The sequence below is a fragment of the Engystomops pustulosus genome, chromosome 6, assembly GCF_040894005.1.
Source record: "Engystomops pustulosus chromosome 6, aEngPut4.maternal, whole genome shotgun sequence".
Taxonomy (NCBI): Eukaryota; Metazoa; Chordata; class Amphibia; order Anura; family Leptodactylidae; genus Engystomops; species Engystomops pustulosus.
This window is the reverse complement of record NC_092416.1, coordinates 141,503,392-141,574,890: the sequence shown is the minus strand read 5'-3', so window position 1 is coordinate 141,574,890 and position 71,499 is coordinate 141,503,392. Positions and strand designations below refer to the sequence as shown.

Below are 71,499 nucleotides of genomic sequence, written 5' to 3'. Positions count from 1 at the left end.
AGTATATCCCCCCCCCCCCCCCCAAAGACCCATTACATATAATCCACCTACATTAAACACCTTAAAATAGTCCACAATGGAACATGTCTAGCCACTGCCAGGATGGAGGCCTCACCTGATCTGTCATAATCATGATCTTTCCATAGCGAAGACTCTTCAGGGACTCCGCATCTTCATAATTTTTCTTATACTGCAGACCCACGATCTTGATAATGTTGTTTATCTCGGCATTCTCCATAATCTGAGCACAATGTAAAAGGTATGCGCATTAGGGAAAGTTACTAGTGAATTGTAGCTGGAAGGGTTTCATTGGCCAATTCCAGAAAAAACAAGTAAGCCATGGCTGCATGTACACAGATGTCGTTACATACCACTAAATGATTTAATAACGAATAACTCACCTGCTTGTGTGAAGCTTCCCGTACATTGAGCAGTTTGCCCCTCAATGGGAACACACCAAACCGGTCCCTTCCAACAACCCCCAGGCCAGAAACAGCCAATGTCTTGGCTGAATCTCCTTCAGTAAGAATAAGTGTGCAGTCTCCAGAATGCTTGCTGCCTGAATTAGAAAATAAATAAATCTTTCATTTCCCAAAGAAAAAGCTAAATTTTATTCCCATCATTTTGCAGTTCGCTGGGGACAATTACCTGCATCATTAGCATCATCCAGTTTGGGGATGCCCTTGATCTTTGTGTGCTTCACTGCAGAGCACTTCTTATTCAGCTGGGATTGTGCTTTGAACTTCACCCAGTTTAAGATGCTTTCCACAATACCACAATTTGTTGCCTGAAATAAGAGATTGAGAAGACATTAGTAATAGGATAATTCTTATTACACTCACATCCACCATTCTCCAATTTTTTAGCCCCACTTACGGCTTTAATGAATTTTTCTGACAAAGCACATTTGGACCCAAAGCTCTTTGACTGCAACGTCATGTTCTCCTTGGTCTGGGAGTCAAAGGTGGGATTCTCAATCAATGAATTCACAAAGAGCCACATGTGGTTTTTCACCTGGTAATGGAGAGGAAAACAAAACAAAATTGCAATAAGTACAAATATCACCACATCTTTCACTTTTCCCTTCTATGATTTTTTGTGAACGTTTCATAGTAAATTACTAACCTGAAATGGCTTCACTGCAACACCACCCTTGTTCTTTTTCTTGACAACGTCAATAATTTTAGCGATAATCTGATCACCAACGTAGTCAACATGTCTACCACCCTATGGACAAAAGAAAATAAAAATTGCATTAAAAGAATGGTCAAACCAAAACCTTGCATATGGTAGATTCACCACTACTTTAAGAGGCAGACCTTTGTGGTAGCAATACTGTTGACAAAGCTGATTTGCTGGAAGCCCTTTTCACTCATGGTCAAACACACTTCCCATCGATCATTGACTACTTCATGGATGACTTTCAGAGGGTTACCCGTTTCATCCACTTTTTCTTTGACATACAAATCAACGTAACTGCGGAAGCCTGATACCTAAAAGAAAAATTAGTGTTTTTTTGACTGAAATGAACTTTTTGGCATCGCCTAATAAAATCAAGTAAAAAAAAAAAAAAAAAAAAAAAAGGATAAGTGAACGCTCAACTTACGGGGAGTCTCTTGCCGTTCAGAAACACCTTGACCCCCTTGGAAGCTCCAGCTACATCATAGGCTCTCCGAGACATAAGTGCAACAATGTCTTTGTCTAAAATCTCCATTTTAAACTTTCTTAGATCTGGTTGAAATGTAATGCAGGTATAGTCCTCCCCATCAAAAGGTTTGATCTTTGGCTCTGCAGTGGAACCCATGTTATTGGACCAGCTCTGTTAAGGAAACAAAAAAAGTATAAAAAAAAAATATAAAATCAGAGGTAATGGAAGTAACTGCCTGCAGATTGTCTACAGGCAATTTAAACAGAACTTATGTGCCTCCATTCTTATCTGTATTTTATCTGGCATTCAGAAGGCACAACAGGGTACTAAAGCCTCATTTCAAATGTTTAGTCTCCCCCCCCCCCCAATTATTTAAATCTAGGGGCTCGCACACAAACGCGTGCATTTTGTGGAAACAACCATATGTTGACTAGATCACATGTGATGCCTGGGTCCATCATCATATGGAAATATAATACAAGGACGTCCTGCCTGCCAGTCGCGTCGGCAATGTAACAGTAAAGTCCAATACACTTTGTGGAGGACATGCGCCCGGCTCCACATACTATATACGTTTGTGTGCATGAACTCTAATATAGCAAAAATAAACCAGCACAATAAAAAAAACAAACAGTGATACCAAGTTTTTTTTAGATCCTTCCTTTACCCAGAATGTCAAGAGGATGGTTGTAGGATGCATCAATTGCACATAAAACACATGCTCCTATGACAGCAATACCAAAAGGGTGCATGTAATACCTACCTGTCTAAACACCTTCTTGTATTCCCTACATGCAGTTTCCACAGTAAACTTCGTACTGAAGATATTACACAATTTGGCGCCATAACCATTGCGACCCCCTGTATAAAGAGAATATTGAGAACTGTTGCTAAAACACTGTATGTAGCATTATTACACACACTTTCATGCAGAAGTTGAACAAAATTTTAAAACGCACAACACACACATCCAATAAGTCATTTCCAAGGGGAAAAAGTGCGCACTGACCTGTAACTTTTTTCTCATCATCATCATAGTTACTGGAGGTCAACAACTGTCCAAAGATGAGAGCAGGGACAAAAACTTTCTCCACTTTGTGCTCAACAACAGGAATACCTTTCCCATTATTCCACACACTGACTGTATTGTTTTCCCTACAAAATAAATATTGGTTTGAAGTAAATAAAGTCTGGCCACACAACACATTGTATTGAGATTAACAATGGAGAATGTCTACAAGTTACTTACGGGTCAATTGTGACCTTGATGCATGACATTGTTGGATCCCTTTGCTTATTATCAGCAGCATTTACTGAAAAAGGAAAATAAAAAGTTATTGGCAAATTAAGTATTGGATTGTACTTCTAAGCTCATCAAGAACAAGCCAAGTATTACCCTTTACATTACAGTTTAAAATATTCACCCTTTCTCACAAAACTCTGCTTAAAGGAAACCTACCACTTGAAGTGGCAGGTTTCAGATGGAAATACTGAGCACCGGAGCTTATTTTTGTTAGTGTTTTAAACTGCTGTATTGCGGTTTAAAACACTTTTTAAACTTTATAGCAGGCGCAGGGAGGTACGCGCTCGGTGCTTACCATGCGTGCGGCTCTCCTTCACTTCCTATATAGCCACGCGCACGGTAGGTTTCCTTTAATGCTGCACCTCCCTACTTCTCATCTCTGTCTACGGCCCAACCAGCGCTCTACGATCTCCCACTCACGTCTCCAGGACTTCTCCAGAGATGCACCAATTCTCTGGAATGCCCTTCCCTAGTATATCAGACTAATACCCAACCTCTAAAGTCTCAAATGTGCTCTTAAAACCCATCTCTTTAGGCAGCCCATCACACTCACTAACCGCATGAAACATCAACTCTCTCTTTACTAACCCACCCTGTGTCCTCCTCCCGTCTGTTATCCAGCAAACACCAGATATATACCAAGCTCCAGGCTTCTCTGCAGTCCAACTGACCTTGGACTTTTCATATAGGATGGCGGCCGATTGGACTTTTTATTTATTAAATTATTTTACTCTGCTCTCTAAGAAAGAACGGCTTGACCATTATATGAGCTCTTATACTTCTTGTGTCATTCTGGAGCTGGCACAAGGATCTGGATCCCTCATTGTATTTCTGCTGGGAGACGCTCAGTCAGAAACTCCAATGGCGGCACAAAAACTTCACCCCTAACTGCGGAAATCGCTAAAGCATGAAAGAGCAATTTTGCCAGGTAAAATAGACATTAAAGGAAATCTACCAAAAGAATCAAGCATGATAAACCAGGGACACTTACTCGTAGTTCCAGGCACCTTGCTGCAGTAATCTTCTTATATTTGTTATACATGGCCTCCTTCCAATACAGTGGTTCTCAACCAAGCTAGTGTCTCTGGTTTATCATGCTTGAAGGCAGATTACCTTTAAATTTAGAGGAGCAGTGTGTGATCTGTAACGTATGAAGGAACTCACCTAAGATTTCATCAAAAATCTTATACAAGCCAGGGACAAAGGTCACTTCTCTGCAGTTTAGTCCCTCGTCTTCATCAAACACCCACATTTGCTATAAGATAAAGAGAATTAGTTTATTTCTTGCCTGTCAGCAGATGCTTCCATTCTCCTACTGATGCACTTGAACTCTATATTCTCACCTGTGTTACAGGCTCTACAGAGCCAATGTAGGTATCAGGACGGAGCAATATATGCTCCAACTGAGTCTTCTTTTGGTAAATCCGCTCAACGGAAAGGCGCTTGTTATCAGCTTTCTTCACTTTCTCCACTGTGGTCTTATTGTCATAGAGAGGCTGGAAGACAACAAACAGCCATGAGATAAGAGACACCCAAAACTTATGCATCTAACATCAACATGAAGACTGATTGAATCCTGGGACAAACGGGGGAAGGGAAAGGGGCATCATTAGTTAGTATTATATATGGGGATGGCTGTGAGATAGGGGGCATTATATAGTGAAACTGTTGATCTATATAATTTAAAGAGGACCTGTCAGGGCACTAGGAGCTGCTTACTAAAGTAAACCTCTGATAACGCTACTCCATAGGCCAGTGGTGACTGCTGAGCTTCATGCGGCAGTCACAGCCCCCTCATGTATACACCTGACCACCTACAGCGCGCTCCGGCGTCTCCCATGGTACAGCACGGCAGTGTTTGTTAGCGTTATTGGGAGGTTTACGGTTACACGGCGGGATCTGTTCTAGCACTAGGTGCTGCTTACTTAGCATCTCCTAGTGCAGTTTTTACAGGTGACACGTCCTCTTTATCTTGTTTTTCGAAATAATCATATAAGTAAGGCTGCATTCTCACGAATGTGTGCCCCCCCCCCCCAGCCGTGCTGGAGAGGAGGGGGGAGTAGTGCTGCTCACCCCTCTCCTCAGGAAATAGAGCAGTCTATCTTTTTTGCGGCCACTGTAGTGAGCCCATATGGGGCCATATATATGTCCCCCATATGTTTATGTGAATGTAGCCTAACTGGGAGATGCTCGAGTATACCATGATGTACAGGAAGTTCCTGGGTTATGAAGAAAATAGGTATATTTTATAATTGTACTTTATTTTTGTCCCAGTGACAATTAGATTTTCAGAAATGTGTGGGAACAAAGCTTCACCAGAGATCACAGTGGGCAGAGAGGTCTGTTTGTAAGGGTACATACACACATGTATGACTGCCCGGCCATAGCTGGGTATACGGCGGTGCGCTGGAGAGGAGGTAGGGTGACCCCTCCCCTCTTCATAGAAAACACTCCCGCATACACAGGGAAAGATAGAGCATGGCGCGTGTACAGCGCTGGGACACCTTTGCTGTCTATTAAATGCAGCCGCAAATTACCCCCCCCCCCCCCAGACAGTCATGTGAATGTAGCCTAACTAGGGGTCGTCTGTAAGTCACGGGATGTTTTGTACACAGCGGTGTGCTCAGCCGGATCTAAGAGGGAAATGTGCGGATTGTATTTTGAGGAGACAACCTGGATAAAAAAAACCAAACAAAATAAAAAACTACTTGTCAGCGTACAACAATGAAGCTTTATGTTGTACTATTTATAGAGAGGAACAGCGAATGCTTATGGGGAGGGGGTGACATCCGCCATCACACTGCTTCTCTTCCAATAGAGGATTCCCCAAACCACAGAAGACACACATGGGCTGTGCAAATGCTTTTCAAGATAGAGGGCAACAGAGCACAGGCAGACTGGTATCTCTCTGTATAAGGTACATACAGCACATCTATCTGTATAATCACATGTCTAGAGCTGAACATGCTGGGAGTTGCAGTACCACACACATATGTATATGTGTAACCAGACGTATATGGGTGAACATGCCGAAAGTTGTAGTCAAAGATCAACAGTCACATGTCTAGGGGTGGACATGCTGGGAGTTGTACCATTACATCACATCTACCCATGTATGCTAGGAGTTGTAGTACCACTTATATCCTCAATACCAAGACTAGAGATGAACATGCTGGGACTTGTAGTACCTCATCTAACAATCGCATCTCTTAGTGCGATGCTGGGATCTGGAGTACTAAAACACCCAGCCGCCTGTTACTGCACTATATACTAGGTGCAGCTATACTATAGCCTTCAGCATAAGCAGCAGCCCCTGCCGACGACAACACCCCCTACAGGAAACACGCTGGGAGTTGTAGTGCCCCAGACTGCAGTCATATAAGGGCTCCGCCATGGCAGTGTGGTGTCACTACATAACGCTGGTGTCTAAACGTATATAAGAGAAGCCGCACTCACTTTAAGCGGTTCTGTCTCCATGTTGAAAGGTTGAATGATACCGACACCAGCTACAAATCCTCGGCACTGCGCCCACGACCCGCTCTTGTCGCTCCCTTGCACTGTACTGTGTTATGACCGTTAACAACAGCAACTTCAAACCTTCGCGAACCGCCGAAAACCTCCAGCCAATCCGCACTAACTCCAAGATCGAAATCTCCAATCACAGCACAAGGAGGCGGAGTTCGTATAAACGCGCCAATCAGCGCACCAGCGGCTTCCGTCGTTGCAGTTTTCTTTTCGTTAAAAGTCTTCTGTATAACATAAGCCAATCAGAGAGCCAGTCGTAATGACTGACGGAAGAAATGGCCAATCGAGTGCAGCTTATAGTGCTGTATGAGGATGTAGTGTAAAGACGCCAGTGTTTATACTGTACTTGTACTTGTAAAAGTATCAGATGAAGAATACGGGGCAATGTGATATATAAACGTGACTAAGATGTCATCAATTATCATCCATGTAACTTCTTATTAGCAGATTACAGCAAACTCATAGCTATATGTGCACAAAGTCTGTGAATGGGAGTAAGTTTCTCATATGCAGGAGTGTTGGTGATTGTGGTCCATCCTTTCCTGCAGTGTTCTGGTTTTAGATAATGGGGCCGCATGATGGATCATTAGGAAAGGTTAGTTCCCGAATAGCCTCCTGGTTAGTGGATAGAGCAGGGATGGCGAACCTTTTGGAGACAGAGTGCCCAAGCTACAACCAAAAACCCACGTATATGTCGCAAAGTGCCAACATGACAATTTAAGCAGTAACTTATTGCTTCTTGCTGTAGCACAGGTTTTAATCGTATTGGCCTCCTGTATTCACCAATACAATAGAAAGATGATGGAGAAATTTGGATTGTAGCTTCCCTCTAGGGTCCCCTGAAGAGAGAGAATCAGGGGACCCAGAGCAGGAGCTCCAATGACAATCCATCTCTATCCACACCGTCTTGCTCCTCCTGTAGTCCTGGCAGCCAAGGATGTTGCTTTAAAATAGTGCTGAACATGGCATGTTCTGGGCTGTATTGGATTACAGGAGAAAGCCTTGAGTCCTAGCTGGTGAACTCTGTGTTGGGGTGAAGGCCTGGGTGCCCACAGGTAGGGCTCTGAATGCCACCTCTGGCACCCGTGCCATAGTTTCGCCACCACTGGTATAGAGTGTGGCCAGCACTAACCTGCTACCATTGGGGATTCTACCTCACAAAACTGGCAATTCCCCTCATCAGCTGTCACCTAATGTCATCATCTGGTACTACAACTACAGTATGCATGTCCCTAGACTAGTGATGGGAATTACTGCTCTTCTTATTGAGCTGGCTCATTAGGCTCCGCTCACAAAGAAGGGAGTTAGAGGCGGTTTGTTCGGGAACGACACATCACTACCCTACACGGTTATTGCTGATATTCCTGGGTTTCCTGGGCTCAGTCTTCAGATGTTTTTCTGTCATTTCTCTCAGCTCCTATCATGAGACAGCTCTTTGAGCTGATACTACAGAGACTGCGACCAGATTGCTGCCTAAGCAGCAGAGCCCTTCCTGGCTCTTACTAGCCATCCCCTAACCCTTGGAACAAGGCTGAGATACGCTCCAAAACTACAAATCCACAGCCAACCAATCCACTTCAGGGAGTCTGCAGAGAGGAAAGTGTTACCTGCTTTGTTGGACTTTATGCCATTAAAGAGACTGTGAGTTTTTATTCAAGATCTCTGTCTGCAAGAGTGATCGCTGGCCTGATGCCGCTAACACCACAGGCCTCCCCCTCACCATTTTTCCAGGCATCTATTACTACACACACAATAGGAGTGTCCCAGGTGAGGTCCAACACCCTGCTCTTCCACAAATCAGCTGTTCTCTGCAGATGTTAAATGGAGAATAAGGCCCCCTGCAAACAAACGTGCTTGATCTGTGGAAACTGGACAATCTGCTAGTTGGATTCCATTGTGCAAGCACAATGCCTGGGATAGAAGTCCTTACATCATAGTGATATAAGCTGTTAAAAGTCTGGATCTTTTTTCAGATCTGTGAACCACATTAAGGCCCTAATCACACAACCTTATGGGGGCCCAAGATCTGGCTGCACAGTTTGCCCCAAAAGAAGTCTATGGTATGGTGAGCACACAGTGTGCATGACTACATTGGATACCATTAAAACGTGAGACTGCTGTATAAAATACGAATGAGACACGTCCATGAAACAAAATAGTGTTCATGTAGCCTAAAGGACATTGTCACCAGATTTTACCCTAAAGTGCAATATTACCCCACTATGGCCTGACCGCAATGTGGGGGCAGCTGGATTCCCATGGTCCAGAGTGGCTTGCTGTAGTGGGGCCTAGTGCAGGAGTATGTCACGGTGGCTTGGTCCACAAGAAAAGCAGGAAGATGCAAGAAAAAGGGGACGCCACAATTTAGAGAAGGGAACCTACTGAAGCACTCCTAGTGTGTGTGTGCTAATGGATCCTAAGGCAGATGGTAAAGTAACGGCCTGTGGTGTTAGTGTAAGGCAAAGGATCACACTGAAGATGGAAGTCTCAGTTTCTTTAACAGCAAGAAGTCCAAATAGCCACAGATAAGCTAGCAGTCATTTCCTGCAGGCACAGACAAGGTGGTGGATTAGTTGGTTGTGGATCAGGAATTTGAGAGTTACTTAGCCCTAGTCCAATTGTCGAAGGGCTAGTAGGAGCCAGATTAGCTCTGCTGCTGGGGTAGCAAATCAGCAGGCTTTGTGGAATCAGCACATAGGGGCTTAGCAAAGAGACAAAAGGTAAAGAACCCAGGGTCTTGCAATGAGTTCCTATAAACTTTTGCAGAGCTAACATAAACATCACATCTTAACTCTTCAATACTAGGTATATCATACTGCCAGGCCCGGCGTCAGCACCCGGCTGACCTGGGCAAGTGCCGGGGCCCCGGAGCTCCAAAGGGGCCCACCACAATCTATTACTTGCCCGCAGGTCGGTCCGGCGGACCGGGCCAGTGGGCGGAGAGATAGTGAGACGGGCCCCCTGTCCTACCCCACCCACCTCAGACTTGGCCCGAACCCACCTCTCCTGTGACGCGCACGTCCTGGGCCTCGCGTCAGGCCCGGCCTGTGCGCTTCGTGTCCCGCCAGGCCGCACACCTCGAGTCCCGCCAGGCCGCACACTTCCAGTCCCGCCAGGCCGCACACCTCCAGTCCCGTCCGTCTTGTGTGCCTCATGTCCGGCCTGGCCCGTCCTAGCACCTCACAGCGCTGTCCACCTTCTTCCTGATCCAGCCACCAGGTTCTGACCGAACGACTTCCAGCTGAGGTAAGTATAATTGCTACATATGTAAATGCATGTATTTGTGTTTATATGTGTTTTTTTGTGTATTTATGCTGTATATCTGTGTATATTTGTTGTGTATACTGGATATGTGTGTATATATGCTGTATATCTGTGTATATTTGTTGTGTATACTGGATGTGTGTGTATATATGCTGTATATCTGTGCGTATGTGCTGTATATACTGGATGTGTGTGTATATCTGCTGTATATCTGTGCGTATATGCTGTGTATACTGGATGCGTGTGTATATCTGCTGTATATTTGTGCGTATGTGCTGTATATACCGGATGCGTGTGTATATATGCTGTATATCTGTGCGTATGTGCTGTATATACCGGATGCGTGTGTATATATGCTGTATATCTGTGCGTATGTGCTGTATATACCGGATGCGTGTGTATATATGCTGTATATCTGCATATTTGTTGTGTATACTGGATCCGTGTGTATATATGCTGTTTGTCTGCGTATGTGTTGTATATACTGGATGCATGTGTATATCTGCGTATGTGCTGTGTGTATATATTGGATGTGTATGTATATATGCTGTATATATGGGATTCGTGCATGTATATACTGTACATACTGGATGCATGTGTGTATATATGCTGTATATCTGTGTGAATGTTTTAAATTTGATATATACTGTATGTGTGTATAAATCTGTAGACACGTGTATGAGTGTAAAAATGATTGTGTAAAAACATGCATGTGTTTTTAAGGAAATGGTCTGCTATGGAGCCCATTACGCTCCTGATCAGAAAATTGAATTACATCAGCGACGGCATCCTTGTTGCCGATGTAATTGAAATTTGATTGTTTTTTTTACTGTGTCTGAGCTCAGCTGGCAGGGTCATGCCGCCACATGAGTTCACTGTTAAGGGGCCCACTGAGGCTCTATCGCCCAGGGGCCCACTGAAACCTGGAGCCGGCCCTGCATACTGCAGTTGTTAATAGGATGGATTTCAAACCAGGGGAAGGAAGTTTAAAGGTGGCATGCGTGATCTGTTCACACCCTCTCTAAGAAACTTAGGCCCCTTCCACACTAGCGTTTTTCACGTGTGAGTTCTGCGCGTGCTTTTGACGTGCAGAACTTGCATTGCACTCTGTCCCATTGTTTCCAATGGGCCTTTGCTCATTTGCTTTGTTTTTCACGCACGTCAAAATCGCAGCATGCTCTACTTTTGCGTTTCACACGTGTTTTTCCCGCCCCATTCAAGTTTATGGAGACGCATCAAAAATGCATTGCACTCGCAAGCATTGCAAGTGCAATGCGAGTGCAATGCGTTTTAAACGGATGGGTTACTAGGTGACATGAATAATTCCCCTGCTCGAGATCGAGCATTTAATTAAAAAAACACATTGAAGAACAGTGAAGAACAGTGAAGAATAGAATAAAAACAGTGAACACAGTGAACACAGGATCATTTAAGTGAAAAACACAGTAAAGAACACAGTGAAGAATAGATTACAGATGTTTGGCACATCTGCTTACTTGTCGGGAGATACGTGCGGAACGGTGCAAACAAAATAACATGTGAAGAACAATATACACTTACACTCACCGGCCACTTTATTAGGTACACCTGTCCAACTGCATGGGCAGACTGGTTCGAGCTGATAGAAAGGCAACAGTGACTCAAATCGCCACCCGTTACAACCAAGGTAGGCAGAAGAGCATCTCTGAACGCACAGTACGTCAAACTTTGAGGCAGATGGGCTACAGCAGCAGAAGACCACACCGGGTGCCACTCCATTCAGCTAAGAACAGGAAACTGAGGCTACAATTTGCACAAGCTCATCAAAATTGGACAGTAGAAGATTGGAAAAACTTTGCCTGGTCTGATGATTCTCGATTTCTGCTGCGACATTCGGATGGTAGGGTCAGAATTTGGCGTCAACAACATGAAAGCATGGATCCATCCTGCCTTGTATCAACGGTTCAAGCTGGTGGTGGTGGTGTCATGGTGTGGGGAATATTTTCTTGGCACTCTTTGGGCCCCTCGGTACCAATTGAGCATCGTTGCAACGCCACAGCCTACCTGAGTATTGTTGCTGACCATGTCCATCCCTTTATGACCACAATGTACCCAGCATCTGATGGCTACTTTCAGCAGGATAATGCGCCATGTCATAAAGCTGGAATCATCTCAGACTGGTTTCTTGAACATGACAATGAGTTCACTGTACTCAAATGGCCTCCACAGTCACCAGATCTCAATCCAATAGAGCATCTTTGGGATGTGGTGGAACGGGAGATTCGCATCATGGATGTGCAGCCGACAAATCTGCGGCAACTGTGTGATGCCATCATGTCAATATGGACCAAAATCTCTGAGGAATGTTTCCAGCACCTTGTTGAATCTATGCCACGAAGAATTGAGGCAGTTCTGAAGGCAAAAGGGGGTCCAACCCATTACTAGCATGGTGTACCTAATAAAGTGGCCGGTGAGTGTATACGTGTGTAAAGAACACATTGCAGATGTTTCCATACATCTGCAATGTCTTCTTCACACATATATATTGTTCTTCACATACTATTTTGTTTGCACCGTTCCGCGCGTATCTTCCGACAAGTAAGCAGATGTGCCGAACATCTGTAATCTATTCTTCACTGTGTTCTTTACTGTGTTTTTCACTTAAATGATCCTGTGTTCATAGTTTTTATTCTATTCTTCACTGTTCTTCACATCTGCTAACTTGTCGGGAGATAATATACGCGCGGAACAGTGAAGAAAAGATTGTAGATGTTTGCATACATCTGCTAACTTATCAGAAGACATTCTTTTTCAATTAAATAAAACATTTTATTCCCGAACCATGGTCCCTTCGAAAAAACGCGCACGAAAAACGCACCGAAAATGCAAAAAAAACGCGAACAACACGCGCGTGAAAAACGCAAAAACGCTAATGACTCCAAGGAAAAATGGAACAAAAACGCAGCCAAAAACGTCAGTTTTTCACACATTGCACCCTGACGTGAAATGCAACGCTAGTGTGGAAGGGGCCTAACTGTGGGACATTACAGCCCCCTCAGGTAGGGTATGAAATGTCCTTTCTAGAATTAAGTAATATTTTATGTTAAAATATTACCTAGAAATGTTCATTGTGTCAATTTATAGATAAGAATCTTATTTTTCAGATTGAGCTACAGAACCAGAGAGAATCCCTATAAGGAGAAAATGACAGCTTTCTTCATTTATTAAACTTTAAATAAAGTTTTACAAAAAGTGATTATGGATCTTCAAAAATTAATCACAAAATAAATCTGTTTGGTTTAAAGGAAAAGCATTCATTTGATTAAACTATCATTATAGAAATACGATCCAGTGCAAAAGTATGGTGTGGGCACTGGGAGGGCAGTGGAAAGGACTTAGTTGTCTCCAATAGGGAGCTTCCTGTCTCTTACACTTCAGTTTATATGTGTTGACCATATGTATACAGCTATAGTCTTGGTGAAGGCAGGTGGAAGGTTTTAGATTCAGAAAACATAAAAGAGGAACTTCTGATTAGACGTGAAAACCTCTTTACTGTTCCTGCATTAGGATGACATGTTTAAACCGTATATATAGTAAATGCCACTTTGTCTATTGTGACTGCAGTCATAGTACAATGATGTTATGTCCACAATACTGCCATTTAAAATGGACATCATTTACAAATACTATGTGTAGAAGATATCATTAATTGCTGATAATACTTGATGGATATTTTCAGTATCAGGCTTTCTTCCCATATCAAAGGTTTACAATCCTGTAAGCAGTTTTTGGGTTTCCATGACCATTACAAGTGGTCACAATGGAGCATGTGAATGTGATGCCTGAGAGATAGGACAGATGGAATAAGATGTTTGCTAGTGTACAATATAAATATAAGAATATAAATATGGATTTCTCTGGTTTGGTTTCCAAGGCAGAACGTCGCTGACCCATTTCTGTGATCACCACATATGAAGATAAGGGAAGGCTATTTCAATGCATAGGATGGCGAGTGTCTTGGTACAACTGAAGGAATCATTTTCTTGAAGCCAGTGCTTTGTAAATGGTGATGCAAGACCTTCGGCATTGACTTGAGTTCTCCATTCCTTGCAGTTCCTGGCGTTTACAGAAGATCCCCTCTGGCTAGAGCCATGCCAGAACGCCTTATGTGACCTAAAAAGGAGGAAATACCATGAGCTATATGTAAATATTTATGAATCCTCTAAAATAAAACTAGTCTTTGATTTCAACCATAGTAGAGCTTTCATTTTTGAAGTGTTCTCTATGAAATGTAAGCTGTAGACAGTTATGTAAATATGCCCAATGTGCTTGTCTTTGCTTACCATAGAGGGTCACTGAGTATGTTTCTTCCATTGAAGGAATAAATTGGGACTCCAAATTTATGGAGAGACAATTTATCAAAAAGTGAGTTCCAATTCCTAATGAGCAGTTCACCCTAGAGACAAAAATAAAGCATAGTTTAAGATCTTTTACATAACTACCTAGGTAGCTGGCATAACAGATGCTATTGCACCCATCACTCTTGCTTAGACATACAGGTGGCAAGACTTCCCTTGAACCTATCATCACCTCTGCCCCCCCTAATCCAACCAAAAATATCCTGTTATGTGTTATGGATGCTCCCCCCCGGAGGTCCTTCTGTCATATTTGTAGGTGTCAGCACTCCTGAGAAATCCTCTTTTATTCAAATGAGGTAGAGGAGTGCTCGTACAGGCAGTCGGGCAGCTCCACCTCTTGGCCGCCATATGCTCTGCCCACTCCAAGCATCATATGTGCCAGTCCTGCCTCGTAATACCCACCCCTCATTCTCTTTCAATGCCAACATACATAGCGGCGTCACACAATGCACATCGGCGCATCTGGGAAGCAGCAAGTATGCACACTGTCGTCTCCAAGATCACAGGAGCGCTGCACATGCGTGACGTCATTGTTTGTATTATGTATTATTCTTGTACTCTGACATCACTGTGTGCATTATCCATGTACTGTGATATCACAGTGTGTATTATATCTGCACTGCTACATCACTGTATGTAATATCCCTGTACAATGATATCACAGTGTGTATTATATCTGCACTGCTACATCACTGTATGTAATATCTCTGTACAATGGCATCACTGTGTATATTATCCATGTACTGTAATATCTCTGTGTGTATTATATCTGCACTGCTACATTACTTTATGTAATATCCCTGTACAATGATATCACTGTGTGTATTATATCTGCACTGCTACATCTCTGTATGTAATATCCCTGTACAATGATATCACTGTGTATATTATCCATGTACTGTGATATCACTGTGTGTATTATATCTGCACTGCTACATCACTGTATGTAATATCCCTGTACCATGATATCACAGTGTGTATTATATCTGCACTGCTACATTACTGTATGTAATATCCCTGTACAATTACATCACTGTGTGTATTATCTCTGTACCATGATATCACAGTGTGTATTATATCTGCACTGCTACATTACTGTATGTAATATCCCTGTACAATGATATCACTGTGTGTATTATATCTGCACTGCTACATTACCGTATGTAATATCCCTGTACGATGATATCATAGTGTGTATTCTCTGTGCTGTGACTATGAAATTGCTGTGTGCATTATCCCTGAACTATGACATCACTGTCTCCAATATTTCTGTACTGTAACATCATTGCAATAATTATCTCTGTGACATCACTGTAAGCCTTATCTAAGCCTTATGAAATGTGCTGCAGAAAGTTTCTTCTAATAGTAGGGCCCACATTCTATTACTAGTTACACTCCCGTTTGTGTTATAAGTAATGTAACATTCCTTCTAGTTTAATGGAATTTACTTACCTTCAAGTTCACTATGGGGAGACCTCTGTCGGTTTTTTTCACTATAGAGGACATGGATTGGCTGGAAGAGGATAGAAGAGCTCTGAATGTCCCAAAAAGAGACATTTCCTGCGCCTGACGATAGCACTGCAAGTCAGCGCCCCGGATCCCTGTCATATCCCCAGACAGTGGAACGTTTAGTGCTATTAAACGAAGCTGTGAATAAGAAAAAAGAGAACGATATGTGGTATTTGCAGTCAAAGTGTCGAATGTGATCTACCCCTAATCTGATAGTAACATTATAAAGTCTAAGGGGTCCTGTTTTCAATTTAATGTATGCTTTTGGGTGTTTACTTACTTGAATGTGATACAGTTGGTGTCTGTTGTAAAACACAGCAGACACCTGCCCAGTATGAAGAGGGCTTAGGCCCCTTCCACACTATCGTTGCATTTCACGTCAGGGTGCAATGCGTGAAAAACCGACGTTTTTGGCTGCGATTTTGTTCCATTTTTCCTTGGAGTCATTAGCGTTTTTGCGTTTTTCACGTGCATGTTGTTGGCGTTTTTTTTTGCGTTTTCGGTGCGTTTTTCACGAGCGTTTTTTAAGTCAATGGGAGCATTTTTCAAAGGGACCATAGTTCGGAAATAAAATGTGTTATTTAATTGAAAAAAAATTTCTTCTGATAAGTTAGCAGATGTATGCAAACATCTGCAATCTATTCTTCACTGTTCCGCACGTATATTATCTCCCGACAAGTTAGCAGATGTGAAGAACAGTGAAGAATAGAATAAAAACAGTGAACACAGTGAACCCAGGATCATTCAAGTGAAAGACACGCTGAAAAACACAGTGAAGAATAGATTGCAGATGTTCGGCACATCTGCTTACTTGTCGGGAGATAACCGTGGAACGGTGCGAACAAAATAGCATGTGAAGAACACTATATATGTGTGAAGAACACATTGCAGACGTTTCCATACATCTGCAATGTGTTCTTCACAAATCTATAGTGTTCTTCACATGCTATTTTGTTCGCACCGTTCCACGGTTATCTCCCGACAAGTAAGCAGATGTGCCGAACATCTGCAATCTATTCTTCACTGTGTTTTTCAGCGTGTCTTTCACTTGAATGATCCTGTGTTCACTGTTTTTATTCTATTCTTCACTGTTCTTCACTGTGTTTTTTAATTAAATGCTCGATCTCGAGCAGGGGAATTATTCATGTCACCTAGCAACCCATCCGTTTAAAACGCATTGTACTCGCATTGCACTTGCAATGATTGCGAGTGCAATGCGTTTTTGATGCGTCTCCATAGACTTGAATGGGGCGAGAAAACTTTTTTTATATATTGCTTCAAGGACAACAGTAATTTAACAATATGAACATTTTGTTTTCTTACTGAGGGAAATCTTGGTCTGATGCTCGGTGGCACTGCAACAACCTCATCATAAGCATCCGATTCTTCATCCTGATAATAGAGAGAAAATAAGGGCCTACAGCTAAGTTATAGTTTTAGGTACATATAAAACTATAATGTGGTATGTGACATGTGCATCTAAGAATGATAGTTCTGCGTCAAAAAAAAATAAATTACTATTTATCATATAAAAAATAAATAATATAATAATAATAATATTATATAAAAAATAAATAATATATTCTATAAAAATAAATACAGGCAAATCTCCCCCTGCAAATGGTTCATAAGAATGGACTCTTATATTTTCATTGTCTGTTATAGTTGTAGATTTAAAGGAAACCTGTCGCCACATTTGCACATATACAGTCAGTGACAGCTTCATATAGAGCTCTATTCACTTACTGACCCCCTTCTTTTAGCTTAAAATTGTTTCGCTTCCATCCACAGAAATCACCTTTTATCTTACATTCCCTGGCATCAGAGGGGGCGTGTATTGCTTATACGGCCCCTCCCATCTAATCCTCCCCATGCCTTATGCCTTCTTACTGGTCACAGTTTATGTCATATGACCAGAGTGACATAATCTCAGGTCCTTCAGCCTCTTAATAATAGCAAACTGTACCCTATGCATGTATCTGACCACATGAAGTCACAGCTGCCTCCATGGACTTCTACTCCTCTCCATCCTCCTTGGAGGCTGCTGTAATTTCATGTAATCACATATATGGTGTACAGTTTGCTATTGTCAGAAGGCTGAGAGACCTTTGATGATGTCACTGGTCAAGTGTAATGAATGTAACACAAGGCACTGTGTAAAAAGATTGACACAATATTTCCCATCTTTACATAGAGCTTTATTTATCTGTAGTAGAATATTAGCAGACGGTCCCTAAGTACATGGAGGCAGAGCAGTGATTTGAAGAGACACAGAACTGTCAGTCACAATAATGGGGCGTGGTTCACTGGTGTCACTGACTCTTCTCTCTCAGGCTGCCAGAGATGAGTCAGAAAGGCTAATTTGCATATCAGAAAAATGGCTGTAATTAAGGTACAGTGCCCCACTGGCAGCTAATTTTAGGTGATATAGGGAGGACTGGTAACCCTTTAGCAGGCAGTGTTAGTAAGGTGGGTCAAAATCTGTTGACAGATCCTCTTTATGCTGTTACTTTAGACAATTGCCATTATGCCCCATGTACACAACTATGTTTGGAAAGGTGTACTAGCAAATTGCAGCCTCGTTGACTTATATAATGCACGGTCATAGTATGGTGAGCATTTTGTGTCTCACCACACTGTGAGTCTGTCCTATTCTGGGCCAGGCACTTAAAACGGCCTGTTGTTTGCAGCCCGTATATTGCACATGACCTTACATTGTATATCGAACAGTGAAATCGCTCATTAAAAATGCCTGTTGAAGAGTTTTTCTGGTTTTTGGGAAAAAAAAACCCTGAGGGTTCAGAACTTATTTGAAAATAGAAAAAAAATAAACCTACCTCTCAAGAGGGTTGTAAAGGAAAATCCCTTAACTTTCTAAAATGGCAACTTTTTGTAACATTCCCTTTGTACAGTGTTATGGCATTGTGCTCACCATTACTTCCTCTTGCAATGAGGGGTCGTCAGCCGAAAATATGGGGTCAAACTCTTCCAGCTGGAAGAAGTTAATATAGTATCAGTGATTTATGCAGAACTGTGACTAAGAATTAAATGTACATTTAGAATAAGTCAGGGCTATATAAAAGTTTTACACATATCTGGCTGGATAAAACATACCGTGAGTTTACTCCATCCCACATTGGTCCGAAAGAAGGCACTACTTGGTTCCATCACGTACACCAGGCTGCCCTCTTCTACTTCCTCCCAAGCCTGAGACATCTCGTGTCTGTTGGCAAAGACCCAACTCTGTACCTGTAACATTATAAGAAATTATTTTTATGACACCACATTTTCACTCTTATATCTTATCTTATTTTGCCTGCACACTTCCATGGAGAAGAAAACGGAATCTCTTCCGCTATGACTATTGGAATAAATATATTTTGAGAAAGCTTTGTTTCGGTGGTGACAATATGGTCTGGTCTAACCTTATGATTTTGTCTCTTGATTTCTGGCTCAGGATCTGTTGGCAGAAAAAAATAAGTAGTAAGAGACCAAGGAAAGGTGACCAGATACATTCAACCCTTGTTCAGCCGACATCTACTCCTTCACAGCTCCTTATATATATACACACATATCCCTTTAGGCCATTAGAACAAAAGACAGAATCTGTTGAAATCCACAATGCCCCATATTGTTTTCCCATGACATCAACCCCCAGAGGAGAGTCAGCACATCCCTATTTATATAAATCTTGCCAAAATAAGGGGGTTTGGACAATGTTAGCCCTCACACTCATAAGAACATTTCACAGGTCATATTTGAAGTCTGCTGACAATCCGATTAGCCACAAACATTGGATGAATAAGACCTCCATTGAGTTTTGCGGCGTAAACAGTCAGCTCACTCATGAGGCCGTGGAAACGACTGCCATGTGCATGAGCTCATTGAGACGCATGTGTCTATATGCCAATCGTTGCATCATCCGATAGCACATAGACAAAAGCAACAGGTGCTTACACTTAAATGTAACGGCACCTTCTGATTTGTGGACAAGGACACTAATATATTTTTATGATGTGGGGGATTACAGAACAATAAATGAATACATTTAAATAATAATACAAGTGTATGAATAGAAGTGTTATCATTACCTGGGTCCTTTGTTTCTCCATTGGAAACCTGTTTAAAACATTAACAATCAGTAAATTCTGTATCTACTGTATCCAGGAGGACCATCATACAACTGGTTGCTTAGAGAAACCCTCAAAACCCCTCAAAATCTAATTTATTACAGATTCATGGCCATTGCTAAACCACTTAAAGGGGTTGTATGAGGGTACAAAAAAATCCTTGGGTGGCCACAATGGGGTGGGGTTAAAAAAAATAAACATGTACTTACCTCTGCGATCTCTCCAATCCTTGCCCTATATAAACAAACAGGGGCACAAAAGCCGCGCTGCCTAGCTGCCGTCCGGCCGAGGTTGTTTAACCCGCCCCATCCCGGTCAACCAACGGGGTTTTTTTTACCCTCAGACAACCCCTTTAATGTTCTTCTCCCTTACCGTGTGCTTGCAGTGTGGACGAGCTGGAACAGGGAATACCCTCTGTGGGAAGACAGAGATTACAAGTAAGCAACACTTTTTACTTTAGCACGCTCTGTTACTAAGTTTGTTGGACACAAATTAATATTTTTAAAGAAGAGTAGGAAAGGACCCTCAACCCTCTCTTTTCCCTCCTCCTGTCTATAAACCATCATTGGTTATTGAAATGGTCAAGTAAATGGAGGAAGAATAAAATGAGTAATGTGATATTATCAATGTAAAAATTGATACATGGAAATGTATTTTGCACCCTTAGGCTACATTCACACGACCGTGCAGGGGACATTTGTACGGCTGCAAGCTTGCCCATAGACGGCAATAGGCGCACAGAGCGTGTGGCAGGGTACCGCCCCGTACATGGTTAAACGTTAGAACATGTCCTATCCTTCCTTGTGTGCATGGCCCTGCGCCGTGCATCTCTATGGAGAGGGGTTGGGTCACCCCTTCTCCTCTACAGACCACCGGACGTATGCCTGTCCGGCTACAGCTGGACGGGCATACGTCCATGTGAATGTAGCCTTATACTAATTGCTGTACTACTAAAGCGGTTGATACTTTATTTGTTACAATCAATAAAAATATTGAACAAAAAGATAAACAAAAATGTGCTCATACTATGTACCTAAGGGCCACCGCAATGGATTAGTTTTGCTATTAGGTCCTCTCCAGATGAACACCTTGAAGGAAAACATGGAACTAAGGAGATGGACCAATGGTAATGTAGAAAGGGGCCCTCACATGGATGTCAAAACCTTGCGCCATAATATAGTGCCCAGTTTAAACTTTACTGTATTAACCACAGTGATTTATTCTAGGAGTCTACACAAATATGAATACAAAACTTACATTGAGATAAACAACTCCTGGTGGTCCGGGTGGTCCTGGGGGGCCAGGCATTCCAGGGTTTCCAGGAAGGCCCTGTGTGGAGAGTCATTTTTACATTCAGCAATATAAAAAGATGTGTAAGCCAGTTTCTGTTTCTGTCAGAGTGATATAAATATCAATTTCAATTTTGATGATGTTGATTATGATCAAAATCTAGTTGGGTCCTAGACTACCTCACAAACCGTCCTCACAATGTGAGAGATCGGGACTGTGTGTCAAACACTGTGATTAGTAGTACAGGTGCACCTCAAAGTACAGTCCTAGCTCCCTTCCTCTTCACATTGAGCCCAGCAGACTTCAGGTACAATTCAACTAGCTGCTACCTGCAGAAATTCTCTGATCACTGGTATAGTAGGCATCACTACCGACAAGAACGACAACAAGTACAGAGAATTGATCCAGGGATTTGAGGATCAAATTTTGAGAAGACCAAACAGACGGTGGTGGACTTCCGTAAGCCCAGTCCTCCTTCTCAACCAGTGGTCATCCATGGACATTAAGGTAATGAAGTTCTATAAGTACTAGGGTGACCTCCTCAACAACAAACTGGATTGGGCAGAGAACATAAATGCACTTCACAGGAAGGGTCGGAGCAGGTTATACTTGGCAAGGGGGCTGTGGGCATTTGGACTACAGGGGCACTTCTTAAGACCTCCTTCGATTCTGTAGTGGCATCAGCCATCTTCTTGGTGTAGTATGTTGGGGAAGCAGCATCTCAGCTAGGGAGAGGAGCAGACTGGACAAACTGATTAGGAAAGCCAGCTCTCTCCTGGGGGTCCTCTTGACACTTTGGAGGTGGTAACTGTGTAAGTTGAAATCTACTCTCGAGAAAAGCTCCAATCTCATGCATGAGACTGTGATGGCATTGGGTAACACCTTCAGTGACTGACTGCTTCAGTGCGGAGGGGAGCATTATAGAAAGTCATTTCTCCCCGCTGCGATCTGGCTGTTCAACCAACAAGGTCCAAACAGAAGTAACCTGTGCTCACCACCTAACCAGTCCCTGTAGGTCCCATCCACAGACTTAATATCAAACTGCAGATCAATGCTTTTCTTCTCTTTTGTCATTGTTCATTTAAAACATTTCTAGTTTCTTCTTAAAAGTTTCAAATGAAAGGCATAAATTATATTGTTTGTAAGATGAAAAGCTATTCAATTCTCCAATATACTTTCCATATCAATTCTTCTTGGTTTTCTAGGTATCTATTTGCTGTCATTCTATAGGAAGTTTCATTGTTTACTTTCTGTGGATAAAACCCGGTCCCTTATCATGTGATGTCAGACAGGTGCACAGCTCGTAATATCACAGAGAGTAATCAGAGCTGTGTGATATAACAAGCCATGCACCTGTGTGATATCTCATGTCACATAGGTCCCCAGCTTTTGGGGACCAGAGGAAGTAAACAATGAGCTTCTTATAGAATGGCAGCAAGAAGAGATCTAGAAAACCATGTGAAATCTATACAGAAAGTGTACTGGAAAATTGTATAACTTGCCAATACACAAATAATATCAATTATTTATTGAAAGTGGGCAACCACTTTCATTTTGTGTTTTACCCCTGTCTATAACTAATGTTGCAGTTAGCCCTACAGAAGTGAATGCAGAGCCAGAGACAAGCCATGGAATAAAACTAAATCTTCTATTCATAACTTAACAACAAATTAAACATTGTCCCTCTATGGTATATAAAAGAATAAGCCTACACATACATTCATTATAAGTATCATATGCAAAAACGACAGGAATAACTCACAGAAAAAATTACAGATCCATAGAGATCAGATCCGCCATTCTGGAATAAACAAAAAGATTAGAAGGGTTTTCAGCTCCAGGCCCAATGAGATTTTGGGACCGACGAAGGAAGTTAGGGTGTAACAACATAATAGAATATAATTAGTTAGGGTAGCATCCCGTAGGCAGAGGTCACCCAAGAAATACTATCACTTTTGTTCTGCTGGCTGGAATTTCCATTCCACAGCTGTGATTTGGAAAGTTTAAAAAAAGGTTTTTTTTGCTGAATAATACACTCAATAATACACTCTGCACTTCTTGATAAAAACATACAAATGTAGACATTTTTGCTAGCTTATTAAACAAGAAAAACTGAAATATCACATGGTAAGTATTCAGACCCTTTGCTGTTACACTCATATTTAACTTACATGCTGTCCATTTTCTTCTGATCCTCCTTGAGATGGTTTTACTTTTTCATTGGAGTCCAGCTGTGTATAATTAAACTGATTAAACTTGATTAGGAAAGGCACACAACTGTCTATATCACAGCTCACAGTGCATGTCAGAGCACATGAGAATCATGAGGTCTAAGGAACTGCCCAAGGCGCTCAGAGACAGACTTCTTGCAAACCACAGATCTGGCCAAGGTTACAAAAGAATTTCTGCAGCACTACAGTAGCCTCCATAATCAGTTTGGGAAGACCACAACTCTTCCTCCAAACTAAGCAATTGTTGGAGAAGAGCCTTTGTGAGACAGGTAAAGAAGAACCCCAAGATCAATGTGGCTGAGCTCTATAGATGCAGTCAGGAGATAGGAGAAAATTCCAAGTCAACTATCAATATCACAATGAGAACTATGATTCTCAGAGAAAACCAGGCACTGCTCATCACCTGCCAAATACAATCCCAACAATGACACATGGTTGGTGGTAGCATCATGCTGTAGGGGAGTTTTTTAGCTGCAGGGACTGAACGACTGGTTGCAATTGAAGGAAAGGTGAATGTGGTCAAGTACAGAGATATCCTGGATGAAAACCTCTTCCAGAGTGCCGGCTTTCAGATTGGGCTGAAGGTTCACCTTCCAACTAGACAATGACCCTAAGCTCACAGCTAAAATAACAAAGCAGAGGCTTCAGATCAACTCTGTGACCATTCCTGACTGCCCCAGCCATTTCCCTGACCTAAACCCTATTGAGCATCTCTGGAGAGAATTGAAAATGGCTTCCACCAACATTCACCATCCAACCTGAGCGAACCGGAGAGGATCTGCAAGGAAGAGGCAGAGGATTCCCAAATCCAGGTGTGAGAAACTTGTTGCATCATTACCAAGAAGACTCATGACTGTACCAGCTCAAATCTACTCAATACTGAGCAAAGGGTCTGAATACTTATGTATTTAGTGATATTTCACATTTTCTTGTTTAATAAATTAGCAAAAATATCTACATGTCTGTTTTTTATGTAATCATGATGTGCAGAGTGTACATTAATGAGCAAAAAAAGATCTTACAATTGGCTGCAATTAAAGAAAGAGTGAAAAATTTAAGGGGTCTGAATACTGTTCGTGTCCACTGTATGTCATAGTGATTGCATGATCTAGGCGCCTGACCCTGTGCAATTACAGTGTAGACCTGCGGTGATGTACAGTCAGTCTGTGAATACACTGATCACAGCTTTGTTCACTGTTTAGAAGCTGTTCTCAATACTGACTGTGGCACCTAAGGGTTTCCTTCTACTAAAATCAGGATGCACCTCTGCAGTTTGGGGCCTACTTGGTTGGGGAATGGATTTACTTTGCCCCCTGTTGTAAACCCCTAGCAACTGCTCAGTTCCCTTTGAAATGCAGAGAAAGCAATAAAGAACAGTTAAAGATGTTACATTAAAACAAAGATTTTTGAATTAGTGATTTAAAATATATGAATGTATGTATGATGTGGAAATAATACCTGATTGTATAGAGTAGGAACCTTTGCTTCAGAGGGAATCAGGGGCTCTTGAGGACCAGGAGGACCTGGGGGACCTGGTGGACCTGGAGGACCTACAGGACCTGGAGGGCCAATGGCTTGCACCATACTTTTCTCATTACACAAACCACAGCTCTTCCAATATAAGAAAAAATAATAAGTATTGTAAATAAATTGTTCTCAAGATATTCATTTATTGAAATCTGCTGGAAAAGAGTATCTTGTATATGTGTACAGACCTCTCCTGGATCTCCCTTCTCACCCTGGAAGTGAAACACATAATAGATAAACAATGACATGTATTCTAGCGCATTGGTTGTAATTATTCAGGACAACTAGTGCTGCCCATCATACACACGGTTTAGTACAATTATATGGTTTTTATTTGCTTTTATGTATGTTTATTATTGTGTTTAATAAAAATGATGCTTGTTATTATTTGGCTATTACATGTATCTCTTTTCTGGTTGATTAACTAAGAGGATTGGCCTTACCTTAGGTCCTACTGGTCCAAGAACCTGTACATTTTGAGAAGGAGGTGCAGAGGACATATCACCCTGTGTACGCAAGTAGTGAGAACAAATATAAATATATCATTTTTGCGTTTCTACAATGATCACTAGCTAAGTAGTAATTGTTGAGTTATTAGAATTAGAATTTGAAATCTTTAATGGGCTCTGTTACCAGCTTTTATACCACTAAAGTTATAAAAGTATGAAACATCCTTTCTAGCATTCCCTCGTTTGTAAAGTTAAGAATCCTATAAAAAAATCAGTTCTAAAATAAGTATGCAAAGGACCTGAAAAGAGTCACTTTTAGAGGGTGGAAGACGAATGCAACTTCAGCGGGTTCTATCTTGGGCTTTACTTAGAACAATGCTTTTGGTATCATATTAAAGCTATGAGATTTTTATCCTGCTACAATGCACAGCTCATAGCAAAACCAAAACGTGGAGCCATCACTGGCATTTGAATCAACATAGGAGCCAAAGCCAGAAGTACAGCTTAATTCTCTGTATAGTGGCCAGGCCCTGTAACTACCAAATTTGGACAGAAGCAAGAGAATGGAGAATGTAATTCTGGTTCTGTTCTCTGTGTTTTTAACACCTACCAATCTTATATTGATCACCTGTTGGTAATATCAAAAACCTTATCAGTGTATGCATCTATCACCTATTAAAAAAGTTAATTCACAGTTTTAGCCTGTAAAGCCCCTTTAAGGATTTAAGACTGCCCCTGAAGAACAATTACAGAATTAATATTTACTTTACAGCATGAATCACCAGGAGGTCCTGGTGGTCCTAGATCTCCCTTCTCACCAGGTGGTCCGCTAACTCCTGGAAGACCAAGTAACCCTCTGTCTCCTTTTTCTCCCTGATAGATTAGAGATAATGTACAAATCATTACTTTACTGAGAAATATTACAATATACTATTATTTTCACAACAATTAATGTTGGTGGACAGTTTATTATTGCACTATTATATCACCTTTGGTCCAAGAGGTCCTTGAATACCAGGGAAGCCACTTTCACCTGGAAGTCCTGGCAAGCCCTGAGGCCCTTCAACTCCTGGCATACCTGGTAGCCCTGGGAGACCAGGGCTGCCTTCTGTTCCTGGTAGTCCTTGAAGACCTTGAGTTCCTTGGGGACCCCGTGGACCCTGGGATCCTTCTGGTCCCCGTAATCCTACTTGGCCTTGTTGACCTTCAAGACCCTGAGGCCCTGGTGGACCAAGAAATCCTCTAGGACCAGGGTTGCCCTCAGGTCCCTGGTCTCCTTTTGGTCCTTGTAACCCTGGCAACCCTGGGAGACCAGGAGATCCTGGAAGCCCTGGAGGACCAGGCGGACCTTGTGGACCATCAAAACCTTGTGATCCAGGAATGCCAGGGAGGCCTGGCAGACCAGGAGGGCCCTCGGGTCCTGAAGGACCGTTGTATGTTGCAACCTGCACAAAGGAAAAGGTAGGCATTAGCAAGATTTATATGCTAATACCCCAATAATAATATCCATTCACATCTACCAAACAATTACCCCTTCTTGCAAATCATTAACAATATTTTCTGTATTAAGCCCTGGAATCCCTGGTAAGCCTCGTGGTCCCGGAGGTCCTGGTGGGCCAGGTTGTCCAACTGGTCCTCTTTCTCCAATGCGTCCTGGACTACCTGGAAGTCCAGAAAGACCAAAATCTCCTCTTTCACCCTAATAAAAATAAGAGTTTAAATCAACTATTGTGAATGTAAAATACTATAGTTAGATCTAGATATTTGTGTGTATATGGTGCATTTCTATTAAGCACGGGTACATTTTTGATTAAATATAATCCTTTGCTATGCTTTATTTTCTAGCTTTTGTTACCACTTCTGTTAGGGCAGAACATATTGTACTCACCTTTGGTCCTGGGGGTCCCTGAGGCCCTGGTATCACAGGACAAGCACATTGAGAGAGGTTGTCCTGAAAGAGAAATAATTTAAATAAAACCATTTCATGCCATTTGTATTTCTTCAATCAAAAGTCATCTAGAACATCTAGTACATCTAGTAGATGAGCTCATTGTCCCTTACTCTCTGAATCAGTCTACAGCAAAAGTTTCATAAGTGGCCGCCAATCTAACACACTCCAGCCCCATCTTATCGACCCCACTAATCTGCCAGCCGTGTTGGGATTCCATGGACCCACCAGAAACATTTGGGGGGGGGGGGGGTTTCCCTGTGGGAAACCGTAGCCTCCAAATTGGGTTGTCTTCTGCTTCAACTGAAGGGACCACTATTGGGTCAGAGCCTGGGGCCACTGGAGGCTCTTCTGGTTAACTGATGGGCCAGGCTAATCTACCTCTATCCTCATTCAAACCCTACCTTTCCTCAATCTCTTCATCGGCTACTTCACCTCAATTAATTCTTTAAAATATAGCTTGTTGCATCTCTGGAATTCGGATGCCTTAATATCCCTTTGGCCCCATGCACACGACCGTCGGGGGGGTGTATGTACAGCCGCAAGCTTGTGCAAGCGTCCCCCATAGACGGCAATGGCTGCACCATACGGTACCGTCCTGCTCTGTAGACGGGGAAAAGATAGGACATGTCCAATCTTTCTCCGTGTTACGGCCTCATTTCCATGGTGCCGGATGTGTGCCCGCTTGGCTACGGCCGGGGGGTCACACGTTCATGTGCATGTAGCCTTTGTATGTGTGTGTTGTGCCCTTTTTATACATCTGACATTCTCTCCTCTTAATTCCTCACAAGTAGCATATTTACTGCTTCCCACAAGGAATCCATCTCTGCTTTTTAGGTCTATTTTTCACACAAATGTCTCCAACATTTTCTCCTATGCATCTCCTTTGCACTTCAGCTTGCTCCCTCAACACATGACAATGTACCCAACCTTTGTAACATACTTGAAGTGACTCTCCAAACTGCTTAAAACATTTGGGAACCACTGTGCTGAGATTAAGGTCTAAACATGAGTTTGGGGCATGACCTGACAACCTGTACAAAGTGTTTTGACTTCTTTCATCATGTTTGCCAGAAAACAGACAACCATAATGTTAAATTTGATGTAGCAAGAAATACGATCAAAAAATCCTGGCAGGGTGATTGTTCATGGACAGATAGAGATCAAAGAGATCGGCCATTTTACAATCAGGAATGTCTGGCTGATGAATAAACAACGGGAGGCTTCCCTTTACATATCAGATCTTTTAATAGATGTATATTGGTAAATTACCTAATATCCTGCCCCACACACTTATACACACATTACACAAAACATGAGGTAAAGTGGCCAACACCTTTAACCCTTAAGCCAACTTTCAGCTAGTATCTGCTGTTATTCCTGCATCAGGGGCGTAACTACAGCGGTAGCAGCCATAGAAGCGCTATGGGCCCGCAGTTTCAGGGGGCCCTGTCATCCCACCTGACACAATAAAGAATGGAGGAGGTGCACCATTTTATCTATATTGTACTGCACATGTCCAGCATAATATCTATGTAACATATACTGTGATGTATATATGCAGTATCTGTGATGTGTATATGGTGTCTGTATGTAAGTATGTTGCATATGGCACTGTATGTATGTGTATATGCACATGAGTGTATTTACATGTGATTGTAACTCGCATGTGTGACTATACTAATATGTATATTTTTTAAGTGGGAAGCGGGGCACCATGCAGTAGCCTGCTAGGGGGCCCTGTCTCTCCTAGTTACGCCTCTGTCCTGCATCTTTATCTCTGTATATAAATAGAGGTTGTGTCCTACAGTATAATAAGCCACAACATGCTCCTTGACCTTTTCAAGGTGCAATAAGGAGCTGCATGGGGCCCCTCTTCATCTGCCTGGTGTTTCTTAGCTACATGTGCCGCTATACCAAGGCAGCAATATGATGCCTTAAAGTGGAAACTGTATGGGTATGAACATGTATAATGCAGGTATAAAAGGACCTGCATTGTGCCCCCCTCTTGTCATGGAATTCACCATATTAACCAGTTACTTTGTAGGAACATTCGGACATATTACTTTTTGAGAACTTTTTTGGACATTAACTGTTCCCAACACTTCCTTCATCAGTTCCGATATCATTGTGTCTTCATGCTTTATGGGTTGACGTGAATCTGGACAAAGACAAATATTAGGGAATTAAAATGAATTATAAGTTAAAGGTTGTTATAAAATAGTAGGTGAGTTAAAAATACAAAGCACAAAGGATATATAAATAGCTGGTGCTGGAAAAGATAATGGGGCACATTTACTTAGGGTCCGCGGAACGCACTTCCATCGGGTTTCCCGAATTTTTCCAATTTGCGACGATTTGCACAGGGGGTTTTGGCGCACACGATTGGATTTTGGAGCATTGGCGCCGGCTTTGATGCAACACAAATCAGAGACGTGGCTGTCGGACAAACCTCGGAATTTAAAATTCAAATTGTGTCGCAAGACATGCACTCACATACACCGGGAAGAAGAAGGTAAACTCCGGCGAACCTGAGCGGGGTAAGCGACACATGCAGGAAATTAGACGCACGATCTTAGTGAATCACGGCAGCTCCGAATCCTCGTTGGACAATGCACCTTGGGGATCATGAAGGGAGGGTAAGTAAATGTGCCCCAATGTATGAATAAAATAAATTACAAGGACTTGGCAATAATCTTTTTTATATTCGTTTTAGCAAAAAACGTGTATTTTATTTTATTTTATAAGTCTATAGTTTGTCTATAGTCTATAGTGCATGTAACATTTAAGATGGAGATGGTATGGAGATAGTACATCATTAGCCTGCTTATGTGTCTGAAGGTGATTGCATTCAGATACACTGCTCACTACAGGAGAAAGAGCAGACACAATACACAGAGAAGTTGTTTTTCTTAAAGGGGTTTACGAGATTAACACCTTGCCGACCGAGGACGAACTATATCGTCCTCGTGCGGCAAGGGGTGTATGGAGAGAGCTCACGTGCTGAGCTCTCTCATACACAGCGGGTAAAGGCTGTATAAAACAGCCAACACCCGCCTGTCACTGCCGCGGTCGGTGCTGGCACTGATTGCGGCAGTTAACCTGTTGAGTGCCGCGGTCGAACCCGACCACGGCACCTAACTTACAGTTAAATGCCGTCCGCCATCTTGGATGCCCTCTTGCCGCCCCTGGAATGTCATCGGAGGGCGGCGATCGGTTGCTATGGCAGCCTAGAGTCTCATTGAGACTCATAGACTTGCCAGGTGCAATGATTTCTAATAGCCACCAGAGGGCAGGCTATTAAAAATCATTGTAAAGTAGCTATATACTGCAATACAGTAGTAATGCAGTATAAAGTATTAGCAATCGGACCCTGCAGGGTTAAATTACCCTGGAGGATCTAAAATAATGGTAAAAAAAAAATGTAAATTTTTTTAAGAAAATATTAAAAAATAGTAAAAAAGTAAAAGTTTAAATCACCCCCCTTTTTCCTAGCGTTTAACCCCGTAATGGAAATTGACGCCCAAAGTCGAAAATGCCACTTTTTTGCCATTTTGAAAAATATAAAAAATTCTATAAAAAGTGATCAAAAGCCCATGCAGTCCTAAAAATGAAAGCATTAAAAACGTCATCAAAAGTCGCAAAAAAGGACTCCAGCCAAAGTTCCGTACACTGAAGCAGAAAAAGTTATTAGTGCCAGAACATGGCAAAAGGAAGAATTTTTTTTTTTTTTGTACAGAAGGTTTTAATTTTTTTAAATGTATGAAAACATTATAAAACCTGTACAAATTTGGTATCTTCACGATCGTACCGAACCAAAGAATAAAATAGACATGTGATTAAGGGAGCTCAGTGAAAGCTGTAAAATCCAAGCCCACAAGAAAACGGCGCGAATGCGTTTTTTCATATTTTTCACTGCATTCTGAATTTTTTTCCTGCTTCCCAATATACGGCATGGAAAAATAAAAAAGTTACAGATTTTCGAAGGTGGGGAGTGAAAAATGAAAATGCAAAAACGAAAAAGGGCTACGTCCCTAAGGGGTTAAGTAAAAATAGTGAGGTGGCTGAGGCACCTTGCTTCCACCCGTACCTATGTTCCAGCACCTAATACAGTGCTGGTACAGGTGATGGGTGGCCGTGCCAGGCAGCCGAAAGCTGTGTAAACAAATAGGGTCACTGCTCAGAGGGACAGTGACAAGGGACACCAGGAGCCCCAGAGGAGGTAAGTACACATTTATTTTTTTGTGAGGGCTCCTGGCCACCTTGCTGTTTTTGCTTCATCTTGGACAACCCTTTCAATTAACTATGCTACAAAGTGACTCTTTATGTCAAATAGATTAGTTTTTTTCTCACAGATGTCTCCTTTGTCTGGTTCCGCTTCTTCTGGTACTTCTGAGTAGGATGCTGGCAGCGGAGGGGTTTTTTCATCCACTTTAGCCTGTTAGTAATAAGATAATGCTTAAGTATAGGGCTTAAAATCTTCTGCTCCCATTATAAAAAAAACACTTTAAAGGGGTTGTCCACTTTCAGCAAATAATTGATATGGTTTGTTTAAGGAAAAGTTATCAATTTTTCCAATATACTTTCTGTATCAATTTCTGTATCACGGTTTTCTAGATCTCTGCTTGCTGTCCTTTTATGGGAAGCTTCTATATTTACTTCAACTTCTATCCCTGGCCATGTGATGTCCCACTGGTGCACAGCTCGTTATTATTACAGAGAGTAATCAGAGTTGTGTGATATAACGAGCTGTACACTTGTGTGTACAAGGTATTACGCCATTTGACAATATACTGGTAGTGGTTTATTAGGTCAGTTGCTGATGACAGGTTCCCTTTAAGAGCATTTGGACTAAAATGCACCATGGCGGTGGAAATCTTAGATGTGCCTGAATCTATCAGTAAGTACCCCTAGTTTATCATGCTTGATTTTTGTTTGCTGCAGTTTTCAACTGCTTTGTCTGCCATCATTTTGTAGTAAATTATGTATATTATTTCTTACATAGGGTTGGGAAGTGTTTTTTACTAATACTTTACAAGTTTCAGACTGAGACCAAGAAACCAACACAACAGAAATGCACAATTGGTATTCCTACTTTGGAACTTCTTTACTCCAAAAAGTTTATCTAACTTTTGAAGTTTAGGAAAGGGTTTTATTCAAAGGACAACATCTTGTTATGGTAATCACAGGAGTGAGTTACTATAAATGTACAATAAAGGAGTGCGTTACTAAAACTGGACGTGAGGAGAGTGATAACTGCCCTGCTGCCTTATCATCAGACTTTGCTCCTAGTTTATTTCTGGTAATAATTTCTCAGATTAGTAAAACTGAAAAAATGTCTCCATTGGGGCTGGGTTTAGTAATCTGAGATGTAGAGTCATACATTTCTACAGAAATATCTGAGAGCAATTCTTGCAACTGATTTTTAGCTGCTTAAAGGGGTTATCCGGGTTTTAAAAATTACCTAGGGCCGGGCTGGGGAGGGCTAGTTAAACATAATAAACATCTACTTACCTCGTCCGGCCCCGCTGATGTCCGGCGGCGCGGTCCCTTCGATCCGTGCCGCTGTTTGTTTACAGGGGCACGAAATCCGCAAACAGGGAGCTTCCGGTCCGGGATGTGGCCGACTCCTCCCATCCGTCCCTATCTCTCAGCGTTGTAAGCGGGAGATGGTGTCGCATGGGAGCTTCCGGCCGGCCGGAAGCTCTCTGTGCGCACTTGTAATGAAACCGGCGCACAGAGAAGACCGGCCGCGGTGCGGGACATCGGCAGCACCGGAGGAGGTAAGTACATGTTTATTGTGTTTAAATAGCCCTCCCCAGCCCGGCCATAAGAAATTTTTTAAACCCGGATAACCCCTTTAATGATTTTAACAAATGTGTATACAATCCATCAATTACATTTTCAGCAGATAATTTAGATATTTGTGGCCTAATAGTGAACTTCTCATGGGTGGAACTACAGTATGACCATAAGTGTGTTAATAAAAGTGGATGTGAGTTTTATCACTAATACATATTATAAGGGACTCAATAAAATTGGCTAATATATTCTATCGAGTGGCTTTCTTATACTTTCTATACCTAGAAAACATTTAAAGCATTTTACCTTCACTGTAGTTTTTCCATCTCCGTGATGTAGGGTAGATGTTACAGGAGGTGTTGTATCTACCTTCGTAGTTGGATATGTAGTCACCTCCTTGAGTTCTGGTGGTCTTATGGAAGTTGGAGGGTGCTCTGACTGTCTTTCTTTATCCACATCGTGTTTGGTAGAAGAAGTTGATAGTTGTAGTTCTTCATCTTCCACAGCTGGATGTTTGGTTGAAATACTGAAGCGTACTGGATCTACTTCTTTTTTCACTGCTGGGACAGTAGACTGTTGTGAATCATCTTCTTCCTTTTGAAAACCTTGTGAAAACCATAAATCCTTAGTTTCCCTCGCTATTGCAGACTCCCATAACCTAGTAGTTGCTTTCAGCAGGGCTGTTGGTTGTTCCTCAGTGATTTCTGATATTCTGACATCTTCAGACAGGTCTTCAAGAGGAAATTTCTCAGATGAAGAAGTCACTTTGAAGTCATCTTCCCAGTCATCCTCCTCTAGGTCTGTGTCTAGGAAAGTTATGGAAAAGTATAAAAGTTATCTAAAAAAGTACTTTCTTGGAATAGTAAGAGGCCTTAAGTAAGGGCACAGTGTGACTACATAGTGGGTCTTATTTACTAAGGGTCCTGCAGCCGCATTTTTGTCGGGTTTCCCGACTTTTCGGGGATCGCGCCAGGGATTTACCGTAACATTTAAATTTGTGTCACAAGCCAAACACCTACATACACCAGGAAGAAGAAGGTAAACTCTGGTGGACCTGTGCAGCATCGCCGGTGAGTCCGGATCGGGGATCGCAACTTGGATGGATAAGTAAATGTGCCCCAGTATCTCTCTCAGGAGGACCTACACTGTCCTGGTGTTATACACAAAGCCCATGCATTTAATTCATATTACATAATGATTAATTATACTACAGTATCTTTGAGGATGTCCATTGCAGCAACTTATTGATAGATTTTGTGTTGTGCTTCATCTGAGGCTGAATTGAATGGCAGAAAGCCACTGGGTCATACAGCTATGCCCCTACTGTCTCTTCTTCCTCCTCTGATGTATCTAATATCTATATACAGTACAGACCAAAAGTTTGGACAGACCTTCTCATTCAAAGAGTTTTCTGTATTTTCATGAATATAAAAATTGTAGATTCACACTGAAGGCATCAAACTATGAATTAACTTGTGTCAAATTATATGCTTAACAAAAAAGTGTGAAACACAGACAAATTGAAAATATGTCTTAAATTTTGGGTTCCTTAAAGTAGCCACCTTTGGCTATGATTACTGATTTGTACACTCTTGGCATTCTCTTGATGAGTTTCAAGGGGTAGTCACTTGAAATGTTCTTCCAACAGTTCCCAGAGATGCTTAGCACTTGTTGGCCCTTTTGCCCTTCATTCTGCGGTCCAGCTCACCCTAAACCATCTCAAATGGGTTCAGGTCTGGTGACCGTGGAGGCCAGGTCATTTGACATAGCGCCCCATCATTCTCCTTCGTGATCAAATAGCCCTTACACAGCCTGGAGAATTATTTGAGGTCATTATCCTGTTGAGAATAAATCGTGGTCCAACTAAACGTAAACCGGATGGAATAGCATGCCGCTGCAAGATGATGTGGTAACCATGCTGGTTCAGTATACCTTCAATTTTGAATAAATCCCCAACAGTGTCACCAGCAAAGTACTCCCACACCATCACACCTCCTCCTCTATGCGTCACTGTGGGAACCAGGCAGGTTCTGCCCATTCATTCACCTTTTCTGCATCGCACTAAGACACAGTGGTTGGAACCAAAGATCTCAAATTTGGACTGATCAGACCAAAGCACCAATTTCCACTGGTCTAATGTCCATTCGTTGTGTTCATTAGCCCAAAAAAGTCTCTTGTGCTTGTTGCCTGTCCCTAGCAGTGGTTTCCTAGCAGCTATTTTACCATGAAGGCAGCGGCACACAGTGTCCTCTTACCAGTTGTTGCATAGATGTGTCTCCTGCTAGACCTCTGTGTGACATTGACCTGGTCTCTAATCTGAGCTGCTGTTACCCTGTGATTTGTGAGGCTGGTGACTCGGATGAACTCATCCTTCGCAGCAGAGGTGACTCTTGGTCTTCCTTTCCTGGCGTGGCCCTCATGTGAGCCAGTTTCTTGGGGGCACTTTCAAAGTTTTCTCAGTTTCTTAAAGTAATGATGGCCATCCGTTTTTCTTTACTCAGGTGCTTTTTTCTAGCCATAATACAAATTCTAAGAGTCTATTCAGTAGGACTATCAGCTGTGTATCCACCTGACTTCTGCACAACACAACTGATGGTTCCAACGCCATTTATAAGGAAAAAAATCCCGCTTATTAAACCTGACAGGGCACCTGTGATATGAAAAACTTTTCAGGTGACTACGTCTTGAAGCTCATCAATAGAAGGCCAAGAAAGCGCAAAGCAGTAATCAAAGCAAAATGCAGCTACTTTGAAGAACCCAGAATATAAGACATGTTTTCAGTTGTTTCACACTTTTCTGTTAAATATATAATTCCACAAGTGTTAATTCTTAGTTTTGATGCCTTCAATGTAAATCTACAATTGTCTATCTAAAATCTATCATCTCATATCTATATCCTATCTATCTATACAGTGCAGAGCAACACAGCAAACCCTATGACTGGTGGATGCTAAGGCTGGGTTCACATGGTGTTTTTGCCTTACATTGTCATCAAATGCTAATTCAGTGGGATTTGTCCTCCGCTTCCTTCTCTTCCACACTGAATATGGGCGGAGATGTGAACATCAGCAGCAGCCAGTGATTAGCTGCTGCCAATGTCCAGGTTGTTTACCCCAGTGATGTAACTGTGCTTATATGGGGCAGTGATATCACTGGGGAACTCCTTAAGTGTGCGCTCAGCAGAGGATGGGGGAATGGGGGGCTGGGAGGATGCAGTACTGCTTTTTTTCTTTACCCCATTGACTGCACTAGACCCCACTAAGTAAAAGGTGGGTGTGAGGAGGGTGGGGAAAATATAAGAGGAGGGGGCCCTATTAAAAAATTTACCATGGGGCACAGCCTTTAGCTATTTAGTTATACCCCAGAACACATACATGTAATATTACTGCTGGTATCACTTACATGATTTCTTTTAACAGTTATACCCAAAGCAAATGTAGAACTTTCCATTGTTCTATGAATATTGAGTAACAATACTGCATGGATAAAGTGTAGTCCCCCTAACTGTCACCCTCATATACACAAACAGTCCTTACATTGTCCTCATACTGAATGAATACTTTTAATTTAAGGTAATATTTAAGTACTATTACACTGCACCCACTATACCCCAAAAGCAGACGTTAAAAATAACATATCATGTGGTTAAAGCAACATAATCTTGGAGGTATATAGCAAACTTCTGTCCCATACCTGTATCCTCTGGAATAGGCGCAGCTGTTGTTGCCTCTTTTTCTGTGTTGCCACGAAATATCAGCCACTGCGCCTGTCCTGGTAGTAACAAGCCTTCCAAAATAAAAAGTAGCAGCAGTACAGTCCTGTAGCCTTGTCCTGCCATTGCAGGCAAGGGAAGGGTTAGTTTCAGATACTTCAAACACTTTTGCCCTGTGCCTGTCAGCAGATTATTGTGTGGCCGAATATAGTTGTCTTCTAACCTTTGGTACTTAGTGATCTTATCTTTCCTTAGACTCCAGCACACACCCTTCATCAACTCAGGCCTTAGGATGGAAGTGGAGACCTTTCCCCAGTTACACTTACTTTAGACCTGAGGTTTGGTCCCTCCAATCTGATGCAACAGTAAATTATTTCTATATTTTCTACTGTTTGCTATAACTTTAGAATTTTTATGTATTGGCAGTTACTATATACTGGGGCACATTTACTTACCCGGTCCATTCGCGTTCCAGCGGCGGCTTCTCTGACGAGCGTTCGGGTCTTCCGGCGATTCATGAAGGTCCTGCGCCCGATGTCCACCAGGTGTCGCCGCTGCGCCGAGGTCCGCCGAGGTGCGTTGGAGTTCACTGATCTCTTCATGGTGCATGTAAGTATGGCGCGCGACCAAATTTTTTAAAAAATACGGCGGTTTTTCCGCCCCCCATTTCTGCATGCAAATCCATCATCGTGCGCCAAAATCCCGGAGGAATTCGGCACAAAACGAAAAAAATACCAAAACCTGACGGCAAAACGCGAATCGGGCCGTTAATAAATGTGCCCCACTGTGTTTTTGAGGCTTGAAGCACCGCAATACTGGAGCAAAGATTCAGAGCAGAAATTGAAAGGCCCACAAAAGTGAGAGAAAATGGCACAGATGATTTCTACACCAGAGAGAACCTGGTTGGAACCTCTTAGTATAGGGGGCATTTACAAGGACTCCAATGTTAGAAAACTAGTGCAGAAGCCCTGAAATAATCACATTGGGGCAGATTTACTTACCCGGTCCATTCGCGATCCAGCGGCGGGTTCTCCGACGCTGATTCGTGTCTTCCAGCGATTCACTAAGGTAGTGCGCCCGATGTCCACCAGGTGTCGCTGCTGCGCTGAAGTCCGCCAAGGTCCGCCGGAGTTCACCAAGCTAGGCTGGGTGCAGGTAGGTGCGTGTCAAGCGACACTTTTTTAAAAAAAATACGGCGATTTTTCCAAATCCGTCCGGTTTTCTTACGGCCACGCTCCCCGATTTCCGGCGCGTGCATGCCGGCGCCGATGCGCCACAATCCGAACGCGTGCGCCAAAAACCAGGCAATTCGGGGAAAAACGGTAATATTCGGGAAACACGTCGGAAAAACGCCCTTAGTAAATGACCCCCACTGCCTAGAGAAATGGCAGTAATTGCAATTATTTTCCTTTTCACACCCAAGAGGGCTAGGAGGGGATGTGAAGGGGACACAGCTGGTAGCAGAGTGACCGACACCTCCTGCCCCACGTCTGTGCACTACTATGACCATGTGAATAATCATGACCTTGAACGTTCAAATGGATTTTACCTAAAACTTGTTTTGGCCACTTCTATAATATGCTTCCCCCGAGTTTGTAAGTTTTAATAGTTTGTCAAATACCAGCCACAGTCTCCGGAACCACCTTCTTGTTAAACTCTCGGGCTGCTTAAGCCTGGGAGTTGCAGGACTGGCCGTGCTCTATTGCTTTGAGCACGGCCCGCCCCGCGATCCCCCCCACCCGGCAGCTCTTCTGGGGCCAGCGCTTCTGCTGGCCACACGGGGGTGCAGGTCCGGGATATTTATTCCCTGGCGCGGAGAATCCCATCCTCTTTCAGGACGGTCTGCGCCAGGAAAGATATCCCGGACCTGCAAGAATGGCAGACCCCGCCATTATGGCCCTTTTGGAGGAGAAGCTGCGGAGGGAGGGCTCTGGCTGGCTGGCTCCGCTGCTGGCCTGCCCCGTGCCCACTCCTTCTCCGGCAGTTTCTCCGGCATCTTACCCCCCCACTGCCCGTCCTGCACGGCGCGGTAGAGGCTTAGCCCATCCCCGATTAAAACGAGAAGCCGGCCTCGGGCTCTCTCCAGGAACCCGGCCTCGGCTCCCCCCACAGCAGGGCGCGCCTGATCGCTCCCTCACACCCTCCCGCGGACAACCTGGCTGCGCGATCGGCCGCAGCGCAGGTTGTGGAGGCCAGCCCAGTAATGCCCCCTCCAAAACAACCTGGTCAATTGGCCAGGTGGTTCGGGCTGGGTGCTGGCGCTAGTGCTGCGCCAGCCCCAGTGTCACTTCTCCCCCCTACACCTCCTTCAATCAAAGTGTCAATGGCTGCTCAGCAGCCTGTAGTTGCACCCAACCGCACACATTCTACACTTCAGCCCCCCCCTCCCACATTCCCCCCCCTTCTCCGCCAAGCGGGGATAGGGAGTCTTCCGGTAGAGATGAGCCCGCGAATCGGCGGCACGCTGATTCAGTGGCCGACGATTTGCGGGACCGCGGTTACCGGGGTCACAGCAGGTCCAGTGTGGCCTGTAGCTGTGTGGATATCCCGCGCTACAGGCACCACTCAAGTGCCCGGTCCGCGAGGTCTAGTCCAGTGGGGCAGTGTAGACACCGATCCCATTCTGCCCGATCCCCTTCCCGTTCCACGTATTGCGGACGTAGTCGGTCATGGTCTCCCGGTCAGGACAGTAGGGGTTCTGGTAGATCCAGCTGGGGCCGGACATATTCCCGGCACTCTTCATCATCATCCAGTGGTGGGCACGGCCACCGCAGTAAGAGTCGGTCGAGGAGAAGGCATCGTGCTTCTTCGCAATATGGGGTTAACGAAGCAAGGGTGCCTCCGACAGCTCCCCCAGCGGTAACCCCCAGTGCACCTCAAGCCCCCGCAACGCCAGCGGTGACGCTTCCAGCGGCGACATCTGTTGGTGAGTTATCTTGTGAAAATGCATGGGAAAAAAATGCTGTACAAGGTGATGATGTGGTTGGTGCCTTGAGGGCGGTGTTAGCGAAGATGGAGGTTGGTGCCTCGGTGGTAGCTCCAGGGGCGTCAGCATCGCCGCCTGTGCCGGTTTCAGGTTCAGCGGGGATGTTATTCAGAGATACACACTTTTGTGGCGTTGCCCCTTTGGGTGCGTGATTAGCAGCTGACCTAAAGGAAAAGATAATAAGATTTAAATTTGTTGATATTTGGGCGTTGTTGCCACCAGACCAGTTAACAGTGGATAAAGAAAAGCGCTTTGAGAAAGGGGAAGAGAAGAAGCCTAAGGTGGCAAAGACGTTTGGTAATTGGTTGCAGGCGTTTGCGATTTTGGCAAGCGTTATTGTGCAGCAGAAGCCGGATTGTGCTCAGCATTTGTTTGTTTATTTAGACACTATCTATACCGCGCATAAGTTACACGGTGGTTCGGCATGGTGGCAGTATAATGAGGAGTTCAGGCGCTGCTTGGATACAGTTCATGATGTCACAAAAACCGCAGGCTCCCTTTCTTTCGGGAGCCGCCTCGGGTTCAGCTACCGGGGCGGCCTCCAAGAGACCTAGGTCCTGTTAGCTGTTCAACGAAGGCCACTGCCGTTTTTTTGCCTCCTGCAGATTCAAGCATGAATGCTCTATCTGCGGCGGGGCCCATTCTGCCCTCCGCTGCTTTAAGAGGCAAAAACCCTTGTCCAGATCTGCTGCTAGCGGCAGGGGGGAGGACGCCGGTGCAGGTACAAAAGATGTGCCGGTGGCTAGGCAGCTACCATCTGAAACAAGAGGCAAAAATGCTGCTTGATGGTTTTACTTCAGGTTTTTGTATCCCGTTTGTCCCACAGTCTGGTTTGGTTTTATCCGAAAATTTTAAGTCAGTGAGGGATAATCCTGAGATTGTGGCTGAGAAGCTGTTGAAGGAAGTTGAGCTGGGCAGGATGGCAGGCCCTTTTGTTGAACCGCCCATTGGGTTTAGTGCCGAAGAAGGAATCGGGCAAGTTTAGATTGATTCATCATGGCATCCCTCAGGAGCAAGTGGCTGTCTCATACACGTCTTTTGACAAGGCGATACTTCTGGTGAACAGGGCTGGTCCCGGTGCCCTTATGGCAAAATCGGACATTGAGTCGGCTATTGGTTATTGTTAAGGGGTTGGGGTAAAGAGTGGCCAGTGTCTTTTTCGTTATTGCAGGGTCTGTGCATGGCGTCGGTCGACGTTTGCTCGTCTCCTTTTGAGGCGCTTCTGCTTCAGTGTAGCTTTGCGCTGGCTTTCTTTTGCGCGTTGCATATAAGCGAGTTGGTTGCGGCATCCAGCAGAACGTCTGCGGGGCTCAGGGGTGAGGACGTGTTATTGGTTGGCGACTCGGTCAAAGTCCATGTAAAAAAATAAAAAACGGACATATACGGTACACGGTTTGGTTGACGGTGGGAAGTTTGGGAGGCCCCTTCTGCCCCGTCCAGTTGTTGCCCGATTACATGGCTTGTTGGCCGCAAGCCCCCTCCTTTTTGTGCCATATCGACGGGTCGTCTTTTACAAGGTTTCAGTTCGTTTCATTGTATAAACGGACTTTGGCTTCGGCGGGGGTTCCACCGTCGGATTTTGGTACCCATTCTTTCCGGAGCAGCCACGGCCACGGATGCCACGGGACTCTTGGACACCAACATCATGCGCATTGGGAAGTTGAAATCCGATTGTTTTAAACGTTATGTTTGTCCTAATTTATTGCTGGACTAACTGTTGTTTTTTCTTTCAGGTAACCCTCGGCCTAAGGTATGGTTAGTGGGCCATTCTTACATTTATTGGGCCGCTCGTCGGGCGGCGGTACGTCCTGGGAGTTTGAATTTGGGGTTTATGTCTGCTGATCTGTCCTGGAGAGGCATCAAAGGTCTGAAGTGGCTGCAAGTCCTTCCGGAGGTGGTGGCGATTGGCAAGCAGTCTCCTGGCCTGACCGTGCTTGTTATCCACGCTAGAGGCAATGACATGTGCTTGACTCGTTTGGCGGAGCTGATATCGGTCATGAAATCCGACATTGAGAGCTTTGCAGCTTTCTTCTCGGACTTGGTAGTGGTCTGGTCCGAAGTCATACCCAGGGTCATCTGGAATGGGGCACGGAATCCCGAGTCCATAGAGCGCACACGTAGGATGCTGAATATGCGGGTATCCAGATTTGTTCGTTCTCGTTGTGGCGTGGTTATTCGCCACAGGCAGCTGGAAGGAGACAACGCGGGGCTCATGTTGGATAATGGCGTTCACCTGAATGACATTGGTCTTGATATTTTTCTTTCAGGGCTTCAGGACGCTATCGAGAGGGCCTTGTTCCTTGTTTGTGGTGGTCAGAGCACAGTGTAGGGGTACACTGTTCTCCTAGTGGCCTATGGCGGAATCCTTGACCCTCTCGGGAATGAGATCAATCAACGAGGACATGCCCCTGCGGAGGCGATGCTTGGCATGCGAGGTGGTAATAGGAGGGTCTCGGGTTTCCCCATTTGGACCAACGGTTAATTTGTTTAAGGATTAAAGGGAACCTGTCACCAGGGACCTTATTTTTCACTAAACACAGCTTCTTAAAGCCCATGACACCTGCAGTGCACATCTGCCTCTCTGCCTTTTCTAAGCATTTGTATTACAATATAATTGTGTGTTATAATTTACTCTTGCATGCTGACAAAATCCTGGGGTAGTCACAGGGGCTGGACTTTGGTTTGGATGAATTTCAAAAAACAACATGTGACTTGTCTGAGCTGCAGGCTGTCTCCATGTTTGTGCTCCTGTACAGCTTGTCCCTCCCCCACTGATGTCAGGCTGACCAGGCTGTGACCTCTGAGAAGAAGCAGGAGGTGGAGGTGTACAGGAGCACAAAGGTGTGGGCCAAGTTTTGAGGAGTTAGTAACAAAGACAAGGCACATGTTGTTTTTTGAAATCCATCCAAACCAAAGTCCAGCCCCTGTGACTACCCCAGGATTTTGTCATGGAGCAAGAGTAAGTTATAACACACAATTATATTGTGATGCAAATGCATAGAAAAGGCAGAGAGGCAGATGTGCATTGCAGGTGTGTAGGGCTTCTGGAACCTGTCTTTAGTGAAAAATGAGGTCCCTGGTGACACATTCCCTTTAAAGCTGTGGCCGACCACCCATTTTTATCCCAATTTTGAGTCCGTGTTTTTTGTCTGCTTGCCGGGTGGAAAGTTGGGGTACAGTGACGTTAGTACGGCCAGTCTTGCCAGGACCCAAGTTTTATTTTTTTTCGGCTCCAGTAAAATGTTAAGTTGTACCAGTCCTGGTTCATTTCTTAGAATAATGTTATTACATTACTGAAATAACCTCTAGGTGGCACTAGCATACTATGGGACACATGCAGTATATGGTGAGGTATACATGAGTATATGGCAATGTCAATCTGCTCTGTTTTATATCCTCTCTCTCCTTTCTCAATCCCGAGCCAGCTTCTGTGGCCTTCATACCCTTTAATGTTCCTCATTCCCCCCTGAAAACAGAATACACAGACTCCAGTTTCTCGTTTGATCATTTTGGCCACAGCAGCCATTTTATTAACAAACATAACAAATAATTGTTATATATCATATAAATACATAAATCTATATGAACATTGTGGCTCATTAACTAAGGGCTCCTCGGCCGCACTTTTGTCGGGTAGCCCGAATTTTTCTGTTTTGCGCCGAATTCCGCCGAGATTTTGGCGCACGTGATCGGATTTCGGCGCAATTTCACACGACAGAAATCGGGGGACGTGGTCGTCGGGAAACCTGACGGATTCGGAAAAAACGTGGGATTTAAAAAACAAAATGTGTCGCAAAATCAATCACTCACATGCACCAGTAATAGGTTGGTGAACTCCGGCGGACCTCGGCGCAGCAGCGACACCTGGTGGACATCGGGGCGCACGACCTTAGTGAATCGCAGGAAGACCCGAATCCTCGGTGGAGAACGCGCTATCTCTGATAGGAGGTCCTTTGAGCTTTAGAAACCATCACTGCCCATCTGCAACTAATATTACCATTACCCCCAAACGCTACCATGGGTTTTCAGGCACTGTCTCACTCCGCAGATGGATATATATATATATATATATATATATATATATATATATATATATATATTGCACCACTCCCCAGGATACCACCCAGTAGGAGCCCAAAGATCCAGACCACTAATTAGAATCCTTTAAAGGATATGGGGTGAACAGGCCACCCTTTCCCCCCTTTTTCCAAAGCACCACCAACTCCAAGGACTCCCTAAACTGCCATTGGTGTCATGACTCCAGAATCCCCCTGACAACACATTTGCAACATTTCCCACCTGGACCTGGTCTTTCTCCGGTGGCTGTAGACAGCTGTGCCCAGAATACCCAGAATACCAGAATACCGAGTGGCTGGCTTATGTGGCTTTGGGCACGCTGTGGTCACGGTGCTTGGTATGGGGACCAGAGGACAGGCCTAGAGCCTGGCAGGTCTCCAGCAGGTGGTGTGTGCAAAAATTATGGAGGGAGAGGCTGATGCAATAGGTTTCTTCCTGTGGCAACCCCTGAGGTGTCTGTAGGATGAATCCCTGGGTAATGGATGGGGAAGCCATGATGGTGATGCAGCCTAATCCAGGGATTACACGGAGGCAACATTGTGCTAATCAATTTACAGTTCTTTATTCAACTTCAAACGGCAGTCAACGGCCACACAGTAGCAGCAGATTCAACAGGCTGGAGGGAAATAGCTGGGTGGCACAATAAGAGAGTAAACTGCTGGGGGGGGGGGGCACAATAAACAGCGGAGCTGCTGGGGGGAAAAACTAGAGGGGAAGTTGCTGCGGGTTAAAAATAAGAAGGAGAGCGGCAGGGATGCAAAATAAGAGGCATAGCTGTTGGGGGGGCACAATATGAGAGGAGCTACTGGAGGACACAATAAAAGGGGGAGCTGCTTAGGGGCACTATAAGAGGCAGAGCTGATGGGGCATAATAAGAGGGTGGGGGAGATGCTGGGGAGACACAATAAGAGGGGTTTTTAATATGAGGGGGAGCTGGGGGCACAATAACAGAGACAGGGAGCTGGGGGACACAATTTGATGGGGAGATAAAGGGCACCAAGGTGTTAATTATTCTGAGGGTGAAGCATAAAGCATGGCTTAGGGCAAAAAAGTTGTTTGATAACTGTCAGGGCCGATTCTAGGGTTTTTGCTGCCTGAGGCGAAAATTAAAATGAGCCCCCCTCCCCCCACAACACCAGACCCCCCCAAGATATGTTCGGCCCACTGAATTTATTTCCACCTTTTTAAAAAGGATTTACAGCCTGTTAAAAAAAAAATGCTGACAACATTACTTAAAATTAGTAACTGGCCCTCAGTGACATCACGCGTGGTACCACTAGCCGGTCAGTGACACAGACAATAGTGCCAACTAGTACCTCACAGGTGACGATCTGCTCCATCAGGAAGACGGCATCATTGCATCTTCTCCCACCCAAGACTGTTGAATTTGCTTGCAGATGTCTTCAGCTCCCGGCACCACATCTCTGCACCAATAATATACCACAGTCACTTGCAGTATATATTCACCGAAATAACACCTCTTATGACACAACGGACCACTCTGCCCCCCCCCCCATACACACAGAGTGGATAAAGAATCCCTTCTTCATTTATTTAAAAACTTATAATAAAAGCTCCTCTCCCCTGATTAAATTATATACAGCGCCTATAGTTTAATTAAAATCTGACCAGAACTGCTACGGAGCTGGTTGATGGCTTTTATTTTAGTGGGACATGTTGTACTTTGCACCAGTATCATTCTGGGGTACATATGTTTTTTTGATCACTGTTTATAGCATTTTTTTGTGGGATTGAATACGTAAAAATCATAATTTTTGGAGGGTTTATAACAGTTTTTTTTTTACTGGCGTTCATCGTGCGGGTTCAATAATTATTTACTGTTATTCTACGAGTTGCTACGGACGCAGTGATACTATATATGTGGGGTTTGTGTTATGATTTAGACTTTTTTTTGCGTTATATGTCTCTTTATATGTTATGGGGCTTATGGGCATTTTTATTGATTTCTTACTTTATTTTTTATTGAATAACCTTTTTTTAACTTTTTTACTGTTTCCACCATGGGACATGAACAAGCAATCATCTGATACTGCAGTGCCAGAATATGCACGAGGGGGGTTCATCGTGGGGAAAAGATCCCCCAAAGGCAAGTTAAATGCCACGGTCGCACTGACCGCAGCATTTAACGGGTTAAACACCCGCGTTCGAATCCTACTCTGACCGTGGGTGTTACACTAGGGTGTCGGCTATCAGTCGCAGCCGGCACCCAGTGAACTCCGTCGGACCTGAGTGGGGATGCAACACATATATCGGGTGCACGATCTTAGTGAATCGCAGCAGATGTGCATTATTGTCAGTCAATGCACTTTTTGTGAACTCCTCCAGATGGGTAAGTAAATGTGCCCCATTATGTTGAACAAAAAGTGGTATTTATAGGAAAAAAGCAGGTCATGAACCAAAATGCTTCTCTGAGATAAAGGAGGTCATTTACTAAGGGCCCGAATCACGTTTTTTTTATGACGGGTTATTTGAATATTTCCGATTTGCGCCGATTTTCCCTGAATTGCCCCGGGATTTTGGCGCACTCGCTCGGATTGTGGCACATCGACTGAAATCGGGGGGCAAAACCGACGGATTCGGAAAAACCGCCGCATTTAAAAAAAAAAAAAGTCGCTTGACACGCGCTTACCTGCACCCAGCGTAGGACGATGAACTTCAGTGCACTCCGAAGAACTTCAGAGCAGCAGCGACACCTGGTGGACATAGGGGGAACTACCTTAGTGAATCCCAGCCGGACCCGAATCCTTCGCAGAGAACGTGCCGCTGGATCGCGAATGGACCGGGTAAGTAAATCTGCCCCAAAGTGTTTTGTTGCGATATACCCACGTTTGTTTCTAGTGACATATTAAATGGCTGTGACTGATGTCATGGAGGTAGAGTGAAAGTTTTATACTCACACTAATGAGCCTGAAGGGGCACTCATGTATCCAGCCCCTAGAGCTGCAGCTGCACTGGCTGTTCCACTGTCTCCGCCGGCCCCCTCTGCTCCCAAAGCACTTCTCCCTCCTCTGACTGATGTAATATCATTGCAGTAGAGAAAGTTTGAGCACACCGTGGGAGGAGGGAAGTGCTCAGTGTAACAGCATGAAAGGGCTCTGGTAACGACCCCCAGACCCCTTTCATTTGTTATGTCATGTGACTGACGGAGGCAACTCCTATTTGAGAGAGCACAACAGTCTGCATACACTAGCACTGCTCTCTATTCACTCACTGACAATGGTGGTTTGATGACATCACTACTGCCTGTGACAGCGAAAAGCTGCTGTGAAGTTGTAAGACGTTTCTGGATGGGAGGTAAGTGATTTTATTATTTTGGTAAAGCCAACATTTTTTTTTATTTATTTAGGGATGTGTGGGATCTGGGCTGTATGAATATTATAGTCCCTACAAATCTGGATTTTATTTTCTACATATTGTACTAGAATTAAGCTTCTTGGGGAATGGAGGATGTGTCTATCCTGCTTTCTTTCAAACTGAGGTTTCAGGACCTTTTGAGGGCCTTCAAAGGTCCTGAAATGGCTCTTGTGCACATGCATACCTCCCATCTTTCGGACAAGAGAAAAAGGGACAAAAAGTCTCTCCCCTTTTTTATAATCCACGTTCTATGCCCCACCCACAAGCACAGTGTAATATAGACCTTAATGGCCCCCACATAGTAGAATGCCCCCTTCCTGTAGCCAACCCCCCTATGGGCCCGTATAAAACCCCCTAATGCAACTCGCCAACAAATAAAACCCCTCTTTAATTTTATCCTTCCTTTACATTTAGTTTTTCCACCTATTTATCTCCCCAAACTTATACGTAATACTATCTGTACTCCTACCCCTGCCACATGGTGTGGCCTCCTATTCTCCATCCTCCTCATACTGTGACCTCCTGTTCTCTATCCTTATCATTCTGTGGCCTCCTGTCCTCCAGCCTCCTCCTGTCCCCCTGTAGCCTCCAGTCCTCCAGCCTCCTCTTTTTGCCTCAAGTCCTCCTCCTGCAGCCCCCTGTCCTCCAGGCTCCTCATGTCCTCCAGTCTTCTCCTGTCCTCCAGGCTCCTCCTCCTATAGCCTCCTTCTGTAGCCTCCTGTCCTACAAACCTCCCCCACCTGCTGTCCTCCAGCCTCCTCATGTGTTCCCCTGTCCTCTATCCTGGTCCTGTGGCTATCTGTCCTCCAGCCTCCCCATAATAAATATATTATTATACATTATAAGGGGTTTCTTTTATGGGTGTATTAATAACAGTGCACCCACAGTAGCCAATAATGTCAAATTGCCACCCTAGTAGCCAATATAGTCTCATTGGCCCCTCAGTAGCCAACAGTCACAGTGGACCACAGTATCCAATGCAGTAATGGTGTCTCCACCGTAGCCACTATATTAGCGGTTCCCCCAGAGAAGCCAATTTTGTCACTGTGCCCTATAGTGCCAATAAAGTCATAATCCCCCACAGTAGTCATGAGTCTATACAATATGAAGAAAAAGCACAATAGTAATTTTCATATGTATATTTAATTTATTATATGCAATTTATTTATACATTACAATGCTTATCCTCTAAGAGGCAAATAAAAAGACAGAAAATTGTAAGGTGTGATACACACAATAAAGTATTAACCCCTTCACCATGCTATTGAAGTGTTTTTTTTGTTATGTAGGGGTAAAATGTCCTTGATACCTCCCAGTATTCATATTACTGTGTATATAACATCTCTGCGTTCATATACATTACTTTTAGCTATATTATCCCTCTTTGTGAGAATTTTTCAAAATTTAACACTTGAAGATATTGTATAAAAAATTTATAAATCTCATAACTAATTTCTCAAACATATCATATATTCATAATTCCCAGACATAACTGAGCAGCACATAATAGCATCATGACTTTTATAAACAATATGTAGTACTCTCTCTAATGGGGAGGAAATTAGAAATTGGAAAGTTATTGCAAAGTTAAAGGTTACACAAAAACTTTACATTCAGTTCCTTCTTCTCAGTTCTTACTGTCACCTGGAGCTGTCACCTGCAGCTTTGTTTTGCAGGCAATACAAGACATGGACTTTAGAAAGCTACCGAGACAGCATTATAATGTGGTAGAGTTCTCGGAATTGGGCCCAGAACAGGATGTTTCTTCAGACACAATTGGTCTTATCAAGTCACTTGGGCTGATTTCTTCTATCAGAACTTTTTATTCTTCTGAAATTCTTTCACCAAATTGGTGAGGACATCCATCCCCTCCACCAGTCCATCTCCTGTGGCCGCACAACAGCCCTGGACATGCCATTGGTGTCCTCTCATTTTCATAAGTCCCAATGATTCAGCTAAATCCATGGGTTTTCTGGCCCCTGGTAGATCTTGCTTATTGGCCATCACCACAAAGGGGACTCCTCTCATTTCATCATTTTCCAGAATGGCAATGAGCTCAGCCCTGGCCTCCTCAAATCTCTCAGGGTCAGCACTGTCCACCACAAAGACAAGCCCATCTGTGTTCATAAAGTAATGCTTCCACAGGGCTCTGATCTTGTCTTGACCTCCAACATCCCAAACGGTGAAGGTGACGTTACGAATGGGTTCCACAGTTTCGACATTGAATCCAACAGTGGGGATTGTACAGACCGTCTCATTCAGCTTCAGTTTATAGAGTAGAGTTGTCTTTCCAGCAGCATCAAGACCCAGAAGAAGAATCCGAGCCTTGGTTCCGGAGAAGTTCATAAGGGTTTGGTAAAGGCTGCTCAGGAGACCACCCATATCTGCTGCGATCAATGCTCCTCTCTTTAAGGATCTCTTGGGTCTGGAGTTTGTAGCTGTGAATGCTTCAGAAATGCTCTCTCACTATATATACACACACGCACGCTGTCCTTTTCCCAGCCAAACCCATGCTGCATAGCAACTGTGAACGCTCCCAGGGCATTTCCCGGTTGCTCCGTCACTCTGTGCTGTGTTGGAACTTTTCTCTACAACCAGTTGTTACATTGTCAGAAGTGAGAGCAGCACAGGAAGTAATCTCATTGTACTGCCCAGGTCACAGGGAAGATCCTGCCGTATAAGCAATACTGACGACTGCACCTTAACATAATGAATACATGCAGTCCCCTACTTACGGACTCCCGACTTACAGACAACCCATAGTTACAGACAGACCCCTCTGACCTCTGAAGAAGCTTTCTGAATGCTTTACTATAGTCCCAGATTGCAATAATCAGCTGTAAGGTGTCTGTAATGAAGCTTTATTGATATTCCTTAGTCCCATTACAGCAAAAAATGTTTAAACTCCAATTGTCACTGGGGCCAATTTTTTTTTTGTCTGGATCTACAATTATAAAATTGTATACAAATATACATACATACAAATTCAACTTAAGAACAAACCTCCGGACCCTATCTTGTACATAACCTGGGGACTGCCTGTAATGTGGTATTTAAAGGAAACCTGTCACCAGATTTTACCCCATTATACTACTAGCCCCCTCATGAAGTGTCCTTTCTATAATTCCCTCTTTAATGTGAAATCTAACCTTTCTATAATTCCCTCTTTATTGTGAAATCTCACCTGTTCACCTATAAAAGTCACCACTACCTGTTGGAGCAGCTCACAAGGATTCCTTCCCATCCTTTATCTAATAAATTCATACATTGATCATTCTAAAATCACCTTTTCTTTATTATGACATTTTCTGCTATACACACGTGAGAGACACAGACACCAGCTATACAAGTACCTGAAATGTTCTGCTATACACATGTGTAAGACACAGGTATCAGCTACACAAGTACCTAACATGTTCTTCTATACACATATGCGAGACACGGACATCAGCTACACAAGTACCTGGCATGTTCTGCTATACACATGTGAGAGATACAGACATCAGCTACACATGTACCTGACATGTTCTGCTATACACGTGTGAGACACTGACATCAGCTACAGAAATACCTGACATGTTCTGCTAAACACATACGTGAGACACAGACATCAGCTACATAAGTACCAAATATGCTTTGTTATACACGTGTGTGAGACACAAACATCAGCTACAAAAGTACCTGACATGTTCTGCTATACACATATGTGAGACACGGACATCAGCTACACAAGTACTTGACATGTTCTGCTATACACATGTGAGAGATACAGAAATCAGCTACACAAGTAGCTGACATGTTCTGCTACATACATGTGTGAGACACAGATATCAACTACACAAGTATCTGACATGTTCTGCTATACACATGTGTGAGACACAGACATCAGCTGCACAAGTACCTGACAAGTTCTGCTATACACATGTGTGAGATATAGACACCAGCTACACAAGTATTTGACATGTTCTGCTTAACACATACGTGAGACACAGACATCAGCTACATAAGTACCTAACATGTTCTGCTATACACATATGTGAGACACTGACATCAGCTACACAAGTACCTAATATGTTTTGCTATACACATGTGTGAGACACTGACATCAGCTACAGAAATACCTGACATGTTCTGCTAAACACATACGTGAGACACAGACATCAGCTACACAAGTACCTAACATGTTCTGCTATACACATGTGTGAAACACTGACATCAGCTACAGAAATACCTGACATGTTCTGCTAAACACATACGTGAGACACAGACATCAGCTACATAAGTACCTAACATGCTATGTTATACACGTGTGTGAGACACAGACATCAGCTACAAAAGTACCTGACATGTTCTGCTATACACATATGTGAGACACGGACATCAGCTACACAAGTACCTGACATGTTCTGCTACATACATGTGTGAGACACAGATATCAACTACACAAGTGTCTGACATGTTCTGCTATACACATGTGTGAGACACAAACATCAGCTGCACAAGTGCCTGACAAGTTCTGCTATACACATGTGTGAGATATAGACATCAGGTACACAAGTATTTGACATGTTCTGCTTAACACATACGTGAGACACAGACATCAGCTACACAAGTACCTAACATGTTCTGCTATACACATATGCGAGACACGGACATCAGCTACACAAGTACCTGCCATGTTCTGCTATACACATTTGAGAGATACAGAAATCAACTACACAAGTACCTGACATGTTCTGCTATACACATTTGAGAGATACAGAAATCAACTACACAAGTACCTGACATGTTCTGCTATACACATGTGAGACACAGACATCAGCTACACAAGTAGCTGACATGTTCTGCTATACACGTGAGAGACATAGACATCAACTAAACAAGTACCTACCATGTTCTACTATACACATGTGTGAGACACTGACATCAGCTACACAAATACCTGACATGTTCTGCTATACACATGGGGAGACACAGAAATCAGATACACAAGTAGATGACATGTTCTGCTATATACATGGGTGAGACACAGACATCAGCTACACAAGTATCTGACATGTTCTGCTATACACATATGTGAGACACAGACATCAGCTACACAAGTGCCTGACATATTCTGCTATACACATGTGTGAGAGGCACAGACATCAGTTACACAAGTGCCCGAAATGTTCTGCTATATGCATGTGTGAGACATAGACAACAGCTACACAAGTACCTGACATGTTCTACTATACAGATATATGAGACACGGACATCAGCTACACAAGTACCTGACATGTTCTGTTATACACATATGTGAGACACGGACATCAGCTACACAAGTACCTGACATGTTCTGCTATACACATGTGTGAGACATAGACATCATCTACACAAGTACCTAACATGTTCTGCTATACACATATGTGTGAGACACAGACATCAGCTACACAAGTACCTAACGTGTTCTGCTATACACATATTTGTGAGACACAGACATCAGCTACACAAGTACCTGAAATGTTCTGCTATACACATGTGAGAGACACAGACATCAGCTAAACAAGTACCTGAAATGTTCTGCTATACACATGTGAGAGACACAGACATCAGCTACACAAGTACCTGACATGTTCTGCTATACACATGTGTGAGACACAGACATTAGCTACACAAGTACCTGACATGTTTTGCTATTACATAGTTGCATCCTGGCGCAGTTGTATTTCTCCTATACACACACAGGCTGCAGGGGACGTGGCCACCAGCACCAGGAAGCACATGGAGGAGCCATTACACCATTATACCTCACATCATTATATAGGCTGTCAGTCATGTGTATAGGAGTATCTCATACACACACAGGATGCAGGGGGTGCCAGGACCATGAAGCACATGGAGGAGCCATTACACCATTATACAGGCTGTCAGTCATGTGTATAGGAGTATCTCATACACACACAGGATGCAGGGGGTGCCAGCACCAGGAAGCACATGGAGGAGCCATTACACCATTATACCTCACATCATTATACAGGCTGTCAGTCAGGCACTGGGGATGTGGCTGTACCTCCTACTCATGAATAAGCTGCAATGCTGAATATGATAATGACTCATTGGACCTCTCATTTGCATATAGCTTTAGTACTTGATTTCTTAAAGAGGTATTCCCAGTTTGGCAAATTAATGTAATTGTTTGTGTGATGAAAAATGTTTCCAATATACTTTCTGTATCAATTCCTCACTGTTTTCGAGAGCTCTGGTTGCTGTCATTCTGTAGAAATCTTCAATGTTTATTTCCAGTGGACAGAAATCTGACCATGGTCGCACAGGTGCACGGCTCGTTAGTATCACAGAGAGTAATCAGAGCTATGTGATATAACGAGCCGTGCACCTGTGTGACCATGGTCAGATTTCTGACCACTGGAAGTAATGAAGCTTTCTATAGCAGGACAGCAAGCTGAGATCTAGAAAACCATGAGGAATTGATATAGAAAGCATATTAGGAAATTGAATAACCTTTCATTACACAAACAATAGCAATTACTTGTTAAAATGGGAATACCTCTTTAAGTTCACAGGCATGTAGAGGGACAATGAAGGGATAGAGGCAATGCTCTCTAATGGCAGTTTTTGAAAATATATTTAGTTTGGGGGGTTATTTTGTCTGACGGGTTCTCTTTAAGTAAATAATAGGCATCCAGAGCTTCCCCATTGGTCATAGTGGGCAGAGAAGTCCATTTGTTAGTGTGGGTTGTCTTTAATTCTGGTGTTCTTAAACACTTCATGACCGCCCATCGTAAATGTATGTCGGGCAGTCATGAAGGTAAATATGGAGAGGGCTCACCGACCAAGCCCTCTCCATATGCATCGGGTGTCAGCTGTATAACACGGTGACCAGGGCACCTAACAGGCATGCTACAGAGCGCCGCCATCTTTAAATGGCGGTTGGAGCCCTCCTTGACGCCATTGAAGGCAGTGACAGCTGGGAGCCTATGAAAGGCTTCCATAGCTGTCATTAGGATTTTTATATTACAGTCTGTCTGAAATAGACTGTAATATAGAAGCAGTATATGTACAATATAGCTGTGTATACTGGGGCAGGCCGTGTATACTGGGGTGGACTGTATATACTGGAGGGCTTGTGTATACTGAGTTAGGCTGTGTATACTGGGGAGTCTGTGTATACTTGGGGAGGCTGTTTATATTGGGGGGCTGTGTATCTTGGGGGAGGCTGTATATACTGGGGGAGGCTGTATATACTGTCTATGGAGGATCTGTATATAAAAGCTGGATTTTAATTAAATTGGGTGGCCTTATATAGAGTACTCAATATAATTTAATTTGGGAGCATGTATATAGGGGCTGTTAAATAAATAAAGAGGGGAACTGTATATAAAATACAAACATGTATATAAATTAGCAGGGTGCTGTAGTTTAGGTGGTGTGATATACAGAATATAATAAATTGAGGGTGCTGTACATACTATAATTTATTTGAGGGACTATATAAAGAATGGTAGATAATATATATAGTGGATAATATATATTTAGGAACACAATCACATGGTAGTAGTGATCAGGCACCCAAGGGTTAAAGTACCCTTGGAGGTCTAAAAAGAGGTAAAAAAAAAAGCCAGTTACTGGCTTTACCCCTTGACGAAGGCAGCGAGCCGAAACGCGCGTCCGGGTGTCAGACATCAGGGTGGACGTGTGTACTTTGTGCCAGGTAATTATCCCATTTTGTAAACTTGCTCTTATGGGTAATGCCTGGCATCTAGACCTCTTATACACAACCATTGTTGTTCTTGTAATTTATTATTGTAGATTCTCATACATCACATCCCCCCCCCCCCCAATGTTTTATGTTGTTTTTCCAGCATAGCTGACATTTCTGTCTAAACCTTGCTTCACTGCATTTTAAATGATTGACTTCAATAAAATTAGAATTTTTGTACATTATCTATGGAATCTGGCCTTTTCTGTGTAGGTTTTGATTAATGTTCTAATTATAAAAGATTGTTTGATAGAAAAAGAACAATAGAAATGGTCATATTTTATTTCATTTATTTCATGCAATTAATTTATATCTTTAGATGATCATAAATATCGAATAGGAAACATAATGGCAGGAAATGATCACATGTAATGCACAGGATATTATCAACCCCATTACCATCCATTGAAATGTTTATTGTTATCTGGTTAGGAAATGTCCATAGTCACACTCTTGCATATGTGAGCCATGAGGTTTATCTCACTTTATGTTCTGGTCAATATAATGTGTTGAGTCTCATTTTTGCAGCTTTCCATTACTGTGATATTGGACGATTTCAGTCACCATAATTAAGACATTGCCTGTCATTGTCATTTTCAAAATGGCTTGGCCTTCTTAAATTCTTTCACCAAGTCAGTGAGTCTCTCCAGACCCTCCACAAGTCCATCTCCAGTGGTGGCACAACATCCCTGGACATGCCACTGGTGTCCTTTCATCTTCCTCAGCCTCAGCAATTCGGACAGTTCTCCAGGCTTCCTGGCCCCTGGTAGATCTTGCTTATTGGCCATCACCACAAAGGGAACTCCTCTCATTTCATCATTTTCCAGAATGGCAATGAGCTCAGCCCTGGCCTCCTCAAATCTCTCAGGGTCAGCACTGTCCACCACAAAGACAAGCCCATCTGTGTTCATAAAGTAATGCTTCCACAGGACTCTGATCTTGTCCTGACCTCCAACATCCCAAACGGTGAAGGTGACATTCCGCATGGGCTCCACAGTCTCTACATTGAACCCGATGGTTGGGATTGTAGTGACTGTCTCATTTAGCTTTAGCTTGTATAGGATGGTTGTCTTCCCAGCAGCATCCAGACCCAGCATCAGGATCCGGGCTTCGTATCCAGTGAACTTCATGAGGGTTTGATGGAGGGTGCTCAGGAGTAGACCCATACTTGTAGGGTGCTGTCTTCTCAGCTGGATCAATGATCAGTTTGCTCTTGTTCTTGTGCATTATTTTTTGCAGCCGTCACCTCTGTTTATATACAATCCTTTTAAGTGACAGTTTTCTCAGTGCTCATAGCAACCACTGAAACTCCTATCTAGTATTTCCTGGTTGCTCTGTCATTCTGTGTCGTGTTGGAAGATTTCACTACAACCTGTGATGACAGTGACTAGGGAGTGCTGCACGGGAAGTGAACGCTTGAATAACCTGTCTTTGAATACATACAACTTTAATATTATATTTATCAGTGAATGTAGAACAAAAAAAAAAGGAACTTCAAAAGGTTAAAACAGAACAATAACTATATAAATTCACTAACTGCAGTTCATGTAAGAAAAAGCTGCAGTGTAATGCAGCATTCAAGGGGTATTCCCACAAAGACAAGATTCTTTAATATACTCAGGGTAACAAAATAACACATTCTCTAATTCACTGTTACTAACAAGAATACAGCATTTAATAGATAAAATTCCAACCTGTCTTGGATATGACTGTAAATCTTCTCACTGTGTCACTGGTGCTCCTGCGACCCATGTCCCGGGTCACAGGCGCAACCGTGTGCCTCCCTGTGTCCCTGGTGCCCGGCTGCAGCGTCTCTCACCTCCCCTCATTCCAGTAGCAGACCCTGCACTCCTGCAAGCACGTTCACGACTCTAGGGCGCTTGTGCAATGGCTCTGTTAGATTTAAAGGGCCAGTGCTCCAATTACTGCCGCTAGCCACCCGTCTGCCCTGTTAAATGACAGCTTTTTCCTGTTTCCCCCGCCAGATCTTTTTGCCCTTATGTCATTGAGAAACATTCCCTGTCTGTTTGTGTATTACCCATAGTGACATCCTGAATTTGATAAAAATTCGCATATAAAACTCCAATATGGGACGCCAGCTGCACGTTCTCGCTCTTTTGTGAGTATGTTTTTAATCTAAATAAATCCTGAGTGTAAACTGTACTACGCTATCTGCGGGTGAATTTCTTCCAGCGATCTACCGCAACTTATGTTGCATACGGAGGAGGTCACAAGAAAAACGCAGGAGTGTTGGTCTGAATAGCGGTATATTCTTATCGGAGGATTCAGGAATTTGTGCTGGAGGAGTGTGAACTGCTCTATTTTGACATATTGGAAGAGAAGGACACACGGAAGCAAGGGAATCGGGAGCTCCGGTCAGAACTCATTTTCTATGTTTTACAATTTGGGTTTACTGGATCAACCCTTGACTGTTTGTAGCTCCATGAGAGAGGTGTGCAGCACATAGCTATTATTGCTGTATTTTTAACTTCAAGTGAAGCTGGATTTCTCCTCTCTGTACCATTCCCAGTGTAATGGACAAGTGGAGAGAGTTAATCAGACTCTAGGCTGCTATCTTCGCCATTTTGCCTCCACACAAACAGGACGACTGGTCCACCCTGTTGGCACAGGCAGATTTTTCCTACAATTCCTTGGACTCTGAATCTCCTGGAATCTCCGCTTTCCCTTCTTCATTGTCTATGGACAACACCTACTCCCACCTCTTCCTCTTTCTGTGCCTTCTGATGTTCCTGCCGTGGAAAAGTCCACCTGGGAGCAGACTCTTCTTACCCTACTTCAGGTATCTGCTTGTTCCAAAACTCAGGCCGACAAAAAACGCAGGCCCCCTCATATGTTCTCTCTGGGGGATAAAGTGTGACTGTCCTCCAGGTATTTCGGGCTGAAGATTACAAGCTTTAAACTTATTTCCTGGGTCCATTTGAGGTTCTGAAGCCACCTCCTGTTCCTGATGTTCCACTGGAGCAGGAGGTGTTGTCCACTGGTAACAATCCTCCAACCTTCCGCCGCACACTCTCTGCCCCGACATGCCTAAAATGGGTCAGAAAACTGTTGGGGAGGCAGAGATTCATGTGCCATAACACTGACAGAGAAGGCATAATGAATGTCCCCTATCTTAGAACAGAAGTAACCCAACAGATAGTACAAGGAACCACATTTATCAAAAACAGTGCAACTATGTGCAGTTTGCCTGTGGAGTGTGCAGAGTGCGCCAGATGCATGAATTGTGTTGCGTTGGGTATAGTGCAAATACATTGGGGGTCATTTACTAAGGGCCCGATTCGCGATGTCTTCCCGACATGTTACCCGAATATTTCCGATTTGCGCCGATTTCCCCTGAATTGCCCTGGGATTTTGGCACACGCGATCAGATTGTGGCGCATCGGCGCTGGCATGCACCCGACGGAAACCGGGGGGCGAGGCCGAACGAAAACCTGACGGATTCGGAAAAACCGCCGCATTTAAAGAAAAATAAGTGTCACGGAGCTTGCACTTACCTTCACTCAGCCCGGCTCAGTGTATTCCAGTGCGTTCCGGGGAACTTCAGCGCAGCAACGCCACCTGGTGGACGTCGGAGGAACTGCCTTAATAAATCCCGGCCGGACCCGAATCCAGCGCAGAGAACGCGCCGCTGGATCACGAATGGACCGGGTAAGTAAATCTGCCCCATTGTGCAAGCAGTTTGCACTGAAAAGAATGTTAGCAGGCAGCCGACTGCAAGGTAGGTGCAGTGCGGCCATGACAGGCCGGGATGGGAGGAAAGGAAAATTATGGGAGGAGTAGTTAAAGGTTGGTGGAATATTAGTGTGAGATGATAGGTGGGTTTGAATTGGGGGAGGAGATAGTGGGGGGTTTATATAGGGGGCCCAGCAAGGGTAGCCATCTTCGTGGCACTAGAAAATTGTACTACCTACCCTCCCGTAGTTCTTGTTTGTATTGGGGACACTCATGTGATTTTGGGAGTCGAGATACAAGTAGTTATTTCCTCTGTCAGGTGGGGTAGTAGCTAGGTTAGCATAGGATGTGAGGGCGGGGCGGGTTTCATGGCAACACTAATCACAATTTTTTAAAGTTGATAATAAGTTGATTATAAAATATGGTGGTGGTTGTTCAAGTCTGGAAGTTAAGAGGTGATTTATGCCTGGATCCTTCATGGGGTGGCTCCCCTTTAGGACCTGGTTGGTTTTTTACTAAGTTACCTCTGCTCTCACCAAGGGCTAGGAGGCGGCTACTGGTTTTGGTAGTTGTGGCACAAGCCTGTTTTCTGAGTATCCATAATTAAAGTAAAGGACTGGACTAAATTCTTGTAAGAACTATCGGTGACAATTACTGTATTGGGTCTGTTGTCAAGAACTCAGCTCAATTGTTGCATTATTTGTGTATTAATAAAGTTTGTCTCTTTCAGATTGTAAACATTTTCAATAAAGGCTGTGACCAATCACCGTCTAACTTATATGAAGTTGTCTGTATTGTTATTTTAGTTAGGGGTTGGTCAGGCAGATTCTTTTCCTTTCCTTTTTGTCCCATTTTTCCCAAGTCAGGAATTGCCTGGGTCATGTGGAAAGTCAGACAGAAAGCTGGTGCAGGGGCTTTAATAAAGCATTGTGGAAAAGGATCTAGTATAACTTGTAATATATTAATATTAATGTTTATCTTATTAAATGAATACATTACTTTACATCTCAGAAAAACCCTTTCATTATTATTATTCCTAAAATGTTCTAATAATAAAAGATTGTTTGATATAATTAAATCTAATGGAAAAAGTAGAATAACAATGTTCATATTTCAGATATATTTCATTTATTTCATGCAAACAATTAAATCATTAAATGATTATGCTCAAGATAGCAAATATAATGGCAGGAAATGATCACATGTGATACACAGGATATTATATGTTACCATCCCTTAAAGTATTTATTATTATGTGGATATGAAATGTCCGTAGTCACACTCCTGTATATGTGCGACATAAAGTTTAGCTCACTTTGTTGTTCAATTGTTTTGTTCTGGTCATTATTGTTGTTGTTTTTTAAGAAAGCTACATTTTGCAGCTTTCCATTACTGTGGACTTAGAAGATTTGAGTCACCATAATCAAGACATAGGGGCACATTTACTAAGGGTCGCGTGGTGCACTTTTGCGCGTTCTTCAAGGTCTTGCACAGGTATTTAAGAAGTGTCTGTGCTGGGATTATGTAGCACGCAACCCTTTTGTGGCGCACCTGCGCTGGCTTCCATGTGACACAAATTAGGGGGTGGACTGATTCGGACCGAGTGCCGTATTTATCTTTCAAATTGTGTTGCACACCCCTATGTTAAAGATGTACCAAAAAGGATGGTGGACTGTGTTCTCCAGTGCTGGGAAGCGAAACATTCATGAATCTGGCGCACAATCTTAGCGAAACGCCGCACGCTGCATTATACATGAACAATGCACTTTAAGTGAACTCAAGTGACTTTGTAAGTAAATGTGCCCCATTGCCCGTGGTTGTCATTTTCAAAATGGCTTGGCCTTCTTAAATTCTTTCACGAAGTCAGCGAGCCTCCCCAGACCCTCCACAAGTCCATCTCCAGTGGTGGCACAACATCCCTGGACATGCCACTGTTTCTCTTTTATGTTCCTCAGCCTCAGCAATTCAGACAATTCTTCTGGTTTCATGGCACCTGGTAGATCTTGCTTATTTGCCATCACCACAAAGGGGACTCCTCTCATTTTTTCATTTTCTAAAATGATAGTGAGTTCTGCCATGGCCTCCTCAAATCTCTCATGGTCCGCACTGTCCACCACAAAGATAAGCCCATCTGTGTTCACAATGTAATGTATCCACAGGGCTCTGATCTTCTCCTGACTTGCAGTGTCCCAAACTGTGAAGGTAACATTCTGCATGGGTTCAAGAGTCTCTACATTGAACCCGATGGTGGGGATTGTAGCGACTGTCTCATTTAGCTTTAGCTTGTATAGGATGGTTGTCTTCCCAGCAGCATCCAGACCCAGCATCAGGATCCGGGCTTCGTATCCAGTGAACTTCATGAGGGTTTGATGGAGGGTGCTCAGGAGTAGGCCCATACTTGTAGGGTGCTGTCTTCTCAGCTTTATCAATGAGTTTGCTCTTCTTTTTGTGAATTATTCTTGCAGCCGTCACCTCTGTTTATATACAATCCTTTTAAGTGACACTTCTATCAGTGCTCATAGCAACCACTGAAACTCCTATCTAGTATTTCCTGATTACTCTGTCATTCTGTGTCGTGTTGGAAGATTTCACTACAGCCTGTAATGACAGTGACTAGGGAGTGCTGCACGGGAAGTGAATAACCTGTCTTTGAATACATACAACTTTAATGTAATCAGAGAAGGGTGAACAGAATTTTTTTTAAGATTAAAAAGGAACAAAAACTAAATATGAGTCACTGCAAACATTGCACATCATGTGCAGAAAATCTAAAGTGTAATACAGAGGCATTAAAGTGAACTTGGAAAAAGTATATAAGTGATTAAAATATCACTTATAAGTATATAAGTAAGAATAAGCATAAAAAATAATTTAAAAAAATATAAAAAACACATATAAAAGCCGCATACAAATCCATGTAAAAAACGCACTACATTGAACACAAATCTGCACCAAAACACACACATAAAAACTTGTCCACATGTATTTTCAATACCAGTTACCATACATTCCTATACTCAAGATATGGCTCCTGCACAGCCGCGCTGACTACAAATCCCATAATGCCTCCGACACAGGACACTATATGGAGCGGTGGTTTCTGCAGCTCAGGAGGAGGAATGTGCAGCATGCGACATCACCATTGTACAGTCATGGCCATAAGTTTTGAGAATGACACATATATTATATTTTCACATGATCTGTTGCCCTCTGGTTTGTCAGATGTTTTTATCACATACAGAAATACAAGTGCAATCATATTATGAGTAACAAAAGCTTTTATTAACAGTTAGAATGAGTTAATGCAGCAAGTCAATATTTGCAGTATTGACCCTTCTTCTTCAGGACCTCTGCAATTCTCCCTGGCAGCTTTCAATCATCTTCTGGACAACATCCTGACTGATAGCCGTCCATTCTTGCACAATCAATGCTTGCATTTTGTCACAATTTGTTGGTTTTTGTTTGTCCACCCGTCTCTTGATGATTGACCACAAGTTCTCATTGGGATTAAGATCTGGGGAGTTTCCAAGCCATGGACCCCAAATCTCTATGTTTTGTTCCCTGAGCCATTTAGTTATCACCTTAGCTTTATGGCAAGGTGCTACATCATGCTGGAAAAGGCATTGTTGATCACCATACTGCTCTTGGACGGTTGGGAGAAGTTGCTCTTGGAGGACATTCTGGTCCCATTCTTTATTCATGGATGAGTTTTAGGCAAGACTGTGAGAGAGCCGATTCCCTTGGCTGAGAAGCCGCCCCTCACATGAATGGTTGCAGGATGCTTTACAGTTGGCATGAGACAAGACTGGTGGTATCGCTTTCCTTGTCTTCTCCGAACAAGCTGTTTTCCAGATGTTCCAAACAATCGGAAAGGGGATTCATCAGAGAAAATGACTTTACCCCAGTCCTCAGCCGTCCACTCCCTGTACTTTTTGCAGAGTATCAGTCTGTCCCTGATGTTTTTTCTGGAGAGAAGTGGCTTCCTTGACACCAGGCCTTGCTCCAAGAGTCTCTGCCTCACAGTGCGTGCAGATGCACTCACACCTGCCTGCTGCCATTCCTGAGCAAGCTCTGCACTGCTGGTAGCCCAATCCCGTAGCTGAAACACAAGAGATGGTCCTGGCGCTTGCTGGTCCTTCTTGTACACACAAGAGGTGGACCAGCACTGCCCAACAATAACCACTGATCAAAACATGCCAAAATATGTAATCAAAAGCCACAAAAAGAACAGAGGCATGAAAAATAGATCAAGCAAATAATATCATTATTGATAGAAAAATACACCACAAAACATGCTTAAAAACCTTTAAAAATTGTGAACGAAGTCACAAATGAATGACATCCTCGGGAAAGTACTGAACACATGATAATGTGCACTGTTCCCGGAACGCCAGCTCCCCCTACTAGTATAGTATGCTGCAATGTACAGAAATAAATATTATAATCAAAATCAAATCTTTTGACAAGTCCATACAAATGCAAGATAACAACAAAAAGAGAGGTGAAACACAATAATGGATGGACACACAATTCAAGGATCAGCACAAAACCATGTACAAATAAGAAAATTGTATACCTAAATGCTCAGGCCATGAGAGCGGGGTGCTGGGGAAAGATGCCCTTCTTGGACGCCCTGGAGCCTTTTTGTCAACAATGGAACCTCTCTCCTTGAATTCCTTGATGATGCGATAGATTGATGACTGAAGTACAATCTTTCTAGCTGCGATGCTCTTCCCTGTTAGGGCAGTTTTCTGCAGTGCAATGATTACTGCACGTGTTTCTTTAGGGATAACCATGGTTAACAGAAGAGAAACAATGATGCCAAGCACCAGTCTCCTTTTACAGTGTCCAGTGGTGTGATTCTTATTTAGTCATGACAGATTAATCTCCAGCCCTGTCCTCATCAACACCCACACCTGTGTTACTGGAGCAATCACTGAAACAATGTTAGCTGCTCCTTTAAAGGCAGGCCTGCAATGAAGTTGAAATGTGTTTTGGGGAGAAAAGTTCATTTTAAAGGCAAATATTGACTATGCAATTAATTGCTGTTAAGCTGATCACTCTTTATAACATTCTGGAGTATATGCAAATTGCCATTATAAAACCTGATGCAGTAGACTTTGTAAAAATTAACATTTGTATCACTCTCAAAACTTTTGGCCATGACTGTAGTTCTGCCTGGTTTCTGGCATCTTGTGTGACTGGGCAGTAATTAGGAAATAATAATAAACACTTACTGACCTGGAGCCCAATTGGCCCCTTTTAACCCCTTAATACTCTGCGCTGTAGCTCTACAGCGGAGAAGTGCAGGGAGTGTATGAAGAGTGTATGAAGAGTCCTCTTCATACAAGGGTGGGAGTTGTTGCATATTGCAGCAAACCCCCACCGCTATTAACCCTTCCGTTGCAAAGTCGCCGGCGGCATTTAAAAGACGGCGGAGCGTGGGCGCCGCCATCTTTATTCCGATCGTCGCTCCCCCAAACGTCATGGGGCGGCGGCGATCGGTTGCCATGGTAGCCTTGGGTCTTCGTTTGACCTGAGGCTAAATGGCTTCTGCAGATTCCTTACAATGAGCCAGTGGCTCATTGTAATGAATAACATGCAAAAATGCCATATATTGCAATACAGAAGTATTGCAGTATATGGTAGGAATGATCAGACCAGCTAGGGTTAATGTACCCTAGATGGTCTAAGAAATAGTGAAAAAAAAGAAAAAAAAGTTAAAAAAAAGAAAAAAAAATTAATAAAATATTAAAAGTTCAAATCACCCCCCTTTCCCTAGAACTAATATAAAACACAATAAATAGTAAAAATCACAGACACATTAGGTATCGCCGCCTCCCAAAATGCCCGATCTATCAAAATATAAAAACCGTTATTGACGGCGGTGACCTCCGAGACGGGAAATGGCGCCCAAATGTCCGAAATGCGACTTTTACACCTTTTTACATCGCATAAAAAATGGAATAAAAAGTGATCAAAATGTTGCACAGACCTCACAATGGCAGCAATGAAAACGTTGGCTCATTTCGCCAAAAAATTACACCTCACACATCTCCGTGCACCAAAGTATGAAAAAGTTATTAGTGTCATATTTGAAAATGTATTAAAACGCAATAAAACCTATATAAATTTGGTATCACCGCGATCGCACCGAACCAAAGAATAAAGTAGGCGTGTTATTTGGAGTGCACAGTCAAAGTCGTAAAAACTGATCCCACAAGACCGTGAGATGCGTTTTTTTTTTCAATTTTTCCACATTTGGAATTTTTTTCCAGCTTCACAGTACACGGTATATTAAAATATATAACATTACGGGAAAGTAAAATTTGTTACGCACAAAATAAGCCTTCACACAGGTCTGTACACGTAAAAATGAAAAAGTTATGGATTTTTGAAGGTGGAGAGTGAGAAATGAGCGAAAAAACCCTGCGTCCTTAAAAGCATTGCTTAACCATTCTCAATTGTGGGTTGACTCGGGGTCGGCCACAGCTTTATTAAAGTCATTAATAATTTAACCATTTCTTTATTTGAATATATATACACACTTTTAACCCCTTAACGACTTGGCCCTTCTTATTTTTTTCACTTCCATTTTCCACTCACCACTTTCAAAAATCTATAACTTTTTTATTTTTCCACATGAAGACATTGCATAGTGACAGTATTTAATATTCCATGGCATGTACTAGGAAGCGGGAAATAATTCCAAATTCAGTGAAAATGGTGAAAAAACGCATTTGCAGCGATTTCTTGTGGGCTTGGATTTTACGTCTTTCACTGCGCGCCCTAAATGACATGTCTACTTTATTCTTTGGGTTGGTACGATTATAGGGATACCAAATTTGTATAGGTTTTATAATGTTTTCATACGTTTACAAAAATTAAAACCTCCTGTACAATTTGTTTTTTTTTTTATTTTGCCATCTTCTGACGCCAATTACTTTTTCATACTTTGGTGTACAGAGCTGTGGGTGGTGTCATTTTTTGGTGACTTTTGATGGCATTTTCATTGCTATAATTTTTAGGACTGTGCAACCTTTTGATCACTTTTTATTGATTTTTTTTATATTTTTCAAAATGGCAAAAAAGTGCCTTTTTCGACTTTGGGCGCTATTTTCCCTTACTGGGTGAAAAACCGTTATCATATTTTGATAGATCGAGCATTTTTGGACGCCGCAAAATCATAAATGTGTTTATGATTTTTACTGTTTATTTATATTTATATCCGTTCTAGGGAAAGGGGGGTGATTTGAATTTTTAGGTTTTTTTATTATAATTTTTTTAACTTTTTTTTTATTTCTATTTTTACTATTTTTCAGACTCCCTTCTTTAACCCTAGGTTGTCTGATCGATCCTCTCACAGCTATTTTGTGACCGCGCCTTCAATGTACCATGTGAACATGGCTTTAGAGCGCCAGGTTCCTTATAATTTGTTGCACTAGAAGCAACAAACATAAAAACTTATTTGCATATTCTCTCTCCCAAAATGCTCAGTGTACCATGCATGGCCTTCAAGGGGACACTGTAAAAGCAATATCCTTAAAGGGAAGTTGTTGCCAAAATTGTCTTGATTTATTAAAACAAGATAACAAAGTGTATGACTTGGTTTTTAATTTCTGGAGATTTTGTCTTCTTTTATTTTCTGACTATTTTCATGGGGGTTTCCATCTCATCTGAGCTCTAGTAACAGAATTTAGCAATGAGTGTTATCCAGTGCAATGTAAGATTTATGTATATATTTCATGAGCAATGTAATCTCTGTATAAACTGTATATATATAAGCAATGTAATAGCTCTCTATTATGTAAAAGCAATGTGTATATATAGATATATGAAAGCAACATATTCTCTCTATATACATACAGTATATTTTCCATTAGTAATGTAATATGTGTGGGTGTATATATATGTTTATTAGCAATCTAAACTCTGTCTCTATAATGTATAAGCAAGTTATTCTGTTTGTATGCGGTTGTGATGAAAGGGTTAATTTCTCTCGCCTACACTCAGCCTTTGTTCAGTCTTTTGAAATCTTACAACAAAGTTCAATGCTGTCAATGAGTTCATCTGAACTAATAAAGCTTTTTGTTGTCCAGGTTTATTGGCGAGGCTGCAGAGTGGAGCACGGAGAGTATTACATATCACGTAGATGACGGGGAGGAAGCAGGAAGAGAACCACGTGATCATCATGTCATACGCCTGAGCCCGTTACTATGTCCCTCTCCTTCCTCTATAGACTGTAGTACAGCACTCCGTCTATGGGAACCCTGGTAAGCAGAGTGCAGGGGCTGTGTGGGAGATCACATCCCAGGAAAGCTTCAATTGTAATCATTGGACCTCATGGAAGTGGCAAAACCACATTACTGTACAGACTGAAGCTAAACAAAGCTGTGGAAACTATACCGACACCTACTTACATTGTGGAGACTTTGATCTTTGAGGACATTATACTTTTAGTTTGGGATGTCAGTTTAGGAGCCATGGGAGGGCCCTTAAAAAAACATTTTCTGGAAGGTCGCCAAGGCTTTTTGTATGTGGTAGACAGTACAGATAGTGAGACATTTTCCGACGCCAGGGATGAGCTATTCTACAATATCAATCTGGACTTGCCATTTATAGTACTGGCCAACAAGCAGGATCTGGATGGGGCTTGTAGACCTTCTGAACTTGTGCATCATCTTAAACTTGACACACTCCGGGCTAGAAAGTGGGATGTGTGTGGCTGCTCTGGCATTACTGGGGAAGGCGTCCACGAGGCTCTTGAGAAACTGTGCAAAATGATAGCGGAAGCAGAAAACCAATAGTGTTAACCTGTGGTTAAGGAGTGGACATTAGGGACATCGCCTAATGACCCTGCCCACCGCAGATTGGTAAAGGAGTCACTGACCAAAGCACCTTGGAACAGGAAACCAACATTCCCGGATTATGCTGTATTACCTGCTAATCCCTTGGATCCCTCGTAAGGACTTGTAAACCTGGGGGTCATTTATTATGTATGTCTTTAAATAAAGGGTTAGAAGAAAGCAGTGCCTGATTCTCTGCTACTTATGTTCCATGGTAGCCTCTAACTTTCTTGTCTCTTTTGACAAACAGGTAATTCCCAATTATCGGCTGCAGTGCGTCTCGAGGGATTATGAAGTAGAGACCTCTAAGGAATCCAGAGCGAACGCTTTTCCCCTGTTTTAAGCAACTGTGGCATGTTAAAATGTGCAATGTCCCTTAATAGTAATGTTACCATATTTTCTGGCAGGTCTGGGCGTATTATATGATCCTTAACTTTTCCAGTTGGGTTTATGGTAAAAATAAAAACAAATCAGCAATTTGTGCCATTTATTGAGGGTTTTAGAAGGTTTTTTGACACTTTTATGATTTAAACGTCAAAAAGGACACAGCCTCGCAAAAGGAAGCTGTGCAAGTGTTTGACCCTCAATAGACTTCCAACATCATGACTACATAACAGCGCCCTCCACCAGCACTGATGTTGCCTTGTTAACAAGAGAACTGTCTAGAGGGATAGCTTATAACTACTTTGATGCAATTTATTGTGACCACGGTACCTAAGGCTGGCGCCACACGTGGCGCTTTGTCTGCGCTTGCAAACGGAGACAAAGTCGCGCCCACCGGGGCGGGCCTCGGCCCGATTGCATCAGCGTTTTAATTTAACGCGAAACACCGGCGGCTCGTTCCCGATCGCAGGCGTTTCTATAGAAACACCAATGCGATCGGGCCGAGGCCCGCCCCGGTGGGCGCGACTTTGTCTGCATTTGCAAGCGCAGACAAAGCGCCATGTGTGGCGCCAGCCTAAGACGTTTATATTGCTGATTTGTGTCTATTTATGCACACGTTTAGTGTGTACCCTGAAAAAACTTGGCAGACATGTTTGCCCCTGTCTGCTCTGTATACACTGTATTTTAAATAAATTCACTCCTGCTTCTGCAATTCAAGTGGGAAGAGAGGAACCAGTGCACGTATGAATACATCCAATGTATATGCTTGGAAAGCTCCAGAAGGCATCTTTTGTGCACTCACTGCTTTCCCCGGCAGGAGCTGCAGAGGCTGAAGGACCTGTGATGACATCATGGTAACAGTGACAACACAGACCTGCATCTGTGAGGTGAGGGGGGAGTGACATAACAGGGGCCAGGGAAGGGGGAGCTGTGTGTATACAGGAGGGGGGGCAGTGTGTATACAGGGGGGCAGTGTGTATACAGGAGGAGGGGGGCAGTGTGTATACAGGAGGGGGGGCAGTGTGTATACATAAGAAAAAATATTCATGTCTGGTATCCCCGTAATCGTATCGACCCATAGAATAAAGATAACAGGATTATTAGGCGTTACGGTGAACACAAAAAAAAAAAAAAGTAAAAAATCCAGTACAGAATTGATGCTTTTCTACTCATGACCTCAAAAAAAGTTCCAAAATTTTCAACAATAGGTGATACCAACCCCAAAATGGTAACACTGGAAAAAGCATCTCGTCCCGCAAAAAAAATGCCGTCACATGGCCCAAATAACGGAAAAGCGAAAATGTTATAGCCTTCAAAAGGGGGCAACCAGAAAACTAAAATCCTGGCAGCTGCAGGGTGCTCCTTCCCTTCTGCGCCTCGCTGTGCCCCCATAACACAAGTAATGTCCACATGTGGGGGGTCTCTGCACTCAGGAGAAATTGTAGAACAAATTTTATGGTGAGTTTTCTCTTTTTATCTTTTGGAAATGTGTAAATTTTAGGGCTAAATGAACGTATAACCGACAAAATTTGACCATTCTAAATTTCACCGCCATTTTGATTCAATTACTATGAAGATCTCAAGGGGTTAACAATCTTTGTAAATGCTGTTTCTGATAGCTTGAGGGGTGCAGATTTGAAAATGGGTTGGTTATATGGGGGGTTTTGTTGCTAAATATGTAAAATTTGATTTCAAACAGTATTTATCCCCAAAATAGTAAATTCCGAAAATACGGAAAATCGCTATTCGATTTGTAGGCCGCGTGACGTCAAAATAAATTATCCAAACATTTCAAAAATTATGAAAATGTAAAGTAGACAAATGGGAAATGTTATTCGGCAAGTTATTTAGGTGGTAAATTTATCTGCCTGAAAACGCGGTGATTTGAATTTCGAAAATAACAAATTTTTCTAAAAATTCATCATTTTTTTCTTTTTTTTGTAAATAAACGCAAAACGTATCAGCCAAAATTTACCACTAAAATGAAGTACAACATGTGGGGAAAAAACAATCTCAGAATCGCTTTGATAAGTAACAGTGTTCAAAAGTTATAACCATATAAAGAGACGCAGGTCAAATTTCAAAAAAAAGTTGCGAGCCTTAACCTGCAAACAGGCTGCGTCCTTAAGGGGTTAAAGGGCACTGCACTCTCTTGGTTTTCTTCCTATCTCTCTGAACACACTATTGTTGTCTCCTTTTCTGGATCTTTCTCTTCTCATCTTCCTCTCAGTGTTGGGGTTCCTCAGGGCTCAGTCCTAGATCCTCTTGTCTTCTTACTGCCCCCATCGGACAAACCATCAGCAGATTTGGGTCCCAGTATCATCTCTAAGCTGATGATACCCCTTAATCCAGAACACTAGTGATTTTCTCTGTTACCTCTAACATCATGTCCTCTCTCTTCTTGAAACTTAATATTTTTAAGACTGAACTTCTTGTTCAGGGCTCTCGCTTCTATTGGTACTTTTTCATGTATTATTTTATTTGTATATGTCCCCTATGATTTGTAAAGCTTGACACAATGTGATGGAGCTACATAAAGATTATTATTATGATAAATACAACCAATATTTGTACATAAATACAGTACCAGTATAACACTTCATATACAAATACAGTATCATAAAATTCCATACAGAAATACAGCACCAGAACAAAGCACAGTACCTAAATATAGTTACAAAATGAAGGTACAGCACCATAGCAAGAGGGAATGGCACAATCCTTGGTGCCCATCCACACTGTTCCAAATATAAAGAAAGTAAAAGTAACCTTTACTAAAATTCCTTGAGTCTATGCTGTTTGTAGTAGATGCTGTCATGGCATAACTCCTACCTGTGGCAGGCTACACTGTGATGTACCTGAGAATCCTGCTCCACATGTGTATTTGACTGTATCTGCATCTTCAGGAACGCAGATATAGTTGAAATAGCAACATGCCGCTGGCCCACTGGACCCGAGACGGTGCCCGATTCTACCCCTGACTACTTGGGATCTCAGTCACCTATAATTATAGGTACACTTTACATTGTGGTACTCACGACAATCGACTATACCCCATTGAAGACTCTTAAAGTGCAGTCCACAAGGTGGCAGCAGAGATCAGTTATTGTTGATGTCACTCACACTTCACTTAATGTTGCAAATTTTTAATACTCTTGCATAACGAGTAAAATAATGAGCCAAACCGATGAGAAAATCCAGCCGATGCTAATAAAAAGGACGCCAGATGCTGACTGTATCCGTTCTTATCAAGATATGTTACTGCCATGTGGCAGCGTCATCAGGATATTGCAAAAAATCCCAATAATTTTCTGTCCTCGTGAAGAATTCCCAATACATGTTTCTTTATGACAGTGGCCTCCATTTGTGGGTCTGTAGCTAGTGTAAGGAGAGACCTGTTGATAAATTGGGTGTTCCATTGTAAGACCCCTGTCAGTATCAGATCAATTACCCATACAAATGATAGATGATGAGTCTCTAAAACTCCAATTTAATCCGGAGCCTGAGATGGTCACTTCACAGGCGGCTGACATTCTCCACGTTCTCTGTGGAGGCCGAAGGGAGCCAGGTTCTATCTATAGGAGTTGTCAACTTTAGGAAAATAGTTGCTATTATTTGTGTAATGAAAAGTTATACACTTTTCC

At 43.0% G+C, this 71,499-nt stretch overlaps 6 protein-coding genes across 7 annotated transcripts in view; 1 reads left to right on the top strand and 5 right to left on the bottom strand.

Annotated features, from left to right (window-relative positions):
• The window catches only part of TOP2A (DNA topoisomerase II alpha), a 16,973-nt gene extending 10,395 nt beyond the window's left edge, over nt 1-6,578 (bottom strand). Inside the window, exons 1-13 of the mRNA XM_072111430.1 lie at nt 6,408-6,578; nt 4,295-4,447; nt 4,116-4,206; nt 2,898-2,961; nt 2,658-2,803; nt 2,412-2,509; nt 1,607-1,819; nt 1,320-1,493; nt 1,126-1,227; nt 877-1,014; nt 649-787; nt 402-559; nt 116-241 (exon numbers count right to left, since the gene is read on the bottom strand). Of these exons, the coding sequence (XP_071967531.1) occupies nt 116-241; nt 402-559; nt 649-787; nt 877-1,014; nt 1,126-1,227; nt 1,320-1,493; nt 1,607-1,819; nt 2,412-2,509; nt 2,658-2,803; nt 2,898-2,961; nt 4,116-4,206; nt 4,295-4,447; nt 6,408-6,428 (1,623 nt within the window). The 5' untranslated portion in view covers nt 6,429-6,578. The remainder of the gene's footprint in view (nt 1-115; nt 242-401; nt 560-648; nt 788-876; nt 1,015-1,125; nt 1,228-1,319; nt 1,494-1,606; nt 1,820-2,411; nt 2,510-2,657; nt 2,804-2,897; nt 2,962-4,115; nt 4,207-4,294; nt 4,448-6,407) is intronic.
• Nucleotides 6,579-12,942: 6,364 nt separating this feature from the next.
• Nucleotides 12,943-36,943, bottom strand: LOC140064496 (uncharacterized). Its single transcript, XM_072111429.1, has 22 exons — nt 36,717-36,943; nt 33,330-33,829; nt 31,575-31,659; nt 29,288-29,382; nt 27,162-27,224; nt 26,805-26,972; nt 26,263-26,718; nt 26,039-26,146; nt 25,268-25,330; nt 25,013-25,036; nt 24,756-24,908; nt 22,829-22,867; nt 21,034-21,105; nt 20,149-20,190; nt 19,738-19,765; nt 19,072-19,106; nt 18,761-18,895; nt 18,579-18,638; nt 16,970-17,038; nt 15,590-15,784; nt 14,063-14,175; nt 12,943-13,892 (listed from the first exon to the last, which is right to left on the bottom strand). The coding sequence occupies exons 1-22, from the start codon at nt 36,859-36,861 to the stop codon at nt 13,682-13,684; spliced, it is 2,859 nt and encodes a 952-aa protein (XP_071967530.1). The 5' UTR covers nt 36,862-36,943; the 3' UTR covers nt 12,943-13,681.
• An 11,384-nt stretch (nt 36,944-48,327) lies between these two features.
• On the bottom strand, nt 48,328-49,785 carry LOC140064494 (ADP-ribosylation factor 1-like 2). The gene has a single exon (XM_072111426.1). The coding sequence runs from the start codon at nt 49,553-49,555 to the stop codon at nt 48,986-48,988; it is 570 nt and encodes a 189-aa protein (XP_071967527.1). The 5' UTR covers nt 49,556-49,785; the 3' UTR covers nt 48,328-48,985.
• A 5,420-nt stretch (nt 49,786-55,205) lies between these two features.
• LOC140064495 (uncharacterized) lies at nt 55,206-56,807 on the bottom strand. Of its 2 annotated transcripts, none has more exons than XM_072111427.1 (2): nt 56,627-56,807; nt 55,206-56,361 (listed from the first exon to the last, which is right to left on the bottom strand). In XM_072111427.1, exon 2 carries the CDS (start codon nt 56,096-56,098, stop codon nt 55,529-55,531), a length of 570 nt encoding a protein of 189 aa, XP_071967528.1. In that variant the 5' UTR covers nt 56,099-56,361; nt 56,627-56,807; the 3' UTR covers nt 55,206-55,528. The 2 variants fall into 2 exon arrangements, with proteins under 2 accessions (XP_071967528.1, XP_071967529.1); XM_072111428.1 differs by having other exon boundaries at nt 55,206-56,357.
• A 2,966-nt stretch (nt 56,808-59,773) lies between these two features.
• LOC140066103 (uncharacterized) lies at nt 59,774-61,228 on the bottom strand. The gene has a single exon (XM_072113650.1). The coding sequence runs from the start codon at nt 61,019-61,021 to the stop codon at nt 60,452-60,454; it is 570 nt and encodes a 189-aa protein (XP_071969751.1). The 5' UTR covers nt 61,022-61,228; the 3' UTR covers nt 59,774-60,451.
• Nucleotides 61,229-66,750: 5,522 nt separating this feature from the next.
• Nucleotides 66,751-67,690, top strand: LOC140066102 (uncharacterized). The gene has a single exon (XM_072113649.1). The coding sequence runs from the start codon at nt 66,887-66,889 to the stop codon at nt 67,430-67,432; it is 546 nt and encodes a 181-aa protein (XP_071969750.1). The 5' UTR covers nt 66,751-66,886; the 3' UTR covers nt 67,433-67,690.
• The last annotated feature ends 3,809 nt before the right edge of the window (nt 67,691-71,499 follow it).

Bases quoted from the DNA above. Each gene is read 5' to 3' on its own strand.
- LOC140066103 (XM_072113650.1), bottom strand. From the start codon at position 61,021: ATGGGCCTACTCCTGAGCACCCTCCATCAAACCCTCATGAAGTTCACT.
- LOC140064495 (XM_072111427.1), bottom strand. From the start codon at position 56,098: ATGGGTCTACTCCTGAGCACCCTCCATCAAACCCTCATGAAGTTCACT.
- LOC140064496 (XM_072111429.1), bottom strand. From the start codon at position 36,861: ATGGCAGGACAAGGCTACAGGACTGTACTGCTGCTACTTTTTATTTTG. The intron at 27,225-29,287 runs GTAATATGTCCG...TTTCTCTTTCAG, and splicing joins TCCAAAAAAGTTCTCAAAAA to GACAACCTCTCTCAATGTGC. The intron at 20,191-21,033 runs GTAAGTTTTGTA...GTCTTCCCACAG, and splicing joins CAGGAGTTGTTTATCTCAAT to AGGGTATTCCCTGTTCCAGC.
- LOC140064494 (XM_072111426.1), bottom strand. From the start codon at position 49,555: ATGGGTGGTCTCCTGAGCAGCCTTTACCAAACCCTTATGAACTTCTCC.
- LOC140066102 (XM_072113649.1), top strand. From the start codon at position 66,887: ATGGGAACCCTGGTAAGCAGAGTGCAGGGGCTGTGTGGGAGATCACAT.